At 40.6% G+C, this 72089-nt stretch overlaps 2 protein-coding genes across 2 annotated transcripts in view; both read left to right on the top strand.

Annotated features, from left to right (window-relative positions):
• Positions 1–1722, top strand: part of LOC139450374 (uncharacterized) — a 15456-nt gene extending 13734 nt beyond the window's left edge. Inside the window, exons 6-7 of the mRNA XM_071232057.1 lie at positions 1–84; positions 803–1722. The exon at positions 1–84 is cut by the window's left edge and continues 156 nt beyond it. Coding sequence (XP_071088158.1) covers positions 1–84; positions 803–1722 — 1004 coding nt within the window. The remainder of the gene's footprint in view (positions 85–802) is intronic.
• Positions 1723–26149: 24427 nt separating this feature from the next.
• LOC139450762 (uncharacterized) lies at positions 26150–50249 on the top strand. Its single transcript, XM_071232590.1, has 8 exons — positions 26150–26202; positions 27007–27043; positions 42230–43432; positions 43847–44041; positions 44563–44826; positions 45725–45916; positions 48208–48444; positions 49177–50249. The coding sequence occupies exons 1-8, from the start codon at positions 26179–26181 to the stop codon at positions 50247–50249; spliced, it is 3225 nt and encodes a 1074-aa protein (XP_071088691.1). The 5' UTR covers positions 26150–26178.
• Positions 50250–72089: the final 21840 nt, after the last annotated feature.

Genomic DNA, 72089 nt, shown 5'->3' with positions numbered 1-72089 from the left:
ATGCTGTGGCCTGTGATGAAGCTATGTCGTTTATATGTGAAAGGCCCCTGACAGTCATGGAACCGGTCGATGGAACTTGTGAAGGTAGCCGCTTTCGCTCATCTAAATCTAAAGGCCCTGAGGATCCAGGGTAGAATAGGTCTTCAGCAACCCATGCTTGCCGTAAAAGGTGACTATGCTTGTCGTAAAAGGCGACTAACCGCATCGGGTGGTCAGGCTCGCTGACTTGGTTGATGCATGTCATCGATCCCAGTTGCTTGGATCGATACTCATGTTATTAATCACTGGATTGTCTGGTCCAGACTCGAATATTTCCAGACCGCCGTCATATAGCTGGAATATTGCTGAGTGCGGCGTTAAACAACAAAACAACCAAACCACAAATGGAGTTTCAACCGTATATACTATATGTTGTTTAACACCGCACTCAGTAATATTCCAGCTACATACGTACGTAAATTTTATATGATACTATATAGGAGATACATCGGGGATGTTTTAACAGTTCGTTGTATCCGCTTGTTCGCTCTATCCGTGTTCGTTATATCCGTGTTCTGCTGTATATGAATAGGTACAATAAACATTTTTTATGAAGCATAATGTGTTACAGACTTTCAGATTCAATGTATTAACTTGTTTGTGTGTTGTTTACAGCCGCACTCAGCAGTAATATGACGGCGGACAATGTATGAACAAATGTATTTCCATAAATAAGTAACATACTAATATCACTCGAGCTACGTACTGTGGTCATATAATGTATTCATTAGTGTTTAGCCTAAGCCTCGTCCTTTCCTTTCAGAAATCTCGTCCACGTCTCTGTCGTTGGCGGCGTCTCTTATCTCCGATACCAGTAGCGTCGACTCCGTCGCCGTAGTGTTATCATCAGAGGACGACACGATGATGCCAGTGCTGTCATCTCAAGTAATCCTTTCATCATTGAACCCCTACTCCATCAATCCTCTTTTATCAGTATCTTCAACCGATAGCATCACCGACATCACTGTGACAGCAGCAGCATCAGAGGGTGAGTTGATGTCTGTGTGGTCATCAAATGACCTTATGTCATCCCAGTCTTCAACCGATACCTGGTCAAGTTCTGGTGTCAGTGAAATACCCCGAGAGTCATCAATTCAAGGCACTGGGTATAACACCATGCCGTCACAATCATCATACGTTATAAATTCATCCAACGCGAGATCAAGTGCAACCATATCTATGTCACCTCTGGCAAGTGTGGGCACTACCATTGTGTCAGGTCCCATCAGCTTAAGCAGCTCCGAAGACATTCAAACTGGCATCCACTGGGGTGTCAGTGACACTGTTGGTGCCCAAACTTCAGACCCTACTCAAACGTACACAGACGTCTCTTCAGGATTCAGACAAACATCCACTCACTCTATCACAACACTCGTACCAGATTCAAACCCTGGGCGAGTTGTCTATCGCGTTTGCAGGTGTTCCTGTATTCCGGAGAACCGACTCAATGACATGTCGACTCAATCCGTCGACGCAAAGATGAAGGAAATTCGAGAAAATCTGCTTCTAGATAAGACAAACTTGACGAAGACCATCCGTAAATACATCAGTGCTCCCGATGAGCGGAAGTCTTCCTCAAGCATTGGTGCAACTGGGGTCACATTGATTGTATTCACAAGTTTGCTCATACTCTTCTCGGATGTGATTGCATTCTTTCAATCTCGACATCAAAAGTACCGATGAAAAAAAATACTAGACAGTGGACATTTTTGTATGGGGTATTGGGAGAGAAGCACCCTCCAAAAACACTGAGCACTACCCAGGGATACAAACAAGTGTGATTGTATCGGAGTATTCAGTGAATATTACTCCATTGTGTTTTAGCTAACTCTTAACATTATATCACTGGCACCAGGTCGTAAGACTGGCTTATCACGATCTAGTGACCGCACCCCTCCTCAGCTTTAATTCCGTCACCGTTCAATCTCATTAAAATCAGATCTTAGTTCTCGCTACAGCTAAACAAAGATCTGAGGACATCCCGTTACGGGTCACGTCAGACCGACCTTGCGGAAACTTTGATCGACCAATCAGAAGGCAGCTTTCTCGTGCTTTGCGGCACTAATTTCAAATTGGCGACCACGCTTCGAAACATATTTCGACAAATTCTCGATTACAAATTTGAAACCTGAACAAAAGAACATTCTGGAATAGCTAATAGATGGTCTAGATTGTATGGATTCAGTCGTTAAACTCGTAACTATCGTTCGGAGTTAAAGTTTTCGAGGTTGCATGATTAGGAATCACATTCCGACTGTCACTTTCACAATCTGGTAAGCGATGCTCTGATTGATCTGATGAAAGGTCGTTCTGACGTGACCCCTAACGGGATGTCCTCAGATCTTTGTTTAGCGGTAGCGAGTAGTGAGGTCTGATTTTAATGAGATTGGTCACCGTTCGGCAAAGTCCGGCGATCCTCGTTATTCTGTGTCATTGCATTCTTGGTTAGAGAATTAGAGACGAGACTATTTAATTCTCGTGTAAATTAATGGCACACTCGTTCCATGTATTGATTTGTTGTATGTTATTTCATATTTGTTTTTTTCATATTCATGTGTTGAAAATGTTTTTGTGACCTAATTTTACGATGTAGCGCGATATTGTTATGTAGTTACCGATATTAACATTGTATTGATGATCCTTGTTGTCTTCTCAATAATTGTACATAGCTTGTTGTAAATGTTTAATGATACCGTTGGATAGCTTAATATGTTTATCGCTTTATTTTAATATTTACATATTTCGTATTGATATAGTAGTTAGTTTCCTATTCGTGTATTCACCATGTTAAGAAAAACACTTTGGCTAAGCGCCAGGGTCGAAACTACCATTGTAGCCGAAAAGCAATAATTGCTTACACCCAAAAAACACAATTTTGAATAATACATAAACAGCACAATTTTTGTAACACCCAAAAAAACCCAGATTCGTTTGAAAAATAAGTAAACCTCAATTTACCATATATGCAGAAACTTATTAATTCAAACACTACACGGTCGAACATGATATTTATCTTCTAACTTGGAAATCGGAATCTTTGCGCGCTTTAGCATTTAGATGGTTTATCAAGTTGTGAGAGCGATGTCCCTTTGTTGACACGATGCACGATGGAGACCGCTATTTTAGATCCTCATGAAATCCCCCTGCGGATTTTTGACAAACTAATAGCCTGTTAGTAATCTACAAGTACCCTTAGCCCTACTCTTTGAATTCTAAATGATTGGCACTAACATTACAACGTTAATTCAAAGATCAAGATTCTTGGTGACTTGGTGACTTTATATTTAATGTGTATTTCATTGTTGTGATCAAGGTCAGAAGGTTTGTTCGTTTCAAAGTTGAATCAAAAATACGAAAACATTTATTGTATTTTATGTTCATCTTGCATTCAGATATAAGTTATGAAGTGACAAAACCTTTACGAAAGTATAGTCATACTTACTAGTAGTTCGCACAGACCGTTAAATTCATTGTTTTACCAAATATACGTACTTTATGGCTTACGCAATCCGCGCTGTCACAATTTCTTTTATAATGATAGGGGCGGTCGGGTAGCCTAGTGGTTAAAGCGTTCGCTCGTCACGCCGAAGACCCGGGTTCGATTCCCGACATGGGTACAATGTGTGAAGCCCATTTCTGGTGTCCCCCGCCGTGATATTGCTGGAATATTGCTAAAAGCGGCGTAAAACCATACTCACTCACTCACTCATTATAATGATAGGTCGGCTCGCTTTAAAATATGAAAAAAATAACCATCGGCTCGCTAACTCTTTTTTGTTTTTCTCTCAAAACTGTTTTCCTCGGAATGTCGTGGGGAAGAGAACGCCCTGACGGGGATACAGTGTGTGGTTTTAGTACTTTTCGATATATTTCCTTGTCCTGTCATTGTGCTTTCCTGTCACCAAAGTTTAAAACATAAATCGAAAATCAGCATTAATAAATATAAACATATTGCCCTGTGTCTCCCCTATTTAAGAAAAAATATAATCTCTTAAAACGTATGGGGTCATGATATATAAATGTTATGATTGTCGTCAGAAGAAAACTTTGAAAAAAATACAGTGGTAGAATTATAGTTTTAAAAAGCAAATCTACCCCCAACACATCCAAACACACTGCACGTGGACTACGCTGTAACAAATGTATTTACATCCGAAATTCAAACCTAAACACATGGTATTTTGTACCAGTATAAACGGATTATTTGTTTTTGTTATTTTGTTGTTGTTTTTCGAGTTCGGGTGTTTACTGGAATTGGTAAGGGTCTAATGAAGTAATCAGATATACCTTATATTTTCATTGGATGCTTCCTGTATGAGAGAAATACCATTAGTACGAAAGCCCATTAGGACTATATTGCTATTTTGTTTTTTCTCTTTTAAAAGTCGTAATTACGAGAAAATAATAGTTTATAAGAAGATTCGATTTATTGCTTTGACATTATGTCACAGTGATTTTCATAATCATTGTCAAAGTCGTAATAACGACTTTTTCTCTCGTAATTACAACTTTATTCTCGCAATTCCGACTTTTAAAAGAGAAAAAACAAAATACCAATATGGTCCTAATGGGCTTTCGTAGTACATTAGTCATACAGCAACAAATAACACATTTAAGAAAACTTAGATTTTCAAAGCTCAGCGCGATACGAAGCTGTAACCGATGGAGTCCCAGTCCTTCACGATACCACTTGTGCTACGCAGACTATTGTCCTCACAAGTATCAGTATCCCTGGTCACAATTAACCGAGCTTGATTTTATTTGTACATGTTTATGTTAATATTGTTCCAAGTTATTTGTAAGTCCTGTGGTATATGTGTAATGAAAGTGCATCTGAATCTGACCATTTTCGTTGTCCTCGTATAGGATAGCCCTTATCCAAATTGACTTATTGCCTGATGATATGCACTGTAAACGATTAAAAATTCTAAATATGTTTAAAATCTAAAATGTTTAGAATATGGGAATGTTGTGCTTAGGTGGTGTTTAGGTTGTGAAACGAAAGCTTATTTCGTGTGCTTAGACCCTAACGTGTAGATAGAACACGTCAAATGTGTATTCCGTTCAGGATTTAAACGGGGGCACGGGTGGCCCAGTCGTCTAAGGCGCCGCGATTCGCTGTGCAGAGTTGCGTCCCTTGGGCACGCCAGAAATCTATGATTGTGGGTTCCAATCCAGGTTCTCCCCAATTATGTTTCTAGGTTTGTCAGCACCATACCCGTGCTCGTGGGTTTCATCAAAGTGGTAAACGTCTGAGACCTGCATCACTTCGGGCTTTCCTCCCACATTAAGCTGACACGCCGCGATATAACTGGAATACTGTTAAAAGCGGCGTTAAACCCATTCACTCACTCACTCAGGATTTAAACACATTCCTAAACATGTCGTATATGTGTTTACATTTTAAACTCTTTTTAACAGTGTATCAATATGCTTGGATTTCACGACGAAGGACACCAGAAATTGGCTTCACACATTGTACCCATGAAGGGAATCGAACCCCGGGGCTTCGGCCTGATGCGCGAGCGCCTTAACCTCTCGGCAAATCCATCGCCCATAGCGCCCATAGCCCCATGACCGTTCGACCACAGAGTAGCAAAAACAAACAAAACAACGTGATTTCTGTTTGTTTACATGACCATATTATATTGAATGGTGCCGTAATATACTGTTCAAAGCGGCATTAAACCCAACTCACCCACTCCCTCATATATACAGTGGGCATTTAACAGATACTGCAGAGATCTTGTTGCTTCAAATGTTAAAGAATATTAAAAAAAGTCCACATCTCTATCATTATTTGCGCAAGCCAGGAAACTGTTTTTGCAGAACCCTCATTTACAGTATATTTCTCAGAATAATACTTTCATGCCCTTTTGCCTATGTGTATGCTAGTTATCCAGCGTTGAACAGACACCATACGCCGATATATTGTCTCTGGTTTGAGGTAATGTTGTTGGTAGTTTCGATGTTCAATAATTAAGAACCTTATTATCAATATTTCCAATAAACAAACAAACTCGTGAACCAAGCATGGTTATTATTAGAACTAATGTTTTTAGACAAGTTTAAAATTTCCTGTTTTATAATTAATGTTCGAATCGCACAAAAAAGTACTTTACCACCGGGGATAATTAGGTTAAAAGAAACATTTAAGCGTGTCATATACAACATGTGAATGTTTATGCTGAAACAATATGGTTTTCCTGAAACCATGGTCACCATTCTTGTTTTAGCACCGTTTATAATATTTCAGACACATACATAAACTCATAAAAACTCTTCAGCAACCAATGCTTGCCGTAAAAGGCGACTATGCTTGTCGTAAGAGGCGACCAACATTATCGGGTGGTCAGGCTTGCTGACTTGGTTGATGCATGTCATCGTATCTCATTTGCGATGATCGATGCTCATGATTGCAATCACTGGATTGTCTGGCCTCGATTATTTACAGACCGCCGTCATATAGCTGGAATATTGCGTAGTGCGGCGTTAAACAACAAACAAACAAACAAAACCCAGAAAAAAAATTATGTTTAATCAGACTCATCTTTTCGTATTCAAACAGGAAACAGATGTAAAGGCTAAAGAAGGCTTAAGGGTTTCCATTAGTTCATTAATTATGTACTAGCAATGCTGAAAAAAGTACATGTGTGCCTCTACATGTATGTGTTGGTATCAGGTGTTTATATTGCTAATGAAGGCAAACAAATGTTCAGTATTGACGCAGTTGTTCTGTAGACCATGCGTTTTGACGTATATATACTAGTGAGTGAGTGAGTATGGTTTTACGCCGCTTTTAGCAATATTCCAGCAATATCACGGCGGGGGACACCAGAAATGGGCTTCACACATTGTACCCATGTCGGGAATCGAACCCGGGTCTTCGGCGTGACGAGCGAACGCTTTAACCACTAGGCTACCCGACCGCCCCCGTATATATACTAAATATAAAACGTTGACGACAGAGAATAACAAGCCTCGACAATACGATCACTGAAACTCCAGGTGTTTGCGAACAGGGAAATGTCTGTATTTTGTGTTTGTTTTGTTTGTTGTTTAATGCCGCAAATAGCAATATTCCAACTATATAATGGCGGTCTGTAAATAGTCGAGTCTGGACTTGACAATCCAGTGATTGCTATCATGAACAGCGATCCACCCAATTGGGATCAACCACCGGATCCAGTTAGTAGTCTGTGACGACAAGCATGGGTTCCTGAAGACCAATTCGAACCCGGATCTTCGCGGGGAGGAAACATCGGTAAATCCACGAACTAGAAAGTGCGAGCGACGGTCTGTCATTCAAATTGACAGTGGAAGCATAAATCAATGCCACAAAGGACCCGTGAAGATTCCGGGGTAGAATATGTCCTTTAGGTAAAAGGTGACTATGCTTGGCGTAAAAGGCGACTAACGGGATCGGGTGGTCAGGCTCGCTGACTTGGTTGATGCATGTCATCGATCCCAGTTGTGTGGATTGATGTTCATGATGTAAATCACTGGATTATCTGCTCCAGACTCGATTATTTACAGACCGCCGTCATATAGCTGGAATATTGCTGAGTGCGGCGTTAAACAACAAACCAATCAACCAACCAATGCCACAAAGGAACACATTCATCAGGCCAAAGTCAAAAGCTGCTTTTGTTTGTGGCGATCCGACAAGTCAAATTCTTTACAATGTATGAACTATAATGTCTTCTTGGTGCCATTATTGTGGAATGAATACACTTCATCAGAAATTTCAATTCTGATCCAGTTGTTATTTTCTTGATTTCCTCAAAATGTATTTCCCTATGTCAGAAAACATTGATCTGGTACCAAGCAAAGCAGATTCATTTTGAAATTCGTCGTATGTTGATGCTGCTGTCACGTGAACAGAAAGGGTATCTCTCCGCCAATCAAACCACGCCCCTGGAGCATATGGGGTTAAGATATGGTCGTTGTAGCCCCGTAACCATGGCGGATGGCACTTCCGCCTGTAACAAAGAACTTGAAGATGTCTGTCTGCGAACAGCATCCTCGGAAATCTCTCGTATGTCCTATAGGTCATCAAGGCTGAGTTATAAATCCACCTTTCATCATGATAGTCTGTAAATGTTTTGATATATTCTTTAATAAATCTTGACCCTTTTTTAGCCATGAAGACTCCAATATTAAAGGTTTCCGGCCACAGTCCAACTTTCACCCAATCAAATCCTAAAACTGCTTCGTACGCTAAATATTCATCATTGACGTAATCCAACCATAACACATCCGGGTCCTGGTGTACTCCGCCATATTGAGATAGTATATACGTCTTAATAACGTCGTTGGAATGGGCTGGCTCTCTCACCTTGTTACCGTAAACAAATTCGGGTTGTTCTGTGTGAACAAATGTTATGTTTTCTTCGTTCCTTAGCCGTTTCCAGTATTCCCCTAAAGGTTCATAATCTCCATGAAAAAACACCACATCGAAACCAGCGACGTTAATTGCACTCAGCACACTTAAATAGTGAACAAACCTGAATTCTCGCTTACCAAACCAAATATAATGCGATATTCTTGGTGCAAGATTCGTGTAATTTTTGTGTGGATAAATCACACTTGAGGAATCATATAATATCCATCGCATCAGTTCTCCAAGTTTGTTTTCCTTTCGCCAAATGTATTTCGGATATAACAGATGTTCAACTTTGAGGTCAACACATTCACAGTGAGTCTTTATGATGGTGTAGTCAGATACTGAGCAACATGGGGTAATCTCTGCCGAATTGCGGGGCACATTTTCTGTGATTTTTATAATTCCATCCAGGTCTTTGAGGCAAGAATCAAACCCCAAATTCGTGGCTACCTGACTTTTCAAGCTGGTTTCAATGTTCACGCTCGACATGTTCTGAAATGAAAATGACTTCGTTAGGATCGTATTCTCTCCTATGTAAACTCCCGCTCCATTGTTACCAAGGAGTCTGGTGACTGTTCTCATCTTCAAAGACATTGACACGCGACAATAATGATTTGCTCCAAGATGATGCAACACCAAATATGGTAATCGCCTTATATCCTGAAACCAGGTGAAATACTCGTGAGGGTCCACCTGTGGTTCTGTTGTATAATGAAACACAATTTTCATTGGTTTTAAGATTTTTACAACACTCATAACACTGAGATAGTTTTCCAGAAGAAATATACCGTCCTTACACCAGACATAGTGTACTGTTGGAGTCGTGTTGACATACTGACTGCCTTCTTCCAGCAGAACGCCATTGGGAGAGTCCAATTGTTTCGTTCGTGCGAGATCTGAGGTGACATATTGCAGTTCCGTGTTGGGTATATTACGTACAGGATAATGCTGCTCCAGTTTTGCCAGTGAGGGACAAATGTACATAACATTGAATCGTGTTGACATTAAACAAATTAACACAATGCAGGGAATGATTAGGAAAGTCATTAACTGGCGTCTACTTGTGACAGATGTCAATCCTCGTTCCCAGTACATCTCCATCAGTGCTGTTAGCTGTCAACCTAGAATGTCAATATATATGTATATGTTACATACTGAACCATGTATGTGCTGTAGACCGGATGTGTGTGTATGAAGTGTATATATTGTAATTGTAAATAATTATTGTAAATATAGATATTTTGATGTGTTGTTTAATTTGATCTCGAGTGTTACTACTAATTATTAGTGCCACAAAAATATTTCCCTCTATGACAACAAAAAAGGAAGGGTGTAAAATGAGCCTACTCCATTGCATGAACAATGAGAGATATGTTGTTACATTGTATTTGTATTATTTATTATTTGTTCTCAAATTCGTAATTTTCCCAACAATCACAGATTATTACCTTACCCAGAAATCTAGTAGGGTACTCACAATTGCAATAAAAATGTTACTGGAAAATACATAAAAACTATTTTTGCATTATTAAAGAAAGCACGGAACATTAACTTGCCTCCTTGTTGTTTGTTGACAGCCGTTGACAGAGTGATTGCCCAGTTTTAATGTTTGGTTCTGGATTTGGGGGATTTCACAATACGAATCTCAAATTGCAGCTGGTCTTCCTTTCTGAGCCCCAGCTTACATGGCCTACTGTGATTTTGTTTGTTTGTTTGTTTGTTTGTTTGTTTTACGACAAGCATAGTAGCCTTTTCCGGCAAGCATTGGTTGCTGAAGACTTATTCTACCCCGGATCTTCACACATTTTATACCCGTTACACTCTTAATTGACTCAATGGACATTTTGCTCCCATGGATTTGTTCTATGAACAAAATGCTTGATGATGATTGTGTACTTAATGAATTGTTTGATAACCAGTTTATATGTTCTGCACAAAGTCTGGCTTCAAAGGTAGAAGAAATATTTGAAAGATCAATATCTGCAAACTGGTGCAGCTGTGGTATGGAAAGTTCAAAGGGTTTGTACTTGAAAGAATTTAAAGAATTTATCTTTTTAAAAGCATCTCTTCTCACCCAAAATTGTGTATAACCCTATTCTCAAATTTAGAACTAATAACCATAACTTGCCTAACATGCCTTTCACTTGCTGAATGACACTGAATGAAATTTGAAACCGGCGGCTTAATGATTAAATGAATAAATTAGTGAAAAGTTCAGGAATCGGTTTTGTCTTTTTCTTCATTTAAAAAAAGGGGTGATAGGTAGTGTTTATTAGTCACCGAACCATGAAGAATGAGAATTGAAACAGTCAAAATGGGAAGGCAGTCTGATTTGTTTGTTTATTTGTTGTTTTACAAAATCAGCAACATTCTAAATGCTGAAACTAATCATTTCTAAGGGATAAATCTTCATCACGCCGAACTCTACTCCCACATATATCGACCTACCACTGTTAACCGACATGAATTACGCATAACGAAGATGCCTAGTATGTAATGTAGCATCACAAAGGACGACATGACGTCAGTTTAAATACTTAACGGAAAACTGTTCATATGCTGCATCACAAAGGACGACATGTCGTCAGTTTTAATACTTACACAACGGAAAAGTGTTCATATGCTGCATCACAAAGGACGACATGACGTCAGTTTAAATACTTACACAACGGAAAACTGTTCATATACTGCATCACAAAGGACGACATGTCGTCAGTTTTAATACTTACACGACGGAAAACAGTTCATATACTGCATCACAAAGGCGGGCATGACGTCAGTTTTAATACTTACACGACGCAAAACAGTTCACACACTGCATCACAAAGGACGACATGGCGTCATTTTAAGTACTTACACGACGGAAAACAGTTCACATACTGCATCACAAAGGTGGAGATGACGTCAGTTTTAATACTTACACAACGGAAAACAGTTCATATACTGCATCACAAAAGACGACATGGCGTCATTTTTAATACTTACACAAAAGACGACATGGCGTCATTTGTAATACTTACACGACGGAAAACAGTTCACATACTGCATCACAAAGGTGGAGATGACGTCAGTTTTAATACTTACACAACGGAAAACAGTTCATATACTGCATCACAAAAGACGACATGGCGTCATTTTAAGTACTTACACGACGGAAAACAGTTCACATACTGCATCACAAAGGTGGAGATGACGTCAGTTTTAATACTTACACAACGGAAAACAGTTCATATACTGCATCACAAAAGACGACATGGCGTCATTTTTAATACTTACACAAAAGACGACATGGCGTCATTTGTAATACTTACACGACGGAAAACAGTTCACATACTGCATCACAAAGGTGGAGATGACGTCAGTTTTAATACTTACACAACGGAAAACAGTTCATATACTGCATCACAAAAGACGACATGGCGTCATTTTTAATACTTACACAAAAGACGACATGGCGTCATTTGTAATACTTACACGACGGAAAACAGTTCACATACTGCATCACAAAGGTGGAGATGACGTCAGTTTTAATACTTACACAACGGAAAACAGTTCATATACTGCATCACAAAAGACGACATGGCGTCATTTTAAGTACTTACACGACGGAAAACAGTTCACATACTGCATCACAAAGGTGGAGATGACGTCAGTTTTAATACTTACACAACGGAAAACAGTTCATATACTGCATCACAAAAGACGACATGGCGTCATTTTTAATACTTACACAAAAGACGACATGGCGTCATTTGTAATACTTACACGACGGAAAACAGTTCACATACTGCATCACAAAGGTGGAGATGACGTCAGTTTTAATACTTACACAACGGAAAACAGTTCATATACTGCATCACAAAAGACGACATGGCGTCATTTTTAATACTTACACAAAAGACGACATGGCGTCATTTGTAATACTTACACGACGGAAAACAGTTCACATACTGCATCACAAAGGTGGAGATGACGTCAGTTTTAATACTTACACAACGGAAAACAGTTCATATACTGCATCACAAAAGACGACATGGCGTCATTTTTAATACTTACACAAAAGACGACATGGCGTCATTTGTAATACTTACACGACGGAAAACAGTTCACATACTGCATCACAAAGGTGGAGATGACGTCAGTTTTAATACTTACACAACGGAAAACAGTTCATATACTGCATCACAAAAGACGACATGGCGTCATTTTTAATACTTACACAAAAGACGACATGGCGTCATTTGTAATACTTACACGACGGAAAACAGTTCACATACTGCATCACAAAGGTGGAGATGACGTCAGTTTTAATACTTACACAACGGAAAACAGTTCATATACTGCATCACAAAAGACGACATGGCGTCATTTTTAATACTTACACAAAAGACGACATGGCGTCATTTGTAATACTTACACGACGGAAAACAGTTCACATACTGCATCACAAAGGTGGAGATGACGTCAGTTTTAATACTTACACAACGGAAAACAGTTCATATACTGCATCACAAAAGACGACATGGCGTCATTTTTAATACTTACACAAAAGACGACATGGCGTCATTTGTAATACTTACACGACGGAAAACAGTTCACATACTGCATCACAAAGGTGGAGATGACGTCAGTTTTAATACTTACACAACGGAAAACAGTTCATATACTGCATCACAAAAGACGACATGGCGTCATTTTTAATACTTACACAAAAGACGACATGGCGTCATTTGTAATACTTACACGACGGAAAACAGTTCACATACTGCATCACAAAGGTGGAGATGACGTCAGTTTTAATACTTACACAACGGAAAACAGTTCATATACTGCATCACAAAAGACGACATGGCGTCATTTTTAATACTTACACAAAAGACGACATGGCGTCATTTGTAATACTTACACGACGGAAAACAGTTCACATACTGCATCACAAAGGTGGAGATGACGTCAGTTTTAATACTTACACAACGGAAAACAGTTCATATACTGCATCACAAAAGACGACATGGCGTCATTTTTAATACTTACACAAAAGACGACATGGCGTCATTTGTAATACTTACACGACGGAAAACAGTTCACATACTGCATCACAAAGGTGGAGATGACGTCAGTTTTAATACTTACACAACGGAAAACAGTTCACAAACTGCATCACTAAGGACGACATGACGTCAGTTTTAATACTTACACAAAAGACGACATGGCGTCAGTTTTAATACTTACACAATAGACGACATGACGTCAGTTTTATTATTTACACGACGGAAAATAGTTCACATACTGCGTCACAAAGGCGGACATGACGTCAGTTTTTAATACTTACACGACGAAAAACTGTTCACATACTGCATCACAAAGGCGGGCATGACGTCAGTTTTAATACTTACACTACGGAAAACAGTTCACATACTGCATCACAAAGGACGACATAACTTGCCTAACATGCCTTTCACTTGCTGAATGACACTGAATGAAACTTGAAACCGGCGGCTTAATGATTAAATGAATAAATTAGTGAAAAGTTAAAATGAATACTACAAGGAATCTGTTTTGTCTTTTTCTTCATTTAAAAACAGGGGTGATAGGTAGTATTTATTAGTCACTGAACCATGAAGAATGAGAATTGAAACAGTCAAAACGGGAAGGCACAGTCTGATTTGTTTGTTTATTTGTTGTTTTACAAAATCAGCAACATTCTAAATGCTGAAACTAATCATTTCTAAGGGATAAACCTTCATCACGCCGAACTCGACTCCCACATATATCGACCTACCACTGTTAACCGACATGAATTACGCATAACGAAGATGCCCGATATGTAATGTAGCATCACAAAGGACGACATGACGTCAGTTAAAATACTTACACAACGGAAAACAGTTCACATACTGCATCACAAAGGACGACATGGCGTCAGTGAAAATCTTTACACAAAGGAATACTGTTCAATTGCTGTAACACGACCATGCTACGTTTCCACCAGGTCGTACTTTCCTTGACAATCTTCTCACGATGCCCATCTGCATCCCATGTCACAGATGGCAACATCGAGTAACGGTATCAAATTAGCCTTGGATTCACGCACCTGCTGGTCAAACAATTGTGTTGAGATACGCTCGTATCTTGACGGCAATGGTATTCTACTGTGTGAGGCGAGAACCCACTTAATCGAACGGAAGATCTCCTTACCACCAAAACCACAAATAATATTCTTTTTAAATATTAACTGTGTAAGTCTAAATGTAGGCAAGATGTTTATTTCAACTCAGTGAATTTTCTGACATATATGCAGATCTGGGCACCGTTTAAAATACGAGCTAAGCGGTAAGGTTCTCGACACTCCCATACTTTAACATAAGCTTACGATAGTCGTAGCGCTACGATCGTTTAATGGAAAGGGGTCCAGTGTTATACTTATGCTTATAACAACTAGGATGGTTGGTTGGTTTGTTGTTTAACGCCGCACTCAGCAATATTTCAGCCATATGATAGCGGTCTGTATTTAATCGAGTCTGGACCAGACAATCCAGTGATTCATATCATGAGCGTCGATCCACACAATTGGGACTGACTACCCGATCCCGTTAATCGCCTCCTACGACAAGCATAGTCGCTTTTTACCGCAAGCATGGGTTGCTAAAGACCTATTCTGCTCCGGATCTTCACGGGTTATCTTACGTTACCCAACTACACTTCAAATCGTTGCTAACAAGAAAAAAAATACCTCCGACTTCGACTCTAACATTTGTCTAAAAATTCTCAGAAAAATCAATTTTATCGAAATCAAACCTTGCACTGCATCTCCCCTGTTGGTATAGAAACTGTACCCCAAATTGGAAAAGAATTGTCGAAGTAAAAACATTCTAAGTGAAAAAAAGCGGCATTTTTTCAAAAAATCCAAATATTGAAATCGAACTTCGCACTGCATCTCTCCTATACATGTAGGTATAAAAAAAAAAGTTTGAAAAGAATCTTTGTGGTAGTTTCAAGTTATAGGTCACACAAAACAATGTCCTGAGAAGGACGGACGGACCACATCTCTACTACATGTGAGAGATTTTGACAAAATTTACGGTAGTAACCAACTAAACCCATAAATCTCAATCGTTCTGGTTTAGATAATGTAGGACAATCAAACAAAGCCGTATCTAGTCTTCTTATAAAGTGAATTCAAGAGACATATTCTGAAACAAGAGACAGACGTCTTGTATAAAGGGGAAGCGCTCGTAAAATACTCATCTGACAGTCATAATCATGTAATGTATGTTTGTTTGTTGTTTAACGCCACACTCAGCAACATTCCAGCTATATGACCGCGGTCTGTAAATAATCGAGTCTGGACCAGACAATCCAGTGATTGACATCATGAGCATCGATCCACGCAATTGGGATACGATAACATGCATGAACCAAAGTCAGCGAGTCTGTCCACCCGATCTCCGTTAGTCGCTTCTCACGACAAGCATTAAAAATAATTCTCGTGGGTATCCAATTTTTCCTGACATCGTTGAACTGCATTATGATCTTGCTACTGGCCAATACGACAGCGTCGTTTGATGGTTTTCCAGCCATGTGGTTGGTTGGTTGGTTGGTTTGTTGTTTAACGCCGCACTCAGCAATATTCCAGCTTTATGACGGCCTGATGAGCATCGATCTAGGCAATTGGGGATACGATGACATGCATGAACCAAGTCAGCGAGCCTGACCACCTGGTCCCGTTTGCTGCCTCTTACGACAAGCATGGGTCGCTGAAAACAATTCTAGCCCGGATCTTCACGGGTCAGTGTACTTTATGAATAAGTCTACTTCTTGCTAATCTACTTAACAAAGTATATGTACACGACCGTCTTCTGAATCGATTATGATCTCCAGTTAACATACATGTACATCTTAGGGGAGTCTATAGCACGCGGGTTGGGTTGTCTTGTAACGGATTTTGAGTAAATGTCATAGTTAGAAGACGCTAGGAGTCGACGAATAACAGACACAAAGTTATCGAAATGATACAGGACAAAACAGGAAATCTGTTATCTGGTGGAGAACACAGAACTGTTTATTGATTATATCTGATAAAAGATCTTTCTGCAGAGTATTAACACAATCATCATGCAGTTCAGGGGCACAGGTGGCCCAGTTGCTAATGCGCCGCGATTCGCTGTGCAGAGTTGCGTCCCTTGGGCACGCCAGAAACCCATGAATTGTGGGTTCGAATCCCGGTTCGCCCCAATTATGTTTCTAGGATTGTCAGCACCATACCCGTGCTCGTGGGTTTCACCGAAGTGGTAAACGTCTGAGACCTGCATCACTTCGGGCTTTTCTCCCACATTAGGCTGAAACGCCACGATATAACTGGAATACTGTTAAAAGTGGCGTTAAACCCAACTCACTCACTCACTTATGCAGTTCATGTTCACTCAACTACACATACCTTTGTCCCATGTTGCCTGTGTTCGAGGAAATATCAGTCAATAGGTAGATGTCCTTACACAGTCGCTCTGTCAGTTCTCTCAAATACAAAGTTCTACATACAGTAAACTACGGTTATAACGAACACGCTTATAACGAACTGACGGATATAACGAACTAACTTTTTAGTCCCGACTATTTGCTGTAGTTATGCTGTATATATGCTTATAACGAATTACGGTTATAACGAACTAAAATTTGTAGTCCCTTTGAGTTCGTTATAACCGTAGTTTACTGTATTGTGAAATTACCCACAGTCTATCACAGAGTGTAAGTATAACAGCTGTCGCAGTGCGTGCCACAATGGCACGTATATATTTGGCTGCATGACATATTCGCAGTCTTGACAGGGGTTAAAATATCGCAGTGCAGAGCACTCAGAACTCCCAGCACGCAATAGTTTGTAGCGAGATGATTGAAACTAAACCAGTGTGGCTTTAATATAGGGTCCAAACATTCGAAATGTGAAAAGATAGCGCGCCTCAATTGACTGTGCACGTTACGACCCATAAGCTTTCACCTGTCCTTAAGACCCGTGAAGATTTCGGGATAGAATAGGTCTTCAGCAACCCATGCTTGTCGTAAAAGGTGACTATGCTTGTCGTAAAAGGCGACTAACGGGATCAGGTGGTCAGGCTCGCTGACTTGGTTGATGCATGTCATCGTATCCCAATTGCGTGGATCGATTCTCATGATATTAATCAATGGATTGTCTGGTCCAGACTGGATTATTTACAGACCGCCGTCATATAGCTGGAATATTGCTGAGTGCGGCGTTAAACTTGTTAACCAACCAACCAACTGTCTTCAATGGGTTCGAATATCAGGTTCCTCTTTAATATGATTCATTCGTCCGTCTGCATGAAATCCGTGCTTGTTTGTTTTACCAGATTCGTCACCTCTTCCATTTGCGTTACGGGGCGGTCGGGTAGCCTAGCGGTTAAAGCGTTTGATCGTCACGCCGAAGACCCGGGTTCGATTCCCGACATGGGTACAATGTGTTAAGCCCATTTCTGGTGTCCCCCGCCGTGATATTGCTGGAATATTGCTAAAAGCGGCGTAAAGCCAAACTCACTCACTCACTCACCATTTGCGTTTTCAATTCTGTCAAAGTTTTGGCTATCCGAATCTTGTGATTATTTTGTGAACTTCTTAATAAATGTTTTTCTGTACACCAGTGAAGTTCACCTTAATATATATATTACATTGTTTCTGTGGAGATTCAGTAGACGTTCATTGGATTGAATTTGAACAATGATTAGTTGTGGGGAATGAAATACTTTTTAATGTAAGCAGCTGTGAGGAAGTTTTTGTATTTAGATGTACGAATTATCTTCCGGAGTACCATGGATGGATGTCAAGCATTACAGGGATGAGGGATATTCGGAGCTGTTCAGGTGTACATATAAAAGAACGTAGGGACATCTGAACAGAACTGAACATGTAAAAGCGACGGTCATGCCCATACAAGTTCTCAACGTACATTCACAACTACACAGGGAGTGGTCCTACTCTCAGTTCATACATGGGAAGGACGTGGCAGACAGTACATGACGCTGGTGGTGATCCGTGTGATCCCCTCATATGAGACATGTGTCTACTGTTGTCCTGTCAACTGTTGTCACTCATGAAGTGTTCAGTTGTGTTCTGTTATCGCTGACTTGGTTGATACATGTCATCGATACCAATTGCGTGGATCGATGCTCATGACATCAATCACTTGATTGTCGATTATTTACAGACCGCCGTCATATAGCTGGAATATTGCTGAGTGCGGCGTTAAACAACAAACCAACCAACCAAACCACGCAATTGGGATCGATGACAACCATGTCAGCGAGCCTGTAATCAACAAAGAAACAAGTTTGATAATATAACTATAAATACTTCAACTTGAGGGGATCCGTTTTAACTCTGCGATCTGTAACAAGCTGCTGTTACACGCACTTCGCAATCCCCAATAGGAACCACTGAGAAAAAAATATGTGTGAATAGCTAGATCTATAAAATACATTAGACAGGATGAAATACTTTAAAAAGACAAAAGATTATCACTTTCTTAATATTGGTAAAATGTTTTTTTAAAAACCAAATTGATTTGTAAATATAAGCCAAGATCTACTGGAATTCCGATATCTAACATATATGATTGCTTATGTGTGTTACACAAGTGCCTATCGATCTAGATGAACTAGTTCAAGATAGATCAATGCTGCTTAAATTCGAATCTGAATTTAATGATTTGAGTCCTTAACTGCAGAGCAACCGGAGAGAGATTGATTCCATCCACACATATACATTCAATTACACGTGGCTAACTTAATAATAATATAAAAAAACATAACATAATTACAATTCCACACACCTTATCAAATTCATATGCATATACGGAGACAGATATCCATCAAGAGATGATTTAGTTTGTACACATGCGAGACTAGTTGTAGCTTGATAGTTTCCCAGGAGTGTTGGTCCAGATTGTGAGTAAATTCTTTTTCAGACACAAATATAAATGATAACATATCTGTTTCGTCTTGCATTTAAAAACCATCACAGTTTGGAACGTCAAGTAGGTCAATGAGAAAAGATAAAGATTTCCTTCTGAATGTTAAGTAATGTGGTTGTCAAAGTCGACAGCATGCCTATAACAGAGCTTGTATTCTTTCGAAAGTTTACCGGGGGCACGGGTGGCCCAGTTGTCTAAGGCGCCGCGATTCGCTGTGCAGGGTTGCGTCCCTTTGGCACGCCAGAAAACCTATGATTGTGGGTTCGAATCCCGGTTCGCCCAGATTATGTTTCTAGGTTTGTCAGCACCATACCCGTGCTCGTGGGTTTCACCGAAGTGGTAAACGTCTGAGACCTGCATCACTTCGGGCTTTCCTCCCACATTAAGCTGACACACCGTGATATAACTGGAATAATGTTAAAAGCGGCGTTAAACCCCACTCACTCACTCACTCGAAAGTTTACCCCGTGATTTCACACAAAGTTGTAGACCAGGCCAGGGTGACCTTCCGGGTACAGAAAAGCCAATAGCCCAAGTACATGGTACGTTAATTTCGTATGAATTTTCTTATACCGGGACATGCTTGCGTTATTTGATAATTTATCAGCCATAACTGTTCTTCGTATTTGCATATGGTTTCATTAATAAGATTTATCCATTTCACTTTTGGAGGAAAATTACCGTATTAAACATATGTTTCTTTGTTTAACACCGCACTCGGCGATATTCCCATTTAGTGCTATACACTTAATGCGTTTATTGAAATCCGCTCAACCATCTTCTTTATCATTTCCTGCTTATACTAAGACATCATTCTCCCGGGGCGGTCAGGAGGCTTAGTTGTTACAGCGTTCGCTCGTCACGCTGAAGACATGGGTACAATATGTGAAGCCCATTTCTGGTGTCCCCCGTCGTGATATTGCTAGAATATTGCTAAAAGCGGCGTAAAAACAAACTCACTCATTCGCCCGCCATCCCCTTTCAGATGACGTCACAAATTCTAACTGGTTACGTCATCACTTTCTTCCCGCATTTCGACGCTCGGTTCAATTTTATTTGATACTCTGTTGGTTGGTTGGTTGTTTAACGCCGCACTCGGCAATATTCCAGCTATATCACGGCGGTCTGTAAAAAAAACGAGTCTGGACCAGACAATCCAGTGATTGATATCATGACCATCGACCCACGCAATTGGGATCGATGACATCATTGATACTCTGTATGGTTTGGTCGCTATGATGCCTCCAAAACGCAAAGCATATATCAATCACCGGCTGGCGAAGGGGGCTGCGAACAGGGCAAAACAACAGAGGACAAGGCAATCGGCCGTATCAACTGATCCAATCCAATGTGGTATTGCTAATTCTTCACAAACGTTGCCCCCATCTACTGTAAGTGTTGACCCACCATTATTATTGCCTAATTCGGTCATTATTCCCGAAGATCCGGGGTAGAATAGGTCTTCAGCAATCCATGCTTGTCGTGAAAGGCGACTAACGGGATCGGGTGGTGGTCAGGCCCACTGACTTGGTTGGTGCATGTCATCGAACCCAATTACATGGATCAATGCACATGTTAATCACTGGATTGTCTGGTCCAGACTGAATATTTACAGACCGCCGTCATGTAGCTGGAACATTGCTAAGTGCGGTGTTAAACAACAAACAAGCAATATTCCTACACTAATCCGTTACGTCATCTAGTAGTAACTTTAAGCGGTATTTGGTAGCTATTTCACTTATTCACAACGACAATCACAATGTTACCCATCATTCTCAACCTCAAATTATCCCTTGTATTCATACTAATCAACTGCAAACTTCCACTTTAACTCAGACAACCGCTACGGATGCCCATGAGAACCGACCTCAACCTAGCATATTCAACCACCATAACATCGCATTTCTTCCACCTGCCTTACCTTCGGTGGACCCCTCTCGTACAGCGCAGAAACTATTGGCGCCACGTCAGATAAACTTTGGCGAAAGGATCTGGAAAGGGGAGTTTGTAGACCTGCAGCTACTCAGCCCTAAACTGTCGGAGAGTGGCGACCAGGATGAAAAGGACGTTCTTGGTTGGTTGGTTGGTTGGTTGTTTATCGCCGCTCTCAGCAATATTCCAGCCATATGACGGCGGTCTGTAAATAATGGAGTCTGGACAATCCAGTGATTGATATCACGAGTATCGATCCATGCAATTGGGATCGATGACATGCATCAACCAAGTCAGCGAGCCTGACCACCCGATTCCGTTAGTCGCCTCCTACGACAAGCATAGTCGCTTTTTACGGCAAACATGGGTTGCTGAAGACCTATTCTACCCCGGATCTTCACGGGTTAAGGACGTTCAGGTTGGCTCTGCGCAGGTGCAAACATTACTGTACCTGTGGCATCGGATGCCAACCCGAGGACGTTCAGGTTGGCATCCGATCCCACAGGTACAGTTATGTTTGCACTGTGATGTTTGTATCACAGGGGGTAGGTCAGGAACAGCTGAATGTAACCAAACCTTGCATCTTTGTCTCGACCATTTCAATCAATTTGGTGTTCCTGTAGCTCGCGAGGAAACAGTTTGTTTGCTTATTGTTTAACGCCGCACTCGGCTATATTCCAGGTATAATATGACGCCAGTCTGTAAATAATCGGGTCTGGATTAGACAATCCAGTGATTGATATCATGCGATCATAGTTGGTTGATTGGCACGGGATCAGGTGGCCAGGCTCGCTGAATTGATTGATGCATGTCATGGTATTAGAGCGGCAGCCCAGAGCACTTTGGTCAAACGAACAAGGTACCAATATCCGAACACAGGAACATTTACAATGTAACCAAACATATTCATATATGGATGTCTGCCGGGGAGTCCCTGCTGCGTGTGGCCCCTGGCCCCCCAAAAGAAGGGGCCATTCAAGGGCTGGATCAAACATTGGAGGTACCACATGAAAGTAAGTGTAAATGTACTGGTACATCTCGCAGAGTACAGAATGGGCCACGCCAGACAAATCTTCCTCTGCAAAAGGCCTGCCAGACACCCCCAAAGAGGGTCCCAAAATTTGGGCTGGGTTAAACATTGGAGGTACCACATGAAATCAACATAAAATGAACTATTTCACTCTACTAAGAATAAAAACCCCATTGCCAGACAAATCGTCTGCTGCATAAGGCCCGCCAGACACCCCCAAATGTTGACCCTTAATGCACTCAGTGAACACTCTGGTAAAATTTGACTAGAGTAAACATTCAAAGTACCAGATGAAAGTAAGTTTAGATGAACAAGTACATGTTACTGAGTACAACACGGCCCATACCTGACAAATTGTCCTCTGCATAAGGTCCGCCAGACCCCCCAGAGAGAGTCCAAAAATTTGGGTTTGGTTAAACATTGGAGGTACCACATGAAACCAACATAAAATGAACAATTGCACTCTACTTATTGCACAATACCCATTGCCAGACAAATCATCTTCTGCATAAGGCCCGCCAGACACCCACAAAAAGTTGACCCTTCAGGTATACACGGGTAAAATTGGTCTGGAATATATATCGATTGTATCACATTAAGGTACGTTTGAATGAACAGGTTCATATCACAGAGTACAGAATGGGCCACACCAGACAAATCTTCATCTGCATAAGGCTTAAACATTGGAGGTATCACATGGAACCAACATAAAATGAACTATTACACTCTACTTATTACAAAATACCCATTGCCAGACAAATCCTCTTGTGCATAAGGCCCGCTAAACAGACCCCCACACCCCACCCCACCCCACACAGTTGACCCTCTGTAATCCCAGTGTGCATAATGAAACATTGGACATCAGCTCTGAGAGTCAACAGATGGTCAAATTTATGTTTTGTTCTTAAAGATGGAAGGATTTTATTGAGATTAAAATCACGTATTTATAAAATCAGGTCCCTGAATACTAGTATTGATATCATAGATTAGGCCTATCGTTGAAATGTAATATAAAAGTCACGAATCTGAATCTTATGAATATATATCTGATCAGCTATGAAGTCCTCAAAGCCTGCTATAGTCTGATATAGTCTTTTGCAGAGGAAGATTTGTCTGGCGTGGCCCATTCTGTACTCTGCGAGATGTACCAGTTCATTTACACTTACTTTCATGTGGTACCTCCAATGTTTGATCTAGCCCTTGAATGGCCCCTTCTTTTGGGGGGCCAGGGGCCACACGCAGCAGGGGCTCCCCGGCAGACATCCATATATGAATATGTTTGGTTACATTGTAAATGTTCCTGTGTTCGGATATTGGTACCTTGTTCGTTTGACCAAAGTGCTCTGGGCTGCCGGTCTACATCCTAATTACGTGGATCGATGGTCATTATGTCAACCACTAGATTGTCTGGCCCAGACTTGATTATTTCCAGACCGCCGTCACACAGCTGGAATATTGCGGAATAGGGCGTTAAACAAAAAATCAAACCAACTGCACAGCAACATTGTAAACACTACATATCCAGGTCGTGTGACTTGTGTGTTAACCTTGTTCTGGTTTAGGTCTGAAGGGACGTGATGCCTCATTGAGAATGGCCCATGTTATTGTAACCATTAATATTAATATTATTAATTATTACGGAGCTGCCACTTAGGATTGGTCCCGAGCTGGAATACTGTCCTTACAAAATAAACAAAGCTTCAGTAATACGAGATTCCGCAGGGAATTTTTCATTTTGATCAGAAATTAGTTGGTGGGTTTGTTGTTTAACGCCGCACTCAGCAATATTCCAGCTCTATGACGGCGGTCTGTAAATAATCGCGTCTGGACCAGACAATCCAGTGATTAATATCATGAACATCGATCCACGCAATTGGTTGGGATCGATGACATGTATCAATCAAGTCAGCGAGCCTGACCACCCGATCCCGTTTGTCGCCTTTTACGACAAGCATAGTCGCCTTTTACGACAAGCATAGTCGCCTTTTAAGGCAAGTATGGTTGCTGAAGACCTATTCTACACCGGAATCTTCACGGGTCAATCAGAAATTAAACCAGGACCTGTATACCAGCATTGTGAATTCCAAAGAGACGACTCATCTGCTTGGTTTAATATTATATCGATTGGTTGACAGTTGTTTGTAGAAAATATTGAGATTGTTGCTGCTATGAAGAATGTTGAAGTTGAATTTTTCATCAATATTCTTTGGAATGTTTAACAATTATTGTTTTCAAAAAATCGTTCGGGCCTTCTTACAAGGTCGTGATCGATTATTAGAGTCGGGTTTCCAAAACAAAGATTTGAATTTGGGTGTTATTGTGTTCCTGACATCGATTGGTATTTTCTTATGATGAAGTGAGACGTTTGGATGAGTGGGTTTTCTATTACAACGATCGTTAAACAAGCAAACGAAGTAACTAGATATACACGTACACTAATTGTCATAACATGGTGGCGTTGCCTCTTGCACAGTAGTCTTTACTGCATGTCAATTTTACACAAGTAGAACCGTGAAGATTCCGGGGTAGAAGGTGGCTATGCTTGTCGTAAAAAGCGACTAACGGTCAGGCTCGCTGACTTGGTTGATGCATGTCATCGATCCCAATTGCGTGGATGGATGCTCATGATATTAATCACTGGAATGTCTGGTCCAGACTCGATTATTAACAGACCGCCGTCATACAGCTGGAATGTCTACGTTGTAGGCACACATTCAATCCTCTTCGTCAACGTGGACAACAGCAAACATGTTGCAAAACTGACCTGCAACAACAACAAAAACACAGTACACGGACAGACGGTCTCTTTTTAAGGGTGCTATGAGTCACACTCAAATGTATTTCCGTTAGGAATTTAAAGGGTGGCAAGTCACGCCCAGTGAGACTAAAAGTAGCGGCAACCATGCATTAAGTAAGTACAAATCTTCCACTGATAATTTAAAATTTGACTTCTTATTTTTTTTGTTCTCTTCGTAAAAGTTACAGTGATAGAAAAAAGACCTATGTGTCCAATTTCTTCTTCAACGTATGGTATATTCAAATGCCTAGGTGACGTTTAACTGTGAGCCTACTGTAGGAAAGACCGGTGAAGATTCGGGGTAAAATAGGTCTTCAGGCGCGCTGACTTGGTTGATGCATGTCATCGATCCCAATTGCGTGGATCGATGCTCATGATATCCATCACTGGATTGTGTTAAACATCAAACCAACCAACGAAAGCTTACCAATAGCAGTATATATCAATATTTCGATTTATCCTGAAACCCCTATTGCAATTGCATGGATCGATGCTCATGATATTAATCACTGGATTGTCTTGTCGAGACTCGATTATTTACAGACCGCCGTCATATAGCTGGAATATTGCAGAGTGCGGCGTTAAACAACAAACAACCAACCAACCGAGTCCTGTAAAAATCTTGAAAACCCCATTCCTTTATAGTCAGCCTGCAAAAAATGTTTCCAGTACAGAGCTGTAACTGATGCAGAATGAAGGACTTGGTACCGGGCCACTACACCGGACACAATGAGAACAACGCCAGTGGTATGGTCGATACAAGATTAACACATTGACCTCGACAGTTGTGATGTATTGAAGGGCTGCAAATTCAATGCCCGGTCTCCGCAACACTTAAGGTAAACGCTTAGACACTCCTGGATGACAGGATATGCTCGTACATAATTGTATCCAAGAGAAACAATTATCGATTAGGAATCGATTATGATTCTTGTCTAAAGGGTTTTCCTCGGTGTTTGAAGACAGAACGTCATTAAGTTGACAGTGAAACTGGTCGTTCATAAGCGTTCATCATGTCACTGGTATTCGCAATCAGCGTGAGTACCTTATGTTTCAAATGTGTGATATTCGTACAGAAACACTTGTTTGTTATCAGGTATCTCTGTTTTTACCACTTGCTAAATATCCCTAAGTGCGAGCATTCGATTATTAATTATATCAAAGAAATTAGTTCAAGAAATAGATTAAATAATTATGAAACTGATTGTTGAAACATTCAAGTTACGGCGTTAGGCTGAAATGTTACCATATCTCGTAATTTAGTTTGTTTCATCATATTGATGCCAATGCGTTTTACTAAGCTTGTACACCCGAGCAGATCCTGGTTAGAATATGTCTTCAGGAACCCATGCTTGCCGTAAAAGGCCCGCTGACTTGGTTGATGCATGTATGTCGTCGTATCCCAATTGCATGGATCGATGCTCATGATGTAAATCACTGGATTGTCTGGTCCAGACTTAATTTTGTTTTATACAGACCGCCGTCGTCATATAGCTGGAATATTGCTGAGTGCGGCGTTAAACAACAAACAAAGTAAGCCTAATAGTATGAGAGATCAGACTCAGGAGGTTCCTCGATCAATACCAATATCGCACTAAATTGTCATTTGGGGGTTCTTTTTATGCTATTTTCATCGTACCCTCCACTGCAAACTAAATCCCAATAAATCAAAACATGTTCGCGACTTCACATCTATATGCCTAATCCCATTTTGATTAACGACCGTCTTCTTGCAAGAATGAGCGTTGTATAAAATCAATAATCACGAGAAATATCAATTATCAGGAAATTACTTGTCGCATTGATTCCTTCCGATATAGATGTTTGTCCATGATTTTCAGATACTGACTTTCTTGATTGTCATGGCTTGCTCAGCTGGTGAGTATCCCAGTACACTTGTGTAGCATAGCATGGGAAGTGATTTTGTCGTCTCTATCTTAACACGTAATTCCATCCGTCACCTGTCTGGTTTACATTTTCTAGATCTCTGAATTATGTTTAAGGGACGGGAACGATATCTTATATGAGTGAGTTGTGTTTAATGCCGATTGAGCAATATTTCTGTTTTTAATATCTCGGCGTGTCAGCTTATAACGGGTGAGGAAAGACCGTTCTTGTATCTTCAAAGGGGGTTAAAGTAATGAAAACTTATTGTCCCCCTGAGAGGATATGTAAAAACACTTAATTCAAAGTACCTTTATTCCTACCATAGTGCTTGCCGTAAGAGGCGAGTAACGGAATAGGGCGGTCAGGCTTACTGACTTGGTTGTGATGCATATGATCGTATCCCAATTGAGTGAAGATCCGAGGTACAATAGTCACAGATTTGTTGAGTACTTCTTTACAAGCAGCAACCGACCCGTGAAGATTCCGGGATAGAATAGGTCTACAGCAACCCATGCTTGTCGTAAAAGACGGGATCGGGTGGTCAGGCTAGCTGACGTGGTTGATGCATATAATCGATCGCAATTGCAAAGATCAATGCTCATGATATCAATCTGGATTGTCTGGTCCAAACTCGATTATTTACAGACCGCCGTCGTATAGCTGGAATATTGCTGAATGCTGCGTTAAACAACAAACCAACCCAATTGAGTGGAACGATGCTCATGATGTCAATCATTGGATTGTCTGGTCCAGACTCGTTTATCTGAGTGCGGCGTTAACCCACAAATAAGCAGAAAACGATATAAGTGTAAATTTACGAGTATTGGGATGTGTCTTGTACACAATCATGGCGAATTGCTGTGCCTCTTCTTCCTGCGCGATACCCTAACAGGATTTACGTCATCAATGGATATGGTTGTGCACAACTATAAAAAAACATGCTCATCAGTGAGCTGATACTTACAGGGGAAAAAATAAATTTACGGTACCATGATTTCACTGATCTCTCAACGTCTAAAAGCATCAACACCAAATTTGAAAACAAGCAATTAGTTATTCACATACATATTTAAAATTTATAGGTCGTTAAGGAAAAGATGCTCAGTAATAATTCAAGTTACATAACGGCAATCTATAAATTGACAGACCAGATAACACAAGAATATTATAATGAGTATGGGTCTGCGTATTAGACCAGCGACAATCGATCGACTTCATTTGTTTGAAGACATATTTGTTTACTTTTCAAAAGATAAACAAACCTAGATTGATGCAATTGTATTCACAATCAAAATTATTTATAGATAGAACGTAATGCAAGCTTCTTAACGATTTGTATATTTTTTGTATTGGATTGATTAAAGGTCATAAAATAGTGACACTTCACTTACATCGATTATGTTCTGCACATATTGCTGGTCTGCTGTTGTTAAGTAGCCTGGGAATCGGTTCCGTATCTATGTCGACTTGAGACAGTACGTGAATGCTCATGTGAAAGGCGACACATCCTCTGCCACGCATCGACTCGGTCTGCATCGGTCACGCGACCTACATATCGAAACTGGACCTTCTAAAGGGACCTACCAGATTCCCCTCTTAGAACGCGCGAGAAGGATACTCACAGTAGGCACCCCTCACGGAATGTGCCGGAACCGTGTGATGTCCTTTGGTTTGAAAAGACAGAAACTAGTTATAGCGGACATCCCCGAAGCGAGGGTGTACTTTGATGCCGTCGTCATCACTGACGTCGTCATCACTTCTCACTCCTGGAGAGATCATGTAGCTAATCTCCGATCGACCAGCTTTAGTGCTACGTATTATTGACCCATTTGTTACATGTAAATTTCATTCTCTAGCAGTTTAATCGTATGCATTAATCATGTATTGATTTAATATGTTGTCATGTACTGAAACTCTTTCAGTAACTTCTCATGTGTGTTTGTTATTCAACGAAGCACTCAGCAATGTTCCAGCTATATGACTGTGGTCTGTTAAATAATCGAGCCTGGACCAGACAGTCCAGTGATTGACATGAACATCGATCTACGCAATTTGGATTATTATTATCATCAATCAAGTCAGTCAGGCTGAGCTCCTGATCCCGTTAGTCGCCTTTCGACAAGCATCGGTGTTCGAAGACCTATCAACCTGGATCTCCACGGCTCTATATTTCTCATGTATTAATGCCATTGGTAATTTTTGCCATATCTTACTAATTATACATATGGTTGTAGTGAGTTAAAATTTAACATCGCATCGGCATTATTTCAGCCATATCACATATGGTTGTAAATGTTATCGGTACATTTGGGTAGGTTATTTTGGTATCTACATTTCCCATACTGATAAGTTTGCTACTCGTGTTTTACTTATTTTTGGAAGCACAATTCTGTTAGCTTCCCCGACTTTATCGTTCTCCAGGCTAGCAAAGGGAGGTTGATTTCTTCGGCGTCCTTGCGACCCTTGGCGCTGTCATGTACCGACCGCCAGGATTTGCTAGACTGTTTACAGGTCGCAACCTAGTTTCGCTAGGAAGTAATTATGTGTCAGTTTTTAATCTGGTACTGACTTACTTTTTCACTGAGCTAAACTTATTGACTAGGGTATGTTATACCCAGTTTTTAAAAAATCCGTGTATTATAATTTTCCCGGGATGGCCTAGTTTTAAATAAAGTTGCTAATTTTCAAGAGAAAGATGATTGGTTTACTGGGAGAAAGGAACATGGAAATTGCCTTCTGAAAGTTCAAGCTCACGAAAATCAATCTTGGGCAGTAATCTCTTCAACATGATATTACTATATTAAGATATGATGTGAAGCGAAAAAGGCAATGGAATGAAACATCTGATGAGGCGATGTCACTTGTCTCCAAATTTTCAGGACGGTAAATCAGTGGCTATTTTTTATGTTTATTGAATATCAGATCATTGATATAACTGAAGCCTAAGTTAACTTCTTGGACAAATTACCTTGTTTTGACTTTGCCATAATTTCTGAATTATATGCATAAAGAAACAGATCATGATCAGCAAGACAGGGAGCTTGCCAACTTCTTGTCTCAATGTCTTACCCCATAATTTTAGATGGATGTTATCAATGACAAAAATCGGCATTTCACATTTGCTTTCATTTTAAAGAAATTGACCTGAAGATGTAAATGTAACTGTAATTTTGTTCACCGAGGCTCATGAAACATGCATCCTGATTTAGTAGATATATAATTCTGTCAAATGCATCAACTAGAATGACTAGTATTGAACCGCGCTGATGCAGGCGCCCTGAACCCGAAGGATTTTCCATATCACAACAATGCGATCAATGGTTTGTGTAGGTTGTTCATGTTGTAACGATATTTGCCGCAGGACATTTGTTTCTTAGGTGTTTCCTCATGAGAGATATACGTAGGCAATATGAAAGTCCTACGATAAAAAAAACTCCAAATTAAGTCCTACATAGGATTGTTTATCTCCTAAGGGAAGATACAACCTTTTGTTTACATCTGTCACTAGGCGCGTCCGTAGCTCTTGACGCTCTAGAATTTTAAAAAAACCCTGATCAGACGGAACAAATTTGAACTTTTCAACCATGACAGATAAATATCATATAAACCCATATTTATCAAGACGGCTTTCATTTCCGAAGTTGTCGTTGGGCTTCCTTGCGTCTTCCTCCCAAGGGAGTTTCCGTGACATGAAGCCACAATGTCACAACACATGCAATCAATGGTTTGTGGTGGTTGCCTTTCCTTGGATCACTGATTGATGATTCACACTCGAGATATCAAAGGCAATACAATTTTATGTAAGATTTATTTGTTGTTGGCGCAAACAGCCTGGCTATGATGACCCTTCAGCTAAACTTGATTAAATATTTATTTGAGCATACTGTTTAACATTTGCAAACTAAACATCAAATGAGCCAGTTAACATGTAGCTCACCTGGCAAGAAGTATGTGCAAGATATTCAATTAAAAATATCGATAAAACCCTTCCCATAGCCAAAAGTAATCTCTGCTAATAGCAGAGTCGATTGTACGATTCCGACTGTGTCATGAGCATGTGTTAGGAATCACTATGAAATGGGGTTGGTTGGTTGGTTGGTCTGTTGTTTAACGCCGCAGTGGGCAATAGTCCAGCTATATAACGGCGGTCTGGAAATAATCGTGTCTTGACCAGACAATCCCGTGATTGATATTATGAGCATCAATCCACGCAATTTGGATCAATCAAGTCAGCGAGTCGGGCCTATTTAGACAAGCATGGATGGCTGAAGACCTATTCTACCCCGGATCTTCACGGGTCGGGACAACACCATTTTGTTTACTTTTGTGGTTAGACGAGCCAAATGTCTGGCGTGATCTGAGCTGCCTGATCGACCGCTTGATCGTGCTGCTCGAAACCTGGCCCACGGTAATCGCGAAAAAGAGTCTGCAATTATGTTTGCCTGGGTTGGTATATGGGTCATTCTCTAATTATAGAAACGGGCTCCGTCCGTCCGTACATCCATACGTCACTCATAAACTATTCAATATTTTTTCATCAAACTTTGCAGGTTTGTCAGGTACATGCTGAACTGATGCCTTTTGCTCTTTAGAAATTTTAGAAATATTTATTTTTTACATTTCCATTGCAACAAGATGGACTTAGGTTCCAAAGTCTTCTTTTTTTTTACATTTTCCATGACAAGTTCCACCTCGGTTAAAAAAAGGTTAGGGTTTGTTTAGATTTAATTATGTCATAAATTCTGCAACAGGGGCGGGGGATATAGCCACGTTAGTGGCACACTTTTGTTATGTAACATTTTGACCTATGAAAAAACTACAAATCTGAATTCATTTTTGAAATGTTTTTATTGAGCAGAAAAACAATATAACATTTACTGAATATAAGCGTAAAGCATACAGGCTTAATTTAATATGTCTTATTTTCCTTTTTGCAGAAAATTATTTTTAGCGTCTCTGTAAAAAATGTCTGTGTTTTTACCTTGCAGAAAATTCAGTTTTTGTCACCAAAATAAATATAAAATGAATAAAATATATGATATGGTTGTTGCATTTTGGCATAGTTCAAATACCAACAGCTATAAATTTTTATTTATTGGCTTTACTAAATTATTAGACTGTAAATATATGCATACTATGGAATTATTTGCAGAAAGATATACGGTAAGCTTGTCTACTGCTTACAGTATTCTATAAGGTAATAATAGTTATTTAACTCATTTTATTAATTATATATTTATTTGTCAGCAGAGTTAAAACAATAATAACTTTTGAGATGGCAGAAACAAACCTGGTGCCACGAAAGACAACGAGGTAACAGAAAGACAAAATATTTTGTAATTGCCAAAACTATAATAACTATTTCTGTGTTGGTACTTTCAGAAACAAAGGTAATTAAAATATGGAAACTCAATGAATGTACATATCAAAGTGTTAGGTTTAATTTGTATGAGACACTAGTTAAATAAAATCAGTTAGGTAACAGCACAGACAGACAAAAATTCATAAACAAATATTATGTTGAATTGCTCATCTCAAAACTAGAACTTGATCGGAAAGTATACCAACAACCTTATTAACACTTTAGGTTACTGTTGCTTATTCCATGCAAAAACCTGTAAGGAAATGAGAATAGTCAACTTTCAAAACTGCAATAGTAACAGCACAGACAAAGTCTGATAACAAATTTGCACTTTTACCAAATAATAGCATTATAACTTCTTTGATAGGCATTTAGAAGTTGGAGTACTAAGTAAGGATAAGAATTGATGGATGAACAACTTCTTTATTACAAATTAAGAGCGACGTTTCGGTGTAGGTTCTAACACCGTCACTCTTAAATTGTAATAAAGAAGTTGTTCATCCATAAATTCTTATCCTTACTTAATAGCATTATATGAGACCATTCAGTAAATCATTCATGTGCACATATAAACACAGGTTATTTTTTGCCATGAAATGTTTCCAAAATATCTTAGGACCAACACAATAGTGAGAGGACAGTGATATTTTGGAAGGCTCTGGTACCAAGCTAACAATGTCCTCAAAATGGTACCAGCATTTGTCTTTGATTTGCATTCCACTGCTTTTACACTTTATGCATACATTCCTCCAAAACTTCATCTAGCTCTATATCATCAACATAACCAGGATACGGTATGTTATCATACATAACAACAACCAATTTCACCAGGGAGAACCCTCAGGGTATGACAGGTGATGTATCAGTCTGTAGTGGTCCTCCGGCAGCGTTGAATGCGGGGTTGTACTCCCAGTGTGTACAGGCACCCTCTTCTCTACCAGACTTAGCGGCGAGACTATAAGGTCTGGAAATGGAGGTTTATTAAAGGGGCCAGAAATTCTACCAAGCATTATTTCTTTATCGAATTTGGTTCTTACCACATGCGGGAGCTGCATTGCGGACCGAAGGTCTTTTGCAAATCCCGGCCCTGTGGGGCCCCCATACTGTAAACTGAAACCTGCAGAAAAACCAAGATTTAAGAACAAGGCAAGTTTTGGGTGAGAAAAAGAATAATGCTTGAGCCAGGGTAACATATTTCCAAACTTAATTGGAAGGTCTGCTAGCGTTCTCACCTGGCGTTGCATTGTTTCCTCTGCTGCCGCTTGCGTGGCTGTCTGCTGACTGTCTTGAATTTGAAGTTGGGTGCGTACCGGTTGATTGAACCGATGGTAAGCTTGATACAGACAATAGTTTATTAACGTCTCACTTCTGTACATACATAAATCAACTTTGTACAACTTGACATAGATAAAATGTACAGAACCATTCAATAGAATTATGAGAGACAAATTATCACAGAATTTATACATAAATGATATAAAGATGATATAGTAAAAAGTTATCCATATAAAAGATGTTTTCTACGATTAAGAATTAAAAAGTAAACTTTGGCAAGTATAAAACACACACTGGAGTCACTGAAAATTAAAGTTTGTCGATATCAGGTATATCTAAAACATTATAATATTTAGCAATACATCCATTAAAAAGAGTTGCCCTGATATCGTTACGCAGTGAAACAAAACATGGACCTCGTCTTCTACGCTGTCATTACAGTGAAAACATTTTCTATTGTTGACGGGTACACCTTCGTACCGACCGGTTTCCAATCGAATAGGAGCCACGCCACATCTAAACTTGGCTAGTGCCGATCTATAGTTTCTGGGCATCTTATTTGACGGGTAAACCTTCGTACCGACCGGTTTCCACTCGAATAGGAGCCACGCCACATCTAAACTTGGCCCCTCTTTCTTTCTTAACATATCACTCCAACGGGTAATATATTCATTCATACACCATTGTTCCACCTGTGTACTAACAGAAAATTTATCAATAAAACATGTAGCGTTTAATAGATGTCCTAAATCCATATTAGTAAACTTCTTTCCTACCCTAACATTCCATTTTTACAACCATTTACAGCGTATCTATCAGCCCAGTTAAACACGTGTTTGTTTAACCTACTAGACATATTCTTAAGGCGACACCATTGTCTTGCTACACTTTTCCACTGTCTGACAACAGGCAGTATCCATCCCATGTCCCCATTTATAGTGACGTTAGGGGCGTATTTGCTGAGTGCCAAATAAAATCTAATGGCTCTATGGTGTACAACATTTATTGCTGACACCTCATAATTACCCCAGATAGCCGCCCCGTAGTCAAGAACAGACCACACCATACTATCGTACAATTTGGAATAGGTTTAGAAATGCATACCGCCTATTGTCTTAACTTTGGATATCAACAGGCCCAAAGCACTAATAGCAGACTTTGCTGCTGCACGTGCCATTGCAGTAAAATCTAAGTGGTCTGTGAACAGTAGACCAAGATGATAATTATACTTAGCAGCAAAGTCTAAAATCATATTTCCGACATTAAAAACATGCTTCGTCTGTATGACAGACGGGTTTCTAAAATGGACAATTTTAGACTTTTCCTTATCTCTATCTTATTTGTGCAACACCAAGTATGTAAAACATCTAACAGTAGACTGAGATCAGCTTCATTCTCAGCTAGCAATGCTAAATCATCCGCATATGCTAATGCTGCAATATTAAAATTGTCTACAGTTACACCAATATTAAGACTGTTGAGAGTATATAATAAATCATTTATGAACAAGTTAAAAAGCAAGGGAGATAACAAACACCCCTGTTTCAAGCCACGGTTTACCGTGAACCAGGAAGTAAAGAAACCATTCACTCGAACACTGCATTTTAACACCCTTGTATAATGATTGCAAGGCAGGTAACAGTTTGCCTCCAGTACCATGATGAGAAAGTTTATCCCATAATATGTTTCTATTAACATAGTCGTCAGCTTTCTTAAAATCTATGAATGCAACAAATGTTGGTTTCTTTTTTTACTTTTCTGTTTTCTATATATGCTGTTAGCGTTTGGACGTGATCGATAGTAGATCTTTTTAGCCAGAATCCGTTCTGTGAAACATGGAGTACGTCGTTAGCTTCTGTCCACCGTTGTAGTCTTCTGTTAAGGATACTACAATACAGTTTATAAAGGGATGTAGTCAGTCTGATACCCCTGTATGAGAGGGTTTCTCTAGGGTCCAGGGTTGAACACTTTGGAATGGGACTAACGATGCCTTTCGACCATATTTGAGGAATCTTTCAAGAAAAAAACAATTATTAAAAATATAGTGGAGCGTTTTGGCGATAGCATCAGCCTACAGCACCTCGACGGGCATTTCGCCAATACCTGTTGCTTTTCGTGTATGAGCCTTATGGATAGCAGTCTTTACTTCAAATAGTCATGGTCATTGGCGCTGTCACCGTCTCTCCTAGAAGCTAACATCGTATCACTGTCTCCATTTAGCAAACCGCTAAAGACATTTTTCCACCTTTCCAACACCATGTCCTTGCCCACACCCACAGTCCCACCCTCCATAACTACTGCCATCGGTATTGTCTTGTGCCTCTCCGACCCTACACCTACACGTCCTATCTGTCTCCAGAACTCACTATCAAGAGCCGTACATAATTCATCTAGACTGTTCACGATCTCTTTCACATATGCACGTTTAGCCTGTTGTACTCTTTTATCAAACTTCTTACGTAAAGTCACAAAGCAGTGTTTCAGAAACTGTTTATCCGACTTAGTCCTGCATTTACACCTTTTCTTTTCGGCTTCACACATCTCGTTCCAAAAAGTCGTCAGTTAATCTTCTTGCTCCTCCGTCGTTTATTAGAAGTCTTGGAGTTCAGCGTAAAGGACCTACTTTTCAGCTTACATCTCATTTCTTCTTTAACCAAGCCAATCAGCCTGTCTGAGGCTACAAGTAAATCCGGATTAATGTTTACTGTTGTATCTGCACCTGCTCCTAGCGACAACATACCCGTATTGAGTTGACCTAGCTTCGAGTTGTTGCTCGATGAAGCTGCCGTTGTCGCTGTCGCTGCTGTTGCCGTTGTGGTCCTCTTGGCTGAGGGTTGCTGTCTTACCAACTTGTGCGCAAGCGACGCTTTTCTTTTTGGTGGCATTGTACTCGTTTTATGTAATGTTTACGTAGGTGTACTCGTTTATGTCGCGGTTACAAGATGGCGAAGTGAGTGTTTTTGAAATGACGTAATATATATGACGTCATAAGTATGACGTCACTTGAGAAACAAAGAAAGACGATAACAAGGAGAAGAATTTGTTTGGCAACAAGGCCACGTGTTGTAGTTGTGGTTGTTGCGTATAATAAAATAAAGGGTGATTATTATTACGGAGTCATCGAATGTGTAATTATGATTGTAACTGAGTGTGATTATGTAAACTTGAATATGCTTGTGTATGAACAGATGAGTGTGCGCCTACATGTATGTGTCCATGTGGACGAAAGGGAATACATGATGTACATAGACTACTTGGATATGCCTGGAATTACATTAGGATTAGATCTATAAGTTAAGGTAGATATATCAGGCGGACCAATAACACCATTTAGCTAAATATTGCTAAATGACATTATCATACATAACAACAACGAATTTCACCAGGCATTCATTTGTATCAACTGGCTGGTGTATTTCCTTTTGTTTTTCCATCTTATCTGTGTCTGAGCTATGTACTATTTCCTTGTTTCTTGGTGAATCTCATCATCAATCATCAATCAGCACACACCTCCACTCCTCTCTTTCCCCAAATCAGACTCTCCATTCTGTCAGCACACTCCTGTCTTTCCCACACTCAGTCTCTTCATTCTGTCAGCACACACCTCCACTTCTCACTTTCCCCCACTCAGTCTCTTCATTCTGTCGGCACACACCTCCCCTTCTCGCTTTCCCCAACTCAGTCTCTTCATTCCGTCAGCACACAACTCCACTTCTCGCTTTCCCCCACTCAGTCTCTTCATTCTGTCAGCACACACCTCCCCTTCTCGCTTTCCCCAACTCAGTCTCTTCATTCCGTCAGCACACAACTCCACTTCTCGCTTTCCCCCACTCAGTCTCTTCATTCTGTCGGCACATACCTCCACTTCTCGCTTTCCCCCACTCAGTCTCTTCATTCTGTCGGCACATACCTCCACTTCTCGCTTTCCCCAACTCAGTCTCTTCATTCTGTCAGCACACACCTCCCCTTCTCGCTTTCCCCAACTCAGTCTCTTCATTCCGTCAGCACACAACTCCACTTCTCGCTTGCCCCACTCAGTCTCTTCATTCTGTCGGCACATACCTCCACTTCTCGCTTTCCCCCACTCAGTCTCTTCATTCTGTCGGCACATACCTCCACTTCTCGCTTTCCCCAACTCAGTCTCTTCATTCTGTCAGCACACACCTCCACTTCTCGCTTTCCCCCACTCAGTCTCTTCATTCTGTCAGCACACACCTTCACTTCTCGCTTTCCCCCACTCAGTCTCTTCATTCTGTCAGCACACACCTCCGCTTCTCGCTTTCCCCCACTCAGTCTCTTCATTCTGTCAGCACACACCTCCGCTTCTCTTTTTCCCCCTCTCATAGACTCTGTGTTCGAAGTGATCATGTTGGTTGGTTGGTTGGTTGTTTAACGCCGCACTCAGCAATATTCCAGCTCTATGACGGCGGTCTGTAAATAATCGAGTCTGGACCAGACAATCCAGTGATTAATATCATGAGCATCGATCAATGCAATTGGGATCGATGACATGCATCAACCAAGTCAGCGAGCCTGACCACCCGATCCCGTTAGTCGCCTTTTACGACAAGCATAGTCATATTTTACGGCAAGCATGGGTTGCTGAAGACCTATTCTACCCCGGAATCTTCACGGGTCTGATCATGTAACATCACTTTCCTCTAAAGTGGCCATATATGTTACATTTCTTAATTATTTGTGTCAACATGATAAAAACCATCCTAGAATGTCTTTGCTGTCACTGAAATGTGTCTGTGCTGTTACTATTAAAAGTCTGTGCTTTTACCAAAGATCTACTGTGCAGTATAATCAGTGTTTATTGGCCCAAATGTTAATAATATTCAGATTTTCATGCAACAAGTAAACATACAAAATACATTACCATTTATGTTTTCTTTGTCTTTTGTGTAATTTAGGTTTTACCGACTGTAAATCACTAATATATTTCAAAATACATGTATTTGAGAGACCAGTAGTCACGGTAATAAGATAGGTAATCAGACAGGTAATTAACCATTAAGTCAGAATGTGTAGGGAGACTCGTAGAGGGAGACCCTCAATTAATACATGATGATATAATAAAGCAGGTATTTCGGAGATATTAGTAAAAAAATGTTGTATCTATTCTCAAGAGATTGAGATCTGTGACATTTCCTGTTAAAACAAAAACATTTTTTCTGAATAAATTCTTTAATTGCATAACTCATAGATGCGATCGTTACAAAACCACTGCCAACTTTAGGATAAGGTATTTTAACAACGTCAGAGTCAGACTGATTTACTTGAAATAGCTAGGTTAGCCACACTTAAAGTCTGCACTAAGTATTCTTGGCACCACTGAGTTTTGGTACTTTAGCTACTCTGGCTTTGTAGTCACTGAATAGTCTACCCTTTCTTCTCCTTTTTCTTAGCCAGTGATGTATGGCAGGACAGGGATCATAGGTCTGCATACCGCCCTTGGGCAAGCTCATGGGTGCTGATAATATTCATTATAAGTTACTCAAACATTAACCCTAGTCATGCTTAGAAACATTATAACATATTTTTTATCATATCTGGACAACGGGAAATTTCCCTTCATCATGGCGAAATGCCGTTGTTATTCCAATACCAAAACCTGGCCGTCATCATACTGATCCTTCGAATTATAGGCCGATATCGCTCACTAGCTGTGTATGCAAGACCATGGAAAGAATTGTAAATAACCGACTTATATGGTATTTAGAAACTAATAACCTTTTTACAAATATTCAGTGTGGTTTTAGAAAAAATAGAAGTACAGTTGACCATTTGGTTAGACTGGAAACATTTGTGAAAAATGCATTAATTAATAAACAACATACGGTATCAATATTTTTCGATTTAGAAAAAGCGTATGATACCACCTGGAAACATGGAATTTTAAAAGATCTTTATGACATGGGTTTGAGAGTGCGTTTGCCCCATTTTGTAGATCAGTTTTTAACAGATAGAAATGTCCAGGTTCGTGTGGGATCCACCATGTCTGATTTTTACGATCAAGATGAAGGTGTCCCACAAGGTAGCATATTATCGGTAACGTTGTTTAGCATAAAAATTAATAGTTTATCTAAGGTTTTAAATGACTCTGTTGACGTGTCTTTGTTTTTAATGTATCATGTCGAGGTGAAAATATGTACACGATCGAGAGACAATTGCAACTTTGTCTGAATAGAATCAATGTTTGGGCAGAGCAGAACGGCCTTAAGTTTTCTAAATCTAAAAATAATTGTAGTCATTTCTGTCGAAAATATAAACCACATAGGGACCCGGATTTACATCTATCTGGAACTCCAATGTAATTTGTCACAGACACTAAACTTTTAGGAATGATTTTTGATCATCGCCTTACTTTCTTACCGCATATTAAATATTTGATGGCTAAATGTCTGATAGCACTAGATTTATTAAAGGTTGTTTCTAATTCCAATGGGTGGGGGTGATCAAACGACCCTCCTCCACTTATATAGATCACTTGTCCGTTCTAAGCTCGATTATGGCTCCATCATCTATGGTGGAGCCTGTGAAAGTAAATTACTCGATCACATACATCACCAGGGTCTAAGACTTTGTCTTGGATCTTTCAGAACCTTTCCCATTGACAGTCTGTACGTTGAGGCCGATGAGCCGCCACTTAAACTACGCCGAACTAAATTATCTTTGCAGTATATCACAAAATCAGTGATAAATCTACAAATTTAACTACCTGAGTCCTGGGACTCACTGAACTGACTATTTATGAGTCCAATCTGAAATATATGAGTCTCTTTGAAACTTTAATGAGTCCCAAATAAAAATAATATTTCGAATCATAGTTGACTTTACCCTCCTTGAGAACTTCAATATCTTCCGTTTCAAATTCATGTAAAAAGTCAATAAAACTTTGAGATTTTGTCAGGGGGACGTTTACACAAGCTAACCAGTGTACAGATTTCAACAAGGCGACAGCTGCTTTATCTTGTTTTGCTGTCATACGTGCATGTGCTACCTGCAAATCTTCACGAAGTTTCGGAGTCTGAATTGACAATTTATGATCATTATCATTTATATGCCTGGTTAAGGTACTATTTTGGAAATTTCTGCACTTAGCGTTACGTGTCATGCCATTTGTTTTACCATTTTCGGTGCAAAGCTTGCAATACATGAAGTTGCTTTCCTTATCGTATATCAACCACGAGCGGTGTGCGGTTTGAGTCAATTTGACTGGAATGTTCTTACTTTCTGTTTTCTGATAGGTTCATTGGCTGACTGAGACTCGCCTGCTCAGTTTCACTTGTCTCAATTGTATCATTCTGACCAAACATCGATGACAAAGTTTTTTGAGAAATAAATGTGACAGCTTTGCTACCTTTCTCGGCGGCATGTCGACTGCTAGAGAAATTATCAACAACAGAAACCGAAGTCATATACCAGCTTGCTTACGATTGGTCACTTGCTTATTGACAACCAATTAGCTATCGCGTTTTAAAGAAAAACGTCGCACAGTTATTTTTAGACCGGGACTTTCCATGGAAAATCGATTGACCAAAATCTCGTTCATGCACGCATTTAGACAAAAGAAACCTTCGTTAAAAACGTTGATATTAATTTTCCACATAAAAAGAGCATTAGTGTTTCATGAAAACCTTGCGTCCTGGAGGACGCACGTATAATAAGATATGGGTCCTGTCAGAATTTAATGCGTCCGAGACGCGGGACGTGGGGGTAGATTTATCCCTGTAAGCTAATCCATCTAACCCCGCGCACAACTGTGTGTTTAATCTTCTTTATGAGGATCTGTATAATAATAAGTCCTCTTTTATTCCGCCTCTTGGAATAAATTCTGCTGCTGGTATTAAACTGAAAAATATATCTCCTTTCCGCCTGCTTTCTTCACCCCCTTGGCAATTGGTAAAGCCACGGGTGGATCTTACATTATCTAAACTTAGACAATCGGACACTAATCAACTACAATATCAACAGACCCGTGAAGATTCCGGGGTAGAAGAGGTCTTCAGCAACCCATGCTTGCCGTAAAAGGCGACTAATGGGATCGGGTGGTCAGGCTCGCTGACTTGGTTGATGCATGTCTTCGATCCCAAATGCGTGGATCGATGCACCTGATGTCATCACTGGATTGTCTGCTATTTAGGAATTTTAGAATTTTTTATTTTTTACGTTTCCATGGCAACAAGTTGGACTTAGGTTCCATAAGATGGTGTTCGTTTCCGGACACTCCAAAACCATTAAATACATTCTTACAAAACTGAAACTGGTGCCATTTGATATTAAGGAGTTTTAGAAATATTTATTTAAGAATTTCCATTGCAGGTTTTTTTACATGGGCTAAGCGAAACGTTGGGTCAGTTACCTGGTTTGGGACCATAGCGTGTTAACATTGGCTTGGGGATATAGATGACGTCGGCTATACGCTTGTTCAACATATTAATGAATTGAAATACTAATCCTCTTAAATCTTATTGCAGAATATATTATTAGATTGATTATCACAAACAAACATCAAATGCATTTCTCTTTCACAGAATATATGGATCAGCGTGGACGAGAGTTTCTACTTGGATTTCCGCTCTGGCCTAATGCGTCCCAAAGTGGCTCAGTTCGACTGCATGTACGAGGGCCGAAATACACCAACCTTACAATTGAACTGGTCGGGTCCGGGGAAATTAACAATTATACCATTGGGCTTTCAGAAAATCTCACAATCCACCTACCGACAAATGTTGAATACAATGGATCAGAAACACCTCATAACAATAGTGTCCGAGTTTTGAGCACTGCTGAAGTATATGTTTATGTCATTCGTGGAGTTTCGGGGGCTTATTTTGCAGTTCCAAAACTGTCCCACTGGTCAAACATATTCTACGTTGTGTCCCACTCTCCATCAGATGGTGGATACTCCTACTTTTCTATCATAGGGTATGAAGAAGCAAACGTCGAGATTATTTTCAGAACGGAACTAAACTGTGGGTCACTCTTCATAACTCCTTACGTACCAATACGTGTGAAAATCTTGCCCATGCAAATGTGGAGTATATACTGTTCTCAAGATTTGACAGGAACGTACATTAAAAGCCCAAAGCCAATATCTGTCCTCTCCGGTACAACCTTTCCGGAAGATCCGTATGGGGGGAAATTTGTAGAAGGAATGTTACTACCTAAAGCTTTCTTTGGGAGCAACTTTGTTCTTCCAACCATTTCAGGTGATACTGCGGTTTTGAGAATTGTCGCATCAGAAAATGATACGGCGATATATGCTGAGGGTGGTCTATATTGTTATATGGGAGCTGGTGATTACGTGGATGTGGTCACGGACGACGAAGATGTGCACTGTCTTAAAGGCACACGTCCAATCCAGGTAGTGTTGTTAGGGAAGCGAGCAAATGGCAGCTCTCACAGTGTGGATGGCTTTCAAGGGGAGCTGGTCATGGCCGCCGTACCTCCTGTTGAACGTTTTCAGAATCACGACAAAATTGATATATTTTCTGTTGCTGGTGATGGACTTATTAGTCAGGTGATGTTTTTCTTTGAAAATGACACTGACATCGAGATTGGAGGAACTGCAAGTTCTTTCTTTGAATATTCTGAATGTTGTAACCATGTTATATCCTACTTAGTGGATAGTCAACAGACCATGCTGGTCATGCCTAAGAACTTCTCTGTTGGAGTGATGCAGCTGGCTACTACCGGGAGCAAAGGATTTGGGCTGACGATGGGGTGGTCCTTTGGTGAGTTTTCGATCTGAGCTATACACATGCATAACTTTACGGCTTAAGTAGTGGGTGAGTGAGTGAGTACGGTTTTACGCCCTTTTAGCAACATTCCAGCAATATCATGGCAGGGGACGCGAGAAATGGGCTTCACACATTGTACCCATGACGGGAATTGAACCCGGGTCTTCGGCGTGACGAGCGATCGCTTTAACCACTAGGCTACTCGACAGCCCCTAACGGCTTTATAAAAATGAACGTACAATAACAATACATCAATGGAATAAGGTAAAGACTCAGGCATTTTGAAAAACAACAACATTATTACAAATACAAGAGAACATATTCTGTACAAAAGAGTCAAATCTGACATAATACTCGACAGCTATTATCAATTTTATGGCGTGTACTTCAGATGTGTCTGTTTTTCAGATTCTCCATTTTGTCCCAGGGGATCTGGATTCACGTACCTCAACACCTCAGGGCTCTGTATTAAGGCATTCACCAAACCGGCCACGTGGATGGAGGCCCGTACCTTATGTTGGGATCAGAGGCTACGACTCGTTGCTCTTGACACACAGGCTAAGGTCGACAGCATCAAACAATCCCTGAATGACAAGCTTAGCGGTGTGTATCATAATGAGATTCAGTCACGTTTTGTGTTAGTATTTGATCCAGCTTTTGCAGGTGTAGAGGAAACAATATTTTCTTTGTGAGTTTCCAATCAGAGAACGTTTTTAAAAATCAAAATCCAGGTTCCGCCGAATTAAACCCTACAGACTTTTAAAGCATCACGATGCCTTGTGGTTCAAGGATTTCCTGCACATTATTTTAACCTAATAGCTCCGCTAATTATGCCTTGATCACGTTCAAAACGCATACATCAAAACTCACCATGACGTAGCATCCAAATTGGCTAGTTGCTATTGGCATCAAAATATGCATTTTATATGAACTTGTGAACTATAATTGTCAAAAGGTTAAACATTTCGAGCACTTATCACCCGATATTGGGTATGTCGAATTGTTGCTAAACTCAAACCACAAACTTCGCCCTAATTTCCAAAACACACTATTGTGAACTATATTCGATGTCTGAAAAATATGGACAAAATATAGATATTAAACATGACACTATTTCTCAACAGAACACTCGTTTTCAATTGGGCTGCACGCGTTCTCGGTGCTGTTTGACATTAACGCGTACAAGTGGATCGACGGGGGATCTCTTGGTAATGCTCAGGACTGGCTGCCGCAGCAACCACATAACTTCAGTTCGTGTGTCCGTTTGACCACAAAGAACACGAAAGTTGGGTGGGAGAGCGTCCTTTGTGACGTTACATCCGGCTATGTCTGTGAGATGGTGCTAGCACAGACACAAGATGTCCAACTTTTTTCGGGAGAATGCCAGTGTACGTACACAATATTTGCATAATATTACCCATGTGGTGTTTGTTTGTTTGTTGTTTAACGCCGCACTCAGCATTATTCCAGCTATATGACGGCGGTCTGTAAATAATCGAGTCTGGACCAGACAATCCAGCGATTTACATCATGAGCATTGATCCACGCAATTGGGATACGATGACATGCAGCAACCCAGGCTTGCAAGAGGAGACAGGCTAGGTCAGAATGGTTGACGCGGACGATGGCGTGTGATCGTATAACAACGGTGTGGCACGTTCCCATAACATAGATCACTTGTTTGTCTGGTCCAAATCCGTCATGTACATGAATATTGCAGAGTGCATAAAAGAACACACAAACAATTAAATGTATTTTTGCTCGTTGAATGTCAATTCAAAATTATGACATAGGACGTTATGATTCTCACCTGAAGTGGGGCCGATGCGAAGATAAATGTTAACTCGCTCACAGATAGTCCCTTCTGTCATGCTCAAATATACAACTGCCACTTCCAGGTATGCACACTATGAAAGTCCATGTAGTACATGTAAGTCTATATGTAATATATGCAAGTCTATACGTAATATATGCAAGTCTATATGTAAATAGACCCGTGAAGATTCCGGAGTAGAATAGGTCTTCAGCAACCCATGCTTGCCGTAAAAGGCGACTATGCTTGTCGTAAAAGGCGACTAAAGGGATCGGGTGGTCAGGCTCGCTAACTTGGTTGATGCATGTCATCGATCCCAATTGCGTGGATCGATGCTCATGATATCAATCACTGGATTGTCTGGTCCAGACTCGATTATTTCCAGACCGCCGCCATATACATGGAATATTGCTGAGTGCGGTGTTAAACAACAAACCAACCAACCCACTATATGTAAATACCTATGTTACTAGACTCCCACCCTGGATGCCCCACGGCTGACGGTTACACCTACATATACGAGGCCGAGCTCTGCGTCAAGCTTCACCCTCGGCCCAAGACGTGGATCAACGCTGCTGCTGCGTGTCATGCTGATGGAGACCGCCTCGTCACGGTGGACAGTGACTCGAAACAACTCTATCTGCACAGAGTATATCGACATATTTGTGAGTTCAATATGTCATGGTCCAGTATATTACCATCAAGAAAATTCAGGTCGCAACAAACAAAGTTATTACTCAGTATTTAGTATAATCATGTAACGAGCGATCCGTGAAGATCCGGGGTAGAAGAAGTATTCAGCAACACGTGCTTTCCGTAAAAGGAGACTAACGGGATCGGGTGGTCAGGCTCACTGGCTTGGTTGATTGATACTTGTCAATCAATCTTTACTCATGGTAATGATGAGACCACGCTATATAGTACATTGTCTGGGGCGTGTTACAAATTCACACATTTTCTTAGTTTCATAGCATGATACATGGACACTGAATATTTTCTCATAGCTTCTGTACATTTATCACAAGTCATTAACTTACAAAATTTGTTACCGTTTGGGTTGTGGTAGAACTTGCTATTTAGATATTTTGCTCTTAAATCATAATACGCAGGTGATACACATAAAAAATGATAATCATCTTCAATTGATTAACTTGACCCAGTATTTAATAAACTTTAAAAAACTATTGATATGCATGGGGAACCTTCCGCATTCACCATATACCCTTGAGTTTTCTGTGCTAGATTTTACACCCAAGAACTTTTTACACGCATATAAATGTATTTTTTCATTAACATCCAACTGTTCTAGGCCCCATATTTCTGATCCATACAATATCATCGGGCTTATTTCTGTATCAAATATACACAAAGATAAAAATTAAGCACACTCTAATATATTTCATTATTATTTGGTATCAATATTTGTAACATTCATGAAAGATATTACGGGAAGAATTATGTTTCCTCAAGATGATGTGATCAGTCATGCGTAACGAAAGCTCACGTGTCATACATTGTATGTCCGTGCAGCATGCTACCCTCGAGTATCTCTAAAAACAGTATATCTAAACGTTAAAATTGCTTTCTTAAGCTCGGTTTTAAACAGTAATTCCATGGCATTGTGTCACCATGACACGAAGGCGATTATCAAACGCCACAAGATGGCAAATAATCGGCCTGCATAACGCAGGAATGGTCGGAATTTGGGGTATCATCACATTGTCGTAAGCCGTTTAGTCGAGAAACATGCTCAGACCGGTGATTTACAGGGCCGTCCCAGATCCGAAAGACCTCCTGTGATGACACATCACGAAGACGGGACCTTCTTCGTCTCATACGCCGAGAACCCTTTTAACAAGTACTCGTCTGAAACAGCTGTGGTTGCCCAATCGTCGTTTCAGCACCAGAACCGTTAGGAACCGACTGAAAGCAGCAGGCCTGAGGGCGAGACGAGTCATAAAGCATCCCTTGTTGAGAGATCCTCACAAAGTTGCTCGTTTAGCATGGTGTATTGCGCGACAGAACTGGAATCTGAGAACTTGGAGACGGATCCATTGGTCAGACGAAAGTCGCTTTCTGCTTCACGTCACAGATGAAAGAACGAGAGTTTGGAGGCACCTGAAGACGGCCTATACCCCCAGAAACATTTGACCGACTCATGCATACGGCGGGGGCTCGGTAATGGTTTAGGGGTGTATCTCTCATGATTGCAGGTTGGATTTGGTCACCATAAAGGGCTCAGTACATCCGGGACGTTTTGAAGCCAGTCGTTGTTCCTCATTTTGACAACCATCCTCCTGCTCCTCGACCTCAGTACATGGATGACAATGCCAGGCCTCATCGTTCGCATGCAGTCGTGGATTACATGAGGGCCAATGCAATAACGATTCTACCCTGGCCAGCAATGAGCCCAGATTTGACCCCCTTGAACATGTTTGGGATATTCTGGGGCGGCGCATACAGGCACGTGATCCTCCCTTACGCCATTTGGAAGCAGCATTGCATAAGGAGTGGTTGTTGTTGACCCATCAACAGATCCAACGTCTGACTGGAGGCATGTGACGTATGGTGGTATGCGTCATCCGGGCATGTGGAAACATCAAACGTTACTCGTTTACTTAATCCTGCAGCTCCATACTTTTTTAGGTATTGTCTAAGGTAAAAAACAGTACCTGTGTTACCAGGATGTTTTTGTCAGTAAATTTCAATCACAACTCACCAATATCTTCTTTATTTGTTGTTAAATGTTTGTTCTATCCGGGGACAATGGGATCGCTCAGCTCCTGTGGTCAGTCATCCCATGCCATGATTTTTGCCATTTGTCATTGTTCAGAAATAGGGGTGTGCTTAACTTTTTACTTTGTGTATATTTTAAAGTAAACATCATATGTAATATTGTCCAGAAATCTAAGACTTTTTAATATGAATAGTTACATAAACGACCATCATGTTCCAGCACCAAAATACTTCATAGGCAGCTTCTGGCCTAACTTGACCACTGGGCAGTGGGTGTGGACGAACTGCTCCCCGCTGACCTATACCAATTGGGATGCTGGTCAACCCCAGGACAACGACGGTCATTGTGTGCTGACCTTCCCCAGCGGTTTCTGGCACGACGTCCAATGTGGTGAAGTCATGCCGTTTATATGTGAAAGATCTCTGTCAACTACAGATGATGATGGCATTTGCGAAGGTAACATTATACAGATCTTTGTCTCCATGGCAATCGAATTACTAGATGCCTTAATGGGGGTACCGGCTTAGAACAGGTCCCCAGTAACCTGTGTTGTCATAATTGGCGTCTTTACGTAGTCAGGCTCGGTTACTTGTTCGCTACCGATCGCATGAATCGTGGTCATTATATCATAATACCTGGATTGTCCGATCAAGACTCGTCATATAGCTGGAATAGTGCTGAATGTTGCATAAAACAGCACACTTTCAGATACCATTTTATTTTGTATGAGCCAAAAAAATATTCATGTCCCATCAGGTATGTCTTCTTGATAGTCATGTAATTTATGTGTATTAATGTCATGTATGTTGTTCTTCGAGAACGCCGAGTGTCATCACTTTTGTTCTGAAATATATTTAAGATAGCATTCAAAAAGCAGCCATTTGATTTGTATCGGGGTGGAAGTTTTGTTTAGAACAATCTATTTTACTCCCCCAACTATATCCAACATACTATTTATTTACGGAGCACCATAAAATAATCTATTAATTTCCACCATTAACACACAAAAACAAAAAATGTTAATTCAAAGAAACTAATATTATGTAGACCACTGCCAACAAACTATTTATTTGGAGCATATTTCTGAAGACACAATTCATTTAAAAGTTATCTTACATCCTCCACCCCACCCCCATATAGAAATCAAATTGATGTTCCCAACATAATGAATTTCATAATTCTCTTCAGAATTGTCATCATTATTTTCATCTTCGATGCTGTTGACGACATCACTGCTGCAGTCATCATCTTCGTCGGTACTTGTCTCCGAATCGTCTCCATCCCTCCAAACTACTCTTCCCCCGCACTCAGGCGACAGTAATGTTGTCTCAACTGAGACAGGAGGGTCATCGACATCCGAGATTGACTTGATTTCATCAGTGGGGTTGTCTTTTGCTGACACTCTATCGTCAACATTTTCAACCGATACCCTCGTCACCAGTCAGACTACAGGGGCATCGTATGGTGACACAGTGTCATTAACACCTTCAAACGATATGTCATCAACCACCAACTTAGACGTCATTCCCAGCAGGAACAGTTCTGAAGTTTCCGAAACATTTATGGAGTCATCCTTTTACGCTAGTGGAAAAGACATCATGCCATCAACCACATTCTCTTTCCTAGAGTCCCACGAAACTTCTGTATCCCATAAGAGTACAGCGTCCCAAGACAATTTGGGACTCAATGAAAGCTCAGGATCCAATTTGAGTTCAGATTCCTCCACATTAGATTCACCAATGTCAAGATTGGAGACTGACCCTGAGTCGAGCAGCATAATCTCAAATACTTCTCAAGAAATGCAAGCAGATATTTCATCGGTTAATGGTTCTGAGACAGGTGTGACTGAAAGCATGGAAACTCAAAGCGTACACCATTCGTCCTCTTACACTGATGAACCATCAGCATTTACAGAAAGCCTTACATACACCACAACCCTCATCCCAGATTCAAACCCTGAGCGAGTTGTCTATCAGATTTGCAGGTGTTCCTGTATTCCGGGGAACCGACTTGATGACCTCTTGACTCATTCAGTCGACGCAAAAAAGAAGGCGATTAGGGAAAACCTGCTTCTTGACAAAAGAAACTTGACGAAGACCATCATAAAATACACCAGTGCTACCGATGATCGAACCTCTTCCACCAGCATCGGTGCTTCTGGGTTGGCGTTGATTGTTTTCACAGTTCTGCTCATACTTTCTTCCGATGTTCTCACTTTCTTTAAAAACAGACCATATGAAAGACAAAAGCTTCAAGAGTAGAGATGCCATTTTTGGTATGTACTCGTTCAGGTTGCGTGTTTGTTAAGTATAATATATATTTTATTATTATTGACTTACATCGTATTAGGATTTGGAATTACTCAAGTAGCACTGAAAACGGATGAATTAAAGTTTGATATAATAGTAATAGTTAATACATTGCAAGTGAAAATATGATACTATATGACATTTAACTGAAACAATGTATACATCTCAAAGGTGAATTGTACAATGGATAGAGATTTATTTCACAGTAGAAACAATTAATACAATGTTTTACCTTTTGTTCCCAGTGGAGTCTGTTTCGGTGGATAATCAATACCGAATATTCTCTAGCGTTGCCGTTTTGAATATAATGTATCTCCTAATTTATATAAAGAGCACCATTGTTGCCTTCTTTTGTATTGTAGTATAACGGGAGTCAAGTCAATTGATTTTAACATGTGCATATTAACGTTTTGAATACATTCGCATACACCTATTTGTACTTTATAACACTTTTTTGTAAATACAGTCTAGTTGTCGTGGCAATGAAAACCACCTGACGATAAGTATGTTAAACATTCCCGACTAGAGATCTAGCCCTCATAACCAAACATCATCGCGGAACTTTGCAATGGCAGTGACGTAGCCCATCGAATTAAAGCCATCACACACACGCCTTAAGACAAATGTTCCTGTTTTTGCAATATATACAGTTAAGTCTCTTGCACTGACGTATATTTAACCCTTTGCTCTTTGACATAATTTTACAATCCATCAAAATGTATTTTCTCACACTATAAGCGTGACGTCACCTCTTCAGGAAAAACATGACCTTATGAGTGAGTGAGTTAAAATTTATTGTCGCATCGGCACTATTACAGGAAGAACAACTTTTTATCTCCGCGCATGTCATAAATACAAAATTGCATTTAAAAGCAAATTTGTCAAACAGGCTTTGAAAACACGAGCTCTAAGTCACAAGCAACTAAGGCTAGGAAAACCTCGCTGGTGATTCGCGATGCCATGACATTCATTATCCACTAACAGGCGCCAATCCACTTTCGTTAACTTTCAAGACTATTTTTTTAATTATAGTGAAAGACTTCCCTACGGCAGTATTCGGGGCGGTCGGGTAGCCTAGTGGTTAAAGCGTTCGCTCGTCACGCCGAAGGCCCGGGTTCGATTCCCGACATGGGTACAATGTGTGAAGCCCATTTCTGGTGTCCCCCGCCGTGATATTGCTGGAATATTGCTAAAAGCGGCGTAAAACCATACTCACTCACTCACTCCGGCAGTATTCGATATGTTTATACAGAGACTCAAAAACAGACCAATGATATTGTCATGTGACAGATGCGTCACATCCAGAATGCCAGTTTGATGTCAAGGTTTTATGTTATTACATTTCTCTTGCAATTAATTAACCTTGGGTATCAAGAATATGTTTGAAATGAAACATACGTTAATTGAATGATTTTCACCTTTAGTATCACAAAATAAGATATTTCTTATTTCCTGATATTAGCTGAAAATATGTTTTCTTTCACAAGTATGTGCAGATGAACTTTTTTGGTTGAAAGAGTTAACAAGTTCTTTGTTATTCTAGAGAAAGCGCTTTTGTGTGAGCTCACGTTTTTTAAGACATAGTTTTCAAACTATGTTGCCTGGGACGCAAGAAATATGTTTCTTGGTAGGGTAGCGTGTCTGTCACGTTTTCAAAGGAACAAAAAACAACGTATTTTTAAAGAAGAAAAACATTTATTTCAACGAAGTCGCCTGACTTTTCCTTCTAAAGATGCTTTTCACATAGCAGTCAATGTTTCCGGACTAGTACAACATTTTGAATGTTTTCGCAAAAGAACATACCTTCCAATGTAACGTATCTGTTTTGGTTCCTTGTTACCAGCTAAACTATTCAAACACTAAATGTTGTCAACGAACAGAACAAATAGCATTTTTCAATAACACAAATAAATTTGTTATTTGTCTATCTTAGCTTAGGACTCGGGTGTGATAGCGTATCTGTCCCCAAACCGTTGTCAACGGGTCGTAAAACCAGTCAAGTCACGGACTAGTTACCGCACCGCTTCTCTCTTTTGTCCTGCTTCCGTCACCACTCGTCAAAGTCCGGCGGTCATCGTTGTCCAGTAGCTTTACTAATTGTTTTCGTAACTTTGATTTGGACGCAGTAGCGCGATTTCCTTGTATGTATGGTCATTTTTGCCACCTCAGTGGTTGTACATATCTGGTTGTAAATATGTAGCGGTAACATTGGATAACCTATGTTCAGCGCTTTATATTTTTTTAGTACTTCCACCTTCAGGATTGGTTTGGTAGCGTTTGCTGTTCCTGTTTTCCCTAAGTAAGGTTTTAATTATTTATTCATTTATTTGTTGGCTGCTTAACGCCGCACTCAGCAATATTCCAGCTTTACGACGGCGGTCTGTAAATATTCGAGTCTGGGCCAGACTAGGGAGCATCGATCTACACAATTGGGATAAGATGGCATGCATGTCTAAGAGACCTATTAAAGGGTAGGCCATCTGTGTTTATTTCCCGTTATTTAACCCAGCCAAGTTATTTACTCATTAGAGTGTTGAGTTAATTAACTCTTCGTAGTTACTTGGTCGCAGCCGACTTATCTACTGTTTAAGCATCTTGTCAACATAATCAATGTGTAGTTTTAGCTATTTTCGTTCTGTTACTGCCATACAGTTGCTTAGCTACAGCTTGTGTATTTGCTCTGATTTGTTTCATCAGTGATCATTGTCAGTGGTCGATTTTTCATTCTGTGTAGTGTCGTCGATTGATGCAACTAGCTTATAGTAATAAACCTGTGAACCTATTACCACGTTTTCAATTTACTTTATTCTTGTTTAATGACACCCTGGTCTCAGGAGCACAGCTCTGTGATAAAAGTTAAGGAATTAATCTTTTCCAAAATATGTGTATAATAAAGCATGATGAATAATGTCAGCTGCAAGGGCCAAGCTTAATAAATAATTTTATGGTTAAAATAAAATTTCAACTTCAAATAAACTAGGACACAATTGGACAAGCATGACATGTGTGTTACTTTGCACGTGAAAAGCATATTGCAAAACTATTCTGAAGTTTCATTTTATCCTCACTGGATAACCTGGAGGGCCATTTGACCTTTTCTGACCGTTGACAGTGGACTGACCATGAAGAAAATAAAAGCTTCTCCATCCATTTCATCCTCTTCCGACCCGTGAAGATCCGGGGTAGAATAAGTCTTCAGCAACCCATGCTTGCCGTAAAAGGTGACTATACTTGTCGTAACAGGATCGGGTGGTCAGGCTCGTTGACTTGGCTGATGCATGTCATCGATCCCAATTGCGTGGATCGATGCTCATGATATTAATCAATGGGTTGTCTGGTCCAGACTCGATTATTTACAGACCGCAGTCACACAGCAGGAATACTGCTCATTGCGGCGTTAAACAACAAACCGACCAACCAAATCATCCACTTCCAGAACAATGCCAAAACGTACCACTTGTCATCAAACATTGCAGCAGTCAAAGACTCAACATCCGGTACCTGTCTTGGACTTATAACATGTCAGTGTCCGGCACAGTGTCCTGTGATGTCCAAGGAACTGAAACATCCTTATTTACAAAATGTAATGCTTGTCTTTCCTGTGTAGCAGTTGTCATGAGAACCCCATTTTGGCTTTGAGCGTTACCAACACAGATGACATGTCTTGTCCAACCATCACAAGGCTGAGTTTCTTCAACAGTAGCAAGCGGTATCCCGGATAGTGATCTCCGCAGCTGCTTGACAATAGGCTGAAAATACAAGTTTTCATCTGTATGCCGATCATGGAGATTTGACTGGTAGTCCTTGAGTATCCGATGCTTTCAAGGTATCTTGTTTCTCGGGCAAAATCCGGCTGACATCATCTCTCTTGAGAAAGCTGACAGCTGTATTCGAAATAAGGGCTTTGATCGGAATCTCGCATGATCGTTTAGAAATGGCAATATATACACCTCGTCATAAATATCGTCATATAATATTATGGAGTTACATTTTGACTGGACTAACGAGTTTATGCATAGTCCAATCAAAATCGCGCATCGAAATCGAAATCCGGTTCGTGAAGTGTCATGCAAATTATGTCGACTGCAGGATTTGCAAAACATGTGCACCGCTAAGTCGTTGTCAACAGATATTTTCTCAATCTTTTCATGCTTTTAATCAAGGTGCTCACGTGATTTGATGCACTTCGCGATGTAAGACTCGTTTTATCACAATATAGATCTCGATTATCAATCAGATCGTCTTGACTGGGCGCCACCGTTTTGTTTGAAGCAAATACAAGTGATACGAGGGGTTGAATCTGATTTGTCAATAGGAGAGGCATAGAAAGGACATAACTCGTAATAGCCACTGGTGGCGCTACGATCAAGCCCAGGAATTCCAGCCTAGTTCGGCAAGAGTGAAAACTGGACTTTTAAAGTCAGTTAACTCTCTTGCCTCGGGAAGATGCAGAGATTCAGACGTCTGGTGACCAGCATGAGACGGCGTGTAGAAAATGTTATCCAAGTGCGAGGCGGTGGCACCACATACTGAGTTAGCCAGTCATTGTGGACTTTACTAGTGTGTTCGACATTAATGAAATGTGAACTGTGTTGTGTGTCTGTTGTAACGACTCCGTCCGCCATATTTATTTCACCTTATTTCACGGTGATTTTAGTCAACTTTAGTTTGCTACAATTAAACCCTCAATTACTCGTAGTGCTCAAATTCGGTCTTGTGTTGTCAATTTTCTGACTGAACGCTCACATGAGGCCATATAAACAGTTTAATGTGCTTTTCTAAGCACCATTTTTATGAGGATGAAGATCCAGTTTTACTTAGTGAAAAAAGTGGGTGGTGCGATATTTATGACGAGGTGTATAGATGGCACAAACCAGTAGCTCTATTGAGGAATCGCCCACACTTGTACCGCTTCACATGTTTGCCACTTACAACAGAATTAATAACACTTTAACTGATATCACTGTTGTTTGTATGACGGACGTCCTTTGTTCCTCTCTCGGATCGACTCCCTTCTGCCTCAGACCATCAACCGTTTTAGAGCGAGGAGTGTTATCGATATCATTCCTGACTGCAGTTTCATTTCTCATTTTGTTTTTGACATGCTCATATACAGTTTCTGCATATGTTCAGCATTCCGGTGATAAGACACAGTGGCTTGTTTAGATCTTCCAATTTCCATGTTCTCTTTAAGAACTGGATCTTCTTCTGGGAGGTCCTGACTTTGGCGTAAAAGGAATCTGTACCAGTAGGAGGTGTTGTTAAGCGGGTTTTGTTCTGGAGGCTGGTTGGTTGGTTTGTTTGTTGTTTAACACATTGCAATATCGAGTCTGGACCAGACAATCCAGTGATATCGAGTCTGGACCAGGCCATCCAGTCATTGACATCATGAGCATCGATCCACCCAATTGGGATCGATGACATGCATCAACTAAGTCAGCGAGTCTGACCACCCGATCCCGTTAGTCGCCTTTTACGACAAGCATAGTCGCCTTTTACGGCAAGTATGGGTTGCTGAAGACCTATTCTACCCCGGAATCATCACGGATCTCTGGAGGTACAAGGCAGAGACTCGTGGTCACCAGAACTGGATACTGCCCCACTCTGTACTCGCGGAGGTAGAATATCTTGTGAGTGTTTGTTTGTCTGTTGTTAAACGCCGCACTCAGCAATATTCCAGCTATATGACGGTGGTCTGTAAATAATCGAGACAGACCAGACAATCCAGTGATTAATATCACGAGCATCGATCCACGTAATTAGGATCGATGACATGCATCAACCAAGTCAGCCTAACCACCCGATCCCGTTAGACGCCTTTCACAACAAGCATAGTCGCCTTTTACGGCAAGTATGGGTTGCTGAAGACCTGTTCTACCCCAGTATGATAACCGTAAAAGGCGACTATGCTTGTCGTAAAAGGCGTCTAACGGGACATGTGTGAACTGTCGTCAGCAATGTTTTGTGTGAATAAACTAAGTAAGGTGTGAATGTGTGTTTGTTGAAGGATAGTGAAGTAAACTGACGTCCAAAAGAAACTTTACCAACTGAAAATATATATTTCAGACAAAGTATCAATTTTTTATCGATGAAGTCTATCTAAAACACATAACCTCAACTGCAAATGCACGTGCGGGTAAGGGTATAAGACGATTGCAACGGTAGGTCAGACATCCACAGTGATGAAAAAAAACACAGAAGAAATGCCACGACTCACAGTCGAACAACGTGAACGAGCCTTGGGTATGGTACAGATGGGAGCCACCCACGCCCATATTGCGCGAACCTTCGGTTGCTCCCGTGTTGCCGTTACCAACTTGATGCAAGGTTACAGACAGACAGGACGGACCCAGGGTGACCACGCCCCATGTCCACCCCCACCTCCGAAACGCTTCCTGACAGTGACGTCATCGGCGACAAATGCCTTAGGTCACAGGGTTAGTCGACAGACAGTGGCGACTCAGGGCTCATGGAATCAAGGCTTTTAGACCATACAGAGGACATCTATTGACAGCGCAACATCGTCGTCTGCGATTGAGATGGGCCCGGACTGTACGACGTTGGCAACGACGTGACTGGCAGAGGGTTGTCTTCACTGACGAAAGTCGATTCTGTATGTTTAGGGCTTATAGTGTTTACCGCCGAAGGGGTGAACGAACGGCGGCGTGTTGCGTGCAGGAGGTCGTACCATATGGTGAAGGGACTGTCATGGTGTGGGGAGGGATCCGTGGGCAGAGGAGAGGACACCGCTGGTCATCGTTGACGGAAACTTGACAGCACAGCGTTACATGGATAACATTCTTCGTCCAGTTGTCCAACCATTTCTCCAATAGCAGCTACGTGGTCATTTATCATCATGACAACGCTAGAGCCCATACGGCCAGAATTGTCAAACAACGCAGCAAACAACGTCAACGTCCTGCCGTGGCCTGCACGCTCACCCGATATGTCCCCCTTAGAACACCTCTGGGACTTGATGGATCGTCGTGTTCGACAACGACCACACTCTCCAGCCAACCGGCAAGAACTGATCTTGGCCCTCCAAGAAGAATGGCGTCAAATCCCACGTGACCTCATCGGACGACTGACTTTTTCTGTGCGTTGAAGAGATTTTGCGTGTATTGAGGCATTTGGTGGCCACACACGCTACAAATGACTTGTTATTGAACGTGACCGATTGTTTATGTACTCTGCCTATTGTCCATGATTCTGAAAGCTCGAGTTTTGTACCACACCCAACTTTGGGGGGCTTTGACGTAATTCTCGGTCGCGGAATGATTGTCATTTTCGCTGTTGATTTTGTTGATATATTGATCTTCTCAATACACTTTACTTCATGCATGTATGTTTTGTTGTTTTTGAGCAAGAGTGATTTCAAACTCTGGTAAGGTTTCTTTTGGACGTCAGTTTAGTTAGGTTTCGACTAATTCTGGGTTCTCTCATAACGTATCTGTTCAAAAGCTCGGGAACCTTTCACAAAACAACTGAAAACATTATATTTGTTTTATTTTATACATAATGTAAAGCAAAACGTTATGTTATGCTACTCTGCATTTTTGAAATATAGTTTTCATTAACTATAATCAATCACACCTAACCACAAAGCATGTGTAATAAAGTTTATCTCATTAAAGCAAAATATCATGTTGACGAATTCAGTCTGAGTGAGTGAGTGAGTTAAAATTTAAAGTCACATCGGCAGTATTTCAGCCATATCGTGACTTGAACAAGTTATTCATTTATATTATATATTCAAAACTGTCATGGAAGGACGGTACAACAACAAGCAATAAATCACAGATTATAATTTTAAAACTAGTTTTAGAACAATATATAGATCAGATTATGACAGACGACACACAATAAAAACAGGCTATATGTCACCAATAACTAAAGTTAGGCCACCATACCAGGGAACATGGGGACTTACGGTACCTTTGCTACCTGCATGGTTCCCCAGTAGGATTTACACCATCCCTCCAGTCATTGGCGACTGTTGATGAGATTAGCCGAAAATTAGAATAGAGAAATATTCTGCGTTTAAAAACAGTGATAGATAAACAAGAAGAAGATACCCACGTTATCCCCGCTGGTCAACAAGAAATAGTAAATAGTTTGTTAATTAATGAAATATTACATATTTCTAATTGATTTTAACTTCAATGTTTTAAAACCTAAGATTGAGTTCCAGTGACCGTTGACTCCAAGTTTGGTGAAGCTAGGGTGCATGGTTAAAATGTTATGGGCCGTACAAAAACACCCACTCTAAAAGTTTAAGTTTTTTAATGTTTCCATGGAAACGGCAAAAGTTAAAAAGTTCAGAATCTAGCAAACTAGCAAAATGCACAAGTACTCATTGTGGTAAATGTGTGTAGCAAGTTTGGTGAAGCTAGGGTGCATGGTTAAAAAGTTATGGGCCGTACAAAAGCTCGGACGGACGGAAGGACGGACGACGGAACGCTATATACCCCCGATTTACTTCGTAAACGGGCGTATAATTACTTTGAGTGAAGTGGTCTTACATATCCTCTCAGGGGGACAATAATTTTACACTACTTTAACCCCCTTCGATGACATAGCCACTTACATTCTCAGTTAATGATTCATCCTATCAATAGTAAAAGTTATTTATTTATTTACAAAACATAGTCATCAATATTTATCAATCAATTCAATTTCCTTTAAAAAAGCAAGTATAAAATGAGAACTTATCTGATTAAAAAGATCCTTAATGGATGACACTTTGAAGTACTTAACCCTTGTGATGACAAAATCAATACAGTCAAGCAGGACATGCTTGACCGTGATTCTCTCATCACAAGGGATACAAAACGGAGGATCCTCACCTTTTAAGGATACTCATGTGTATATCTCGAGTGGCCATTACGTCATCGCCGCAAAATGACCTCTTCAAATCTGGACTGACAACCCAAGTCTGAGAGCCCGTAAATATCGACGTTGCATGATAAGAAAACACATTCCGAAAGGCACTTTTCTTATTAGGTCAGCGACGCCCTGATTGGGTGGATGACAGGTCACTCTGACGTGACCCGCAATAGCATGTCCTCAGATCTTTGTTTAGCAGTAGCGAGAACTACTATCTGATATTACTGAGATTGACTATAGTTATCACTGCTTTTCAGCTTAATGAAGAAAAATTGAAATTTAACAGAACAAGATAACATAAATGAAACAATTATGTACAGAATAACATACGTAATACAAAAAAAGTTATGTAACCTATCTTTTCTCGCTGTTCATTTATCTGTCCTATTCTTTTCTTTCCTTCTGTTCTGTTCATCTGAAGTACAGTGTTTAGAATATTTACAATGTGTAAATATCTAGGAGATGGTGTCCTAAGTTGGAGCACTTGTACCCAATCCCATTCATTGCTTTTGTGAATACAATATGTTTAGAATATTTACATTGTGTAAATATCTAGGAGATGGTGTCCTAAGTTGGAGCACTTGTACCCAATCCCATTCATTACTTTTGTGAATACAATATGTTTAGAATATTTACATTGTGTAAATATCTAGGAGATGGTGTCCTAAGTTAGAGCACTTGTACCCAATCCCATTCATTGCTTTTGTGAATACAATATGTTTAGAATATTTACATTGTGTAAATATCTAGGAGATGGTGTCCTAAGTTGGAGCACTTGTACCCAATCCCATTCATTACTTTTGTGAATACAATATGTTTAGAATATTTACATTGTGTAAATATCTAGGAGATGGTGTCCTAAGTTGGAGCACTTGCACCCAATCCCATTCATTGCTTTTGTGAATACAATATGTTTAGCATATTTACATTGTGTAAATATCTAGGAGATGGTGTCCTAAGTTAGGCACTTGTACCCAATCCCATTCGTTGCTTTTGTGAATACAATATGTTTAGAATATTTACATTGTGTAAATATCTAGGAGATGGTGTCCTAAGTTGGAGCACTTGTACCCTATCCCATTCATTACTTTTGTGAATACAATATGTTTAGAATATTTACATTGTGTAAATATCTAGGAGATGGTGTCCTAAGTTGGAGCACTTGTACCCCATCCCATTCATTACTTTTGTGAATACAATATGTTTAGAATATTTACATTGTGTAAATATCTAGGAGATGGTGTCCTAAGTTGGAGCACTTGTACCCAATCCCATTCATTGCTTTTGTGAATACAATATGTTTAGAATATTTACATTGTGTAAATATCTAGGAGATGGTGTCCTAAGTTGGAGCACTTGTACCCAATCCCATTCATTACTTTTGTGAATACAATATGTTTAGAATATTTACATTGTGTAAATATCTAGGAGATGGTGTCCTAAGTTGGAGCACTTGTACCCAATCCCATTCATTACTTTTGTGAATACAATATGTTTAGAATATTTACATTGTGTAAATATCTAGGAGATGGTGTCCTAAGTTGGAGCACTTGTACCCAATCCCATTCATTGCTTTTGTGAATACAATATGTTTAGAATATTTACATTGTGTAAATATCTAGGAGATGGTGTCCTAAGTTGGAGCACTTGTACCCAATCCCATTCATTGCTTTTGTGAATACAATATGTTTAGAATATTTACATTGTGTAAATATCTAGGAGATGGTGTCCTAAGTTGGAGCACTTGCACCCAATCCCATTCATTGCTTTTGTGAATACAATATGTTTAGCATATTTACATTGTGTAAATATCTAGGAGATGGTGTCCTAAGTTGGAGCACTTGTACCCAATCCCATTCATTGCTTTTGTGAATACAATATGTTTAGAATATTTACATTGTGTAAATATCTAGGAGATGGTGTCCTAAGTTGGAGCACTTGTACCCAATCCCATTCATTACTTTTGTGAATACAATATGTTTAGAATATTTACATTGTGTAAATATCTAGGAGATGGTGTCCTAAGTTGGAGCACTTGTACCCTATCCCATTCATTACTTTTGTGAATACAATATGTTTAGAATATTTACATTGTGTAAATATCTAGGAGATGGTGTCCTAAGTTGGAGCACTTGTACCCAATCCCATTCATTACTTTTGTGAATACAATATGTTTAAACCGAAAAAAAAGTATCTCTAGTGTGTTCAATAAATAAAAGCAACTAACTCATTTCATAGACACAAGAAATCTCTGCTAAAATCAGAGTCTATATTGTATGATTCCTAGTATGTGTTTATGAATCACTATCACATAGTGATGATACCAGGTGTTCGCCAATCTCATTAAAATCAGATCTTAGTTCTCGCTACAGCTAAACAAAGATCTGAGGACATCCCATTACGGGTCACGTCTGACCGAACTTGCGCGAACTGACAAGAAGTCGACATTAGCTAATCAGAAGGCAGCTTTCTCGTGCTTTAAGGCACAGATTTCAAATTGGCGACAACGCTTCGAACCATATTTTCATAAAAATTCTCGATTAAAAATTTGAAACCTGAATGGAATGGCTAATAGATGGTCTAGATTGTATGGATTCAGTCGTTAAACCCGTAACTATCGTTCGCAAAACCCAGTGTTAAAGCTTTCGAGGTTGCATGAATAGAAATTCCGATATTCCGACTGTCACTTTCATGATCTGGTAAGCGACGCTCTGATTGGTCGGATGAAAGGTCGTTCTGACGTGTCCCCTAATGGGATGTCTTCAGATCTTTGTTTAGAGGTAGCGAGAACTAAGATCTGATTTAAATGAGATTGGGTGTTCGCCAAAAGGTGAGCATTTCCAGCCCCACCGGTGGCAACCGTCACAAATACATACAAAGGCAAGTCAACTGTCAACCTGAAGAGTAATGCAAGTCCAAAACGTTAACCACATTGGTGAAACGACCACAAGAATCATAATCAGTGAGTGATTCATTGAAACGTTCACGTCATGTGTTGACCGTCGCTGTAGCTAGGCACCAATATCCCCAGTGAGATGCAGTGATATGTAAATAAACACTGCTTTGGCACAGTTAGAACATTGAAAATCGATTTCGACATATACCTTCACAAAGTATTATTCTCTGATCAAGTAGCACTGACAATGATGAAACCAGCCCGGAAACATTGCAAGCGTATTAGTGTGTCTAGGATGAGATGGCACATGGAACAGTCGGGGATTAGCATCGATCTCTTGTGCGTTTTATTTACCTTGGTAACATCTACCTGTTCTGAGGGTAGAATAGGTCTTCAGCAACTCATGCTTGCTGTTATAGGCGACCATGCTTGTCGTAAGAGGCGACTAACGGGATCGGGTGGTTAGGCTTGCTGACTTGCTTGATGCAGGTCTTCGATCCCAGTTGTGTGGATCGATGCTCATGATGTCATACCATGGATAGTCTGGTCGAGAATCGATTATTGCCGTTTGTTTGTTTTTTAACGCCGCACCCAGCAATGATCCAGCTATATGACGGCGGTCTGTAAATAATCGAGTTTGGATTATTTTCAGACCGCCGTCATATATAGATGGATTATTGCTGGGTGCGGCGTTAAAAAACAAACAAGCAAGCAAAGCTTATGGCTGATGGTGATACAGCAGTTTATAGTGAACGGGTCTTCTGCGATTTCCAAATGTAGCCCTATCATTTTGCGATTTCTGCTTCGGGAACACAGCAATTACCTCCTATAAGTTACAGAGTTTAAGTCCAAACTGGTATCCATTGAAACATACAAAAATAACATTAATGAAGAAAACATAATAACAAAAGGCACAACTGCAGTTTATGGTCAAATTGTGAACCAAATTTCGTAAATGTAGCCCTAATAGTTTTCATTTGTTGCCTTTTCGGGACACACGGTGGAAACCCGTATCAATGTACCACGGCATGCAGGTTACGTGTTTTGCCCTTGAAGATCCGGGGTAGAATAGGTCTTCAGCAACCCTTGCTTGCCGTAAAAGGCGACTATGCTTGTCGTAAAAGGCGACTAACGGGATCGGGTGGTCAGGCTCGCTGACTTGGTTGATACATGTCATCGATCCCAACTGCGTTGATCGATGCTCATGATGTCACTTGATCACTTGATTGTCTGGTCTAGACTCGATTATTTACAGACCGCCGTCATATAGCTGGACTATTGCGGCGTTAAACAACAAACCACCACCAACAACAACAAGGTTACGTGGTAATACCGTGTTGACAACAAATGCATGCGCAGGAGGCGTGCAAGTTATTGATTAACAGAAGTCAGATCGTTCATGCAGTGAGATTATTATCTTATATTATTTTCATCGAATATCATCAATATGACGTGCAGCCATTGCTAGGGAACGGCTGGACGCAATCGCATGGAGTATCATTTGTAATGTGAATTTTCAAACTCGATGACCTATAATGTTTGGCGTTTAACACGGAGGATAAATGTTAGAATGTTTATCGATCCACGTGTATATTTCCATCTCAGTGCAACTGATTACTTTGAAGATTTCCACAATGAATCGTTGCTTGTTTAATCGAAATGATTGTTTTTACATGATGAATTATATATTTGGGAAATGAAGTGGTGTATTTTGTTGATTTTTGCTATCATTGATGATGGAATACAAGGGTATGTAAGTACTACATAAAAGCGACAAAATCCTTTCCATATTCATCAGAAATCTCTGCTATAAGCAGTCGATTGTACGATTCCAACTATATAATGACTGTGGTAATTCATCACTGCCAAAGACTGATGATATGAAAAGGTGAGTGTGCCCTGCCCCACCGGTGGCACCCTGTGACTCACTGTATGTTTTTCCCCAAATGTTTGTTTGTTTGGATCAGACAATCCAGTGATTGACATCATGAGCATCGATCCACGCAATTGGGATACGATGACATGCATCATCAAGCAAGTCAGCGAGCCTGACCACCCGATCCCGTTAGTCGCCTCTTACGAAAAGCATGGGTTGTTGAAGACCGTTTCTACATCAAATTATTTCTTCATAAGTCAAATTGGGTTCAGAGCCCTACGGCTCTATTGATTAATTTAATATTTTGAAAGATGATAATGAACAATATTACATTAGTCAGTTTGTAAAGGGGGATGAAACGTTGATTGAAAATTGTAATGTAGAGATTTTCCGCCCTACCGGCAGCACACAATGAATCAAATTCTAGGTAAATTATTAATCCAGAACAGGCATGGGAAAACAATCATACCGCCCCGAAGCGAAATGTTTTGACGTAGATTTAGTGTCTGTGTTAAACTTTGGTAAATTGCGAATTATCGATTCTCAATATATTGTTCACAATGATTCCTTTTGTCGCGTGTTTACATGATTTTAATTTGCCGATGTATTTCTTCACCGAGAGCTTCAGGCAATTTGAAGAATTTTTATTAAGGACACGTTTTCGTCACTTTTATTTTCGTAACGATCGACACTGCATTGTTATGATACAAGAATATTAGTTTGGACTGACCATACTTCTGAGTGGAAGCAATGTCAAAGAAAAGCTATTGATTAGTCACTGTTAATATTGTTGATTTATTATAGCCTCCGTATCCGTTGATTGGGTGGTTGGCCAAACAAACAAAGTGATTAATTTCGGGTACAGTAAAAATGACTGAGTTCGTCTAATGTATAAAAATATTAATATATAACCTCAATGAAAAAAATAACCTGTCGAATAACCTGTAAAAGGCGACTGTGCTTGTCGAAAGAGGCGACTAACGGGATCGGGTGGTAAGGCTCGCTGACTTGGTTGATGCATGTCATCGTATCCCAATTGCGTGGATCGATGCTCATGATTTCAATCATTGGATTGTCTGGTCCAGACTCGAATATTTCAAGACCGCCGTCATATAGCTGGAATATCGGTGAGTCCGGCGTTAAACAACAAACAAAGGAATCCAATCTAAACACCGTGGTCTGTCGTCCGTCGTGACCAATAGAACTGACAGAATTGATTTATGAGAGGGGGTTTGGTGGGAGATTTGAAAAAAACAAAGTGTTCACTGAACACCTGAGTGTCCAGAAAACGTCAGTAGAAACTGAAACACCAGATCACTCACTCACCCAGTGAATATTTGCCGAACAAGTGGTACGTTCTCCACAATATTGCAATGATGCTTTAATGAGGCGTTCATACAATCACAGAAGCATGTTTGAGTTGGGCAGGGTTACATTTAAAAGTATTTTGCGGCTCTTCACACAATATGGCATGGCTTCTACTTTTATTCACTTCGTTGATACTGTTCTATCAAATATATTCTTAGATTATATAGTGTCTGTTCTATATAAGTTCTATAATTTTGGCTTGTAAAATGGTTATACAAATATGTCTTTTGCATCGCAAAAGCTTGTATTACATCATGTGAAAACAAATTTTATTAAAATCAGATCCAAGTTCTCGTTACCTCTAGACAAAGATCTGAGGACTTCCCATTACGGGTCATGTCAGAGCGACCTTTTGAGAACTTTGACCGACCAATTTAATGACTAAGAATGACTGACAATCAGATATGAGCTCGCGCTGAATAAAAGAAAACTCTGGAATGTCTAATTGATGATTGACCGCCTCCGTGGTCTAGTGGTAGAGCGTCCCCCCGGAGAACGGAATGTCCGGGTTTCGATCCCCGGCCGCGTCATACCAAAGACTTTAAAAGATGGTGCTTGTTGTTACCCTGTCTGGTGCTCGGCATTTAGGGGCTAAAACAAGGACTGGTCGGCTCGGAGTCTGTATACTGTATCTGAGTGGAATATTCATATTCAACTGCGGCATGGTATCTCAGTGGGCTAGCACTATATATCGGCATCAGTCCGGACTAGTACAAGCAGCCGCACACACACGTGCGTGCACGTCGCTATATATGTGCAATAATCTTGGACGCGACCTTAAACGCAATTTCACCTCACCTAAGAGATGATCGAGATTTATGACAGTCTTCCCACAGGCTATGCAGATTCTCTTGCGTTCAAATGTTTATCCCAGATTGAGAGACTATGCTTGTCGTAAGAGGCGACTAACGGGATCGGGTAGTCAGGATCGCTGACTTTGTTGATGCGTTTTTATAATGTGTTGTCGAATAATAGGTTATTCTTTTAATTGTTCTAAACTAGTTTTACTTATGAACTCTGATCTACTTGTTATTATACTGTATGTCGATGACAGGTTTTTAAATTTTTTATTTCAATATTATTAATGTTCTCGTCACGATATGGCTGAAATATTGCCGAAGTGACGTTAAATTTTAACTCACTCACTCCAAATTGCGTGGATCGATGCTCATGTCAATCACCGGATTGTCTGGTCCAGACTCGATTACTTACAGACCGCCGTCATATAGCTGGACTATTGCTGAGTGCAGCGTTAAACAACAAGCAAGGCAAAGCAAACTACTGTTCAGTTTAGTTTTACTCATTTATTATGCACGTCATGTGTTCAAGGGGAATGCAAGAGATGACTTGCCAACTCCAGATGTTCTAGTGTGGCCTACATTTTGTCAATTCATCGATTTCACCCTTTCAAAGATTTCACTCTCAGTAATCAATGTTTAGTCAATGTATACCGTTTATAACTTATTCTATGTATGCCCAGAATTGATTTCTTTTTGTTCTTTATTTCACTGATTATCCAATCAATAAAGGAGCCTTTGATCTATATATCGATGTGTGAATACTTGATGAGTCATGATTCATAATTGCTAATTAATCTGAATGTAAGATGAAATCCGTACAAAGAGAGACATATTGCTGGGTTGGGTAAATTTACCATCAACTCTCTGGGTAAAAAAAACTACCGTAACCATTTATGCAATGAAGGAAGGACTTCATTGATATTTACGGAAAGCAAGTAAGACACATTAATACCACGCGGGTTTTCAAAAGCTAAAAGAATTTGCTTTATTTTGTTTACCAAGAAACACGCTAAATCATGTCAAAAACATTGATTTTTCAACTTTGTACACCCCTTTCCCACACGACAAACTTCAGGGAAAACTTCATTCCTAGATCCAAAGGGCATTTGTCACTAGACCCGTGAAAATCCCGGGGTAGAATAGGTCTTCAGCAACCAATGCTTGCTGTAAAAGGCGACTATGCTTGTCGTAAAAGGCGACTAACGGGATCGGGTGGTTAGGCTTGCTGACTTGGTTGATGCACGTCATCAATCCCAATTGCGTGAATTGATGCTCATGATATTAATCACTGGATTGTCTGGTCCAGACTCGATTATAAACAGACCGCCGTCATATAGCTGTATTATTGCTGAGTGCGGCGTTAAACAACAAACCAACCAACCAACATGTGTCACTAAACGTGGTGACCATATCGATCTTCACAGATGCAGGACAATTTGTCAAAAATGAAAGCAAATGTCATCTGACGTTGACTGATGGAACAATCAATACAATCCAGCAGGATTCGCTTGACTGTGATTCTTTCATCACAGAGGATACAAATCGGAGGATCCTACCTTTCAATAAATATGCATGAGTATATCTGCTGTGGCCAATACGACATCCTCACATAATGACCTCTTCAAATCTGGACTGACAGCCCAAGTAGGTATAACCAAGAGTTGGTTTAATTTCATGTAGCTTATACGTTCTTGATTCCACCTTGAGCAGCAGGATGTGAGGTTTCAATCACGGGTTTATAATCAGTGGATGGGATGAGAACTGGTGTCACAGATTTTTTTATTGCTGATTTTTCTTTGCAGCAGCAGCTGGCAAAGTGTTACCAATGATACCAACATGGCTGGGAGACCAACAGAAGATGTCATATTGGCCAGTAGCAAGATCATTAAATAATTCACGAATTTCAATTAAAATAGATGTTAATATTACATACACGGATCAAGGCCCGTGACTCTTTAAAAATATATAACTTACTCATTCTTGATATGTATCTCTAAGATAACCATGCAAACTTAAATTCAAGCGATTTCAGGATGCGAACATAGCGAACATGACATATGGGAGGTAGCTCGTTAATGGTTTGGGGTGGAATCAGCCGGGCTAGGAGAACTGTTGTCCGTGTGTTAGTGAGGGGGACGATGGCAGGTGTGCGTTACAGGGTTGAGATCTTGGATGTGTACCGGAGAGAGTATGCTGGTGCAGTTGGTCCTGACTTCATACTCATGGACGATAATGCACGTGTCCATCGTGCCAGAGTGGTTGATGCTTACCTTGAGCAAGAGACAATCGTCCGTATGGAGTGGCCATCTCGTTCACCGGACCTCAACCTTATCGTACACCTTTGGAACATGCTTCAGGTGTCCATCTGACGTCGTCCTGTGTATCCAGGCTCTCTCCAAGAATTCGGAATTGCTCTCATCCAAGAGTGGAACAATCTTCCCTTGGCTTCCATCCAGACGCTTATTGGAAGCATGAGGTGACGGTACCAGGCTGTCATCGCATCTGGTGGACCACATACGCACTATTGACAGTTGTTGTGTAATGCTCAATGACTTGTTCCGCGTTTTGGAGATTTGTTGGTTGCTGTCATGATCACTTTTTTATGGCAGTCTTACCTTACCGGTAGATTACGTGTTGCTTTCGTATTTTCGTCGACATTTTCTAAACATTTCCTTTCAATTAAACATTCATCTGCACGATTTTGTTCATGGTTATTTGTATTTGTCATTAGGATTGTTTTTGCATATTCGGCAAATGTAATCCTTTGCAAAATTTTAGTTGTATATAAACCCATTATGGTGCTGGTAACTGAGGGGGTGCCACACACGGTTCAGGCATTATGAAGCCGGGAAGTAAGAAGGTCTCGTGACACACGGTTCAAGTATTATCAAGCTGGGAACTAAGGAGGTGTGGTGACACACGGCTCAAGCATTATCAAGCTAGGAACTAAGGAGGTCTCGTGACACACGGTTCAAGTATTATCAAGCAGGGAACTAAGGAGGTGTCACACACGGTTCAAGTATTATCAAGCTGGGAACTAAGGAGGCGTCGTGACTCACGGTTCAAGCATTATGAAACTGGGAACTAAGGAGGTGTCGTGACACACGGTTCAAGCATTATGAAACTGGGAACAAAGGAGGCGTCGTGACACACGGTTCAAGTATTATCAAGCTAGGAACTAAGGAGGTGTAGTGACACACGGTTCAAGCATTATGAAACTGGGATCAAAGGAGGCGTCGTGACACACGGTTCAAGTATTATCAAGCTGGGAACTAAGGAGGTGTAGTGACACACGGTTCAAGCATTATCAAGCAGGGAACTAAGGAGGTGTCACACACGGTTCAAGCATTATCAAGCTGGGAACTAAGGAGGTGTAGTGACACACGGTTCAAGCATTATCAAGCTGGGAACTAAGGAGGTGTCACACACGGTTCAAGCATTATGAAGCCGGGAACTAAGGAGGCGTCGTGACTCACGGTTCAAGTATTATCAAGCAGGGATCTAAGGAGGTGTCACACACGGTTCAAGCATTATGAAGCCGGGAACTAAGGAGGTCTCGTGAAACACGGTTCAAGTATTATCAAGCAGGGAACTAAGGAGGTGTCGTGGCACACGGCTCAAGCATTATGAAACTGGGAACAAAGGAGGCGTCGTGACTCACGGTTCAAGTATTATCAAGCTAGGAACTAAGGAGGTGTCACACACGGTTCAAGCATTATGAAGCCGGGAACTAAGGAGGTCTCGTGACACACGGTTCAAGTATTATCAAGCAGGGAACTAAGGAGGTGTCACACACGGTTGAAGCATTACCAAGCTAGGAACTAAGGAGGTGTAGTGACACACGGTTCAAGCATTATGAAGCTGGGAACTAAGGAGGTGTCACACACGGTTCAAGCATTATGAAGCTGGGAACAAATTAGGCGTCGTGACACACGGTTCAAGCATTATGAAGCTGGGAACTAAGGAGGCGTCGTGACACACGGTTCAAGTATTATCAAGCTAGGAACTAAGGAGGCGTCGTGACTCACGGTTCAAGTATTATGAAGCTGGTCACTAATAAGGTGTCGTGACACACGGTTCAAGTATTATCAAGCTAGGAACTAAGGAGGTGTCGTGTCACACGGTTCAAGTATTATGAAGCTGGTCACTAATAAGGTGTCGTGACACACGGTTCAAGCATTATGAAGCTGGGAACTAAGGAGGTGTCACACACGGTTCAAGCATTACCAAGCTGGGAACTAAGGAGGTGTAGTGACACACGGTTCAAGCATTATCAAGCTGGGAACTAAGGAGGTGTCACACACGGTTCAAGCATTACCAAGCTAGGAACTAAGGAGGCGTCGTGACTCACGGTTCAAGCATTATCAAGCTGGGAACTAAGGAGGTGTCACACACGGTTCAAGCATTACCAAGCTAGGAACTAAGGAGGTGTAGCGACACACGGTTCAAGCATTATCAAGCTGGGAACTAAGGAGGTGTCACACACGGTTCAAGCATTATGAAGCTAGGAACTAAGGAGGTCTCGTGAAACACGGTTCAAGTATTATCAAGCAGGGAACTAAGGAGGTGTCGTGGCACACGGCTCAAGCATTATGAAGTTGGGAACAAAGGAGGCGTCGTGGCACACGGTTCAAGTATTATCAAGCGAGGAACTAAGGAGGTGTAGCGACACACGGTTCAAGCATTATGAAGCTGGGAACTAAGGAGGTGTCACACACGGTTCAAGCATTATGAAGCTAGGAACTAAGGAGGTCTCGTGAAACACGGCTCAAGTATTATCAAGCAGGGAACTAAGGAGGTGTCGTGGCACACGGCTCAAGCATTATGAAGTTGGGAACAAAGGAGGCGTCGTGGCACACGGTTCAAGTATTATCAAGCGAGGAACTAAGGAGGTGTAGCGACACACGGTTCAAGCATTATCAAGCTGGGAACTAAGGAGGTGTCACACACGGTTCAAGCATTACCAAGCTGGGAACTAAGGAGGTGTAGTGACACACGGTTCAAGCATTATCAAGCAGGGAACTAAGGAGGTGTCACACACGGTTCAAGTATTATCAAGCTGGGAACTAAGGAGGCGTCGTGACTCACGGTTCAAGCATTATGAAACTGGGAACTAAGGAGGTGTAGTGACACACGGTTCAAGCATTATGAAACTGGGAACAAAGGAGGCGTCGTGACACACGGTTCAAGTATTATCAAGCTAGGAACTAAGGCTGTGTAGCGACACACGTTTCAAACATTATCAAGCTGGGAACTAAGGAGGTGTCACACACGGTTCAAGCATTACCAAGCTGGGAACTAAGGAGGTGTAGTGACAAACGGTTCAAGCATTATCAAGCTGGGAACTAAGGAGGTGTCACACACGGTTCAAGCATTACCAAGCTAGGAACTAAGGAGGTGTAGCGACACACGGTTCAAGCATTATGAAGCTGGGAACTAAGGAGGTGTCACACACGGTTCAAGCATTATGAAGCTAGGAACTAAGGAGGTCTCGTGAAACACGGTTCAAGTATTATCAAGCAGGGAACTAAGGAGGTGTCGTGGCACACGGCTCAAGCATTATGAAGTTGGGAACAAAGGAGGCGTCGTGGCACACGGTTCAAGTATTATCAAGCGAGGAACTAAGGAGGTGTAGCGACACACGGTTCAAGCATTATGAAGCTGGGAACTAAGGAGGTGTCACACACGGTTCAAGCATTATGAAGCCGGGAACTAAGGAGGTCTCGTGACACACGGTTCAAGTATTATCAAGCAGGGAACTAAGGAGGTGTCACACACGGTTGAAGCATTACCAAGCTAGGAACTAAGGAGGTGTAGTGACACACGGTTCAAGCATTATGAAGCTGGGAACTAAGGAGGTGTCACACACGGTTCAAGCATTATGAAGCTGGGAACAAATTAGGCGTCGTGACACACGGTTCAAGCATTATGAAGCTGGGAACTAAGGAGGCGTCGTGACACACGGT

Source organism: Haliotis cracherodii, unplaced genomic scaffold (assembly GCF_022045235.1).
Source record: "Haliotis cracherodii isolate W230 unplaced genomic scaffold, xgHalCrac1.p SCAF_8, whole genome shotgun sequence".
Classification (NCBI taxonomy): domain Eukaryota; kingdom Metazoa; phylum Mollusca; class Gastropoda; order Lepetellida; family Haliotidae; genus Haliotis; species Haliotis cracherodii.
This window is presented reverse-complemented; position numbering and strand designations above follow the sequence as displayed.

Coding starts and splice junctions, on each gene's coding strand:
- LOC139450762 (XM_071232590.1), top strand. CDS start 26,179: ATGTCACTGGTATTCGCAATCAGC. Junction 44,827..45,724: donor TTTTTCGGGAGAATGCCAGT/GTACGTACACAA, acceptor CTATGTTACTAG/ACTCCCACCCTGGATGCCCC. Junction 45,917..48,207: donor CAGAGTATATCGACATATTT/GTGAGTTCAATA, acceptor ATCATGTTCCAG/CACCAAAATACTTCATAGGC.